At 35.8% G+C, this 72,089-nt stretch overlaps 5 protein-coding genes across 15 annotated transcripts in view; 4 read left to right on the top strand and 1 right to left on the bottom strand.

Moving 5' to 3' along the window:
- Nucleotides 1-1,788: 1,788 nt before the first annotated feature.
- Nucleotides 1,789-4,388, top strand: LOC130053495 (uncharacterized). Its single transcript, XM_056160816.1, has 3 exons — nucleotides 1,789-1,909; nucleotides 2,884-2,977; nucleotides 4,172-4,388. The coding sequence occupies exons 1-3, from the start codon at nucleotides 1,885-1,887 to the stop codon at nucleotides 4,386-4,388; spliced, it is 336 nt and encodes a 111-aa protein (XP_056016791.1). The 5' UTR covers nucleotides 1,789-1,884.
- A 693-nt stretch (nucleotides 4,389-5,081) lies between these two features.
- LOC130046423 (uncharacterized) lies at nucleotides 5,082-22,094 on the top strand. 7 transcript variants are annotated; one of them, XR_008800829.1, is made up of 8 exons: nucleotides 5,084-5,387; nucleotides 6,006-6,035; nucleotides 6,188-6,532; nucleotides 7,282-7,356; nucleotides 10,585-10,675; nucleotides 16,695-16,817; nucleotides 17,701-17,724; nucleotides 17,901-18,022. XR_008800829.1 is itself a non-coding variant. In XM_056157583.1 (7 exons), the coding sequence occupies exons 2-7, from the start codon at nucleotides 16,721-16,723 to the stop codon at nucleotides 22,073-22,075; spliced, it is 864 nt and encodes a 287-aa protein (XP_056013558.1). In that variant the 5' UTR covers nucleotides 10,579-10,675; nucleotides 16,695-16,720; the 3' UTR covers nucleotides 22,076-22,094. The 7 variants fall into 7 exon arrangements, 6 of the variants coding, with proteins under 6 accessions (XP_056013555.1, XP_056013558.1, XP_056013559.1 ...); XM_056157583.1 differs by lacking the exons at nucleotides 5,084-5,387; nucleotides 6,006-6,035; nucleotides 6,188-6,532; nucleotides 7,282-7,356 and adding exons at nucleotides 19,513-19,593; nucleotides 20,566-20,659; nucleotides 21,859-22,094 and having other exon boundaries at nucleotides 10,579-10,675; nucleotides 17,835-18,185; XM_056157584.1 differs by lacking the exons at nucleotides 5,084-5,387; nucleotides 6,006-6,035; nucleotides 6,188-6,532; nucleotides 7,282-7,356; nucleotides 10,585-10,675 and adding exons at nucleotides 14,487-16,064; nucleotides 19,513-19,593; nucleotides 20,566-20,659; nucleotides 21,859-22,094 and having other exon boundaries at nucleotides 17,835-18,185.
- Nucleotides 22,095-22,874: 780 nt separating this feature from the next.
- On the top strand, nucleotides 22,875-29,027 carry LOC125676044 (uncharacterized). 2 transcript variants are annotated; one of them, XM_056157577.1, is made up of 6 exons: nucleotides 22,875-23,174; nucleotides 23,793-23,822; nucleotides 23,975-24,319; nucleotides 25,070-25,144; nucleotides 26,934-27,024; nucleotides 27,164-29,027. In XM_056157577.1, the coding sequence occupies exons 1-6, from the start codon at nucleotides 23,093-23,095 to the stop codon at nucleotides 27,558-27,560; spliced, it is 1,020 nt and encodes a 339-aa protein (XP_056013552.1). In that variant the 5' UTR covers nucleotides 22,875-23,092; the 3' UTR covers nucleotides 27,561-29,027. The 2 variants fall into 2 exon arrangements, with proteins under 2 accessions (XP_056013552.1, XP_048769893.2); XM_048913936.2 differs by lacking the exon at nucleotides 23,975-24,319 and having other exon boundaries at nucleotides 22,909-23,174.
- A 3,035-nt stretch (nucleotides 29,028-32,062) lies between these two features.
- On the top strand, nucleotides 32,063-52,474 carry LOC125675797 (beta-1,4-N-acetylgalactosaminyltransferase bre-4-like). Of its 4 annotated transcripts, XM_048913598.2 has the most exons (10): nucleotides 32,077-32,209; nucleotides 32,981-33,096; nucleotides 33,229-33,338; nucleotides 38,077-38,357; nucleotides 45,736-45,801; nucleotides 45,905-46,140; nucleotides 49,277-49,464; nucleotides 50,078-50,200; nucleotides 50,879-50,974; nucleotides 52,351-52,474. In XM_048913598.2, the coding sequence occupies exons 4-10, from the start codon at nucleotides 38,135-38,137 to the stop codon at nucleotides 52,469-52,471; spliced, it is 1,053 nt and encodes a 350-aa protein (XP_048769555.1). In that variant the 5' UTR covers nucleotides 32,077-32,209; nucleotides 32,981-33,096; nucleotides 33,229-33,338; nucleotides 38,077-38,134; the 3' UTR covers nucleotides 52,472-52,474. The 4 variants fall into 4 exon arrangements, with proteins under 4 accessions (XP_048769553.1, XP_048769555.1, XP_048769554.1 ...); XM_048913597.2 differs by lacking the exon at nucleotides 33,229-33,338; XM_048913596.2 differs by lacking the exons at nucleotides 32,981-33,096; nucleotides 33,229-33,338 and having other exon boundaries at nucleotides 32,063-32,209.
- Nucleotides 52,475-65,856: 13,382 nt separating this feature from the next.
- Nucleotides 65,857-72,089, bottom strand: part of LOC125675902 (ryncolin-1-like) — a 13,207-nt gene continuing 6,974 nt past the window's right edge. Inside the window, exon 4 of the mRNA XM_048913736.2 lies at nucleotides 65,857-66,255. Within this exon, the coding sequence (XP_048769693.2) occupies nucleotides 66,137-66,255 (119 nt within the window). The 3' untranslated portion in view covers nucleotides 65,857-66,136. The remainder of the gene's footprint in view (nucleotides 66,256-72,089) is intronic.

Consider the following 72,089-nt stretch of genomic DNA (forward strand, 5'->3'; position numbering starts at 1 on the left):
ATACCCAAGTGGGAATAAAATGGCAAGTACAATGACTGCCTGAAACTTGTACTTAGGTCATGCCTTAAGTACTGTAAAAACTCACAGAATTTTAGTAATCAAATAATACCGTAAGAAATAAATGGCAGAAATGTTCCCAACGATTATTCTTCACAAAAAGGATCAATCTGGAACTCATTAATATACATTCCTAGATAAATCAAATAAAATCGATGGAAAAATCGACAGGAAAAACATGGTAAAAGTTGAAACTAAAACGAAAACCCAAGCGGGTACAAAATGGCAAGTACAATGACTGCCTGAAACTTGTACTTAGGTCTTGCCTCAAGTACTGTAAGGATCACAAAATTCTGGTAACTTTAACATTTCTAAATAATACCTTACAAATTTACTGGTACGAGATTTTTTTTTTTAGTACCACAATGAACACATATACATGTTACTAACCATACCTAAATGCTATATGCAACAAAAGAATAAATCTGAAATCTTGCTCCATTTTCTAGAAAACCTATTTTCCCTCTGAAATTAACGCTCCCCTTACACTCCTAAATAAATGAACATTCCCTTGTTTATTCAAGTGAACTCCGTCACAAACAAATTTCCGACTACAATCTCCTTCACAGGGAGAAATGAAATAATTCCCGTGTTCCCAAAACACACAATAACCTAGTGATGGCAATGCGGCTCTCAGTACTACATTCACACTGTCTGCTATTTCATTGTATCCAAAATTAACCTTAAATCTTGGCAATAATTTGCAGACAATTATCTTTCCAACCTTATAACGGCGATGCATCACCGACACCACCGCTTCAATTTTTGCAGCCAACAATGCAGGATCTGTACTAGGAACAATATCGTTCTCCCCAATCATCAAAACAACTATCTCGGGACCTAATTCAACGACTTTCTCTATATCCTTAGATAGTATATCGTGAACTTTCCTTCCACCTACACCCCTGTACAAAACGGAATGCGTTCTTTCAAGACCAAGATTTTCAGAATATCTGATATCGTCACCATGCTTAAAAAAATTCGTGAAAACGACGTACAATTGAGTGACCTAGAATGACAACCAAAGTTTTGCCCATTGAAGACATGATAAAATAATTTTACTCACCAAATACAGTACTTACTAACCAATAACTCACAAACTTGAAAAAACGTCCGTCCTCCAAAGCTGTAGGTGGGAGAAGAAGCAGAGTGACGCACCGCATGGCCGGAATTTTAATTGTTAGAATATGATTGGTCAATCTCTGCCTGTCCTCAGACACGGGACAAAATAACCATCATCATGCTTAACCATACAATATCTCAGACTATGTCATTCAAGGAGGATACTTATTGATTACTATAAAAATTCTTAAGTAAACTTAAATTTAGTTAACTTTAATGCTTCTATTTACTTAATTGACTTTTATCTGCTTAGAAAATAGAACCTTTTTTAGATATAATATGCAAATCATACATAATATATCTTATACCCGTACCTTCAAAAATTTTGAGACGCCCCTTTTGCGTAGTCCTGCTTTTACGGGCCTTCGATCAAATTGACTGGTGTGGTAGAGAAAGGATTAAAACATGGAATATTGTCTACGAATCGAGTGTTACAGAATGTACCTTAGTATACACTTGATCATTTTAGTTTAATTGAATTAATTATATCAAATCGGCTTCAAACAGTATAAACCAATCAATGAATCATGTGGTAGAATCATGGCGGGTTTTCTATGCTGATTATCGCAGATTTGTCACGTCAGAAAATTATTTTTCTAAAGTTTATGTAATATCAAATAACAATTGCGAATAAATTCGTATATTTCAGATCATGAAAACAAATTAAATTTACGTTGTGATGAGAAATCTAGTGCTAAAAAGGAAATGAACGCACCCTCTTCTTCACAAGGTAAGGATTCAAAAAGAAATACCTGGATTGGGCAGTAGGAATGTAGACGAATGAAGAAACAATCACGATCAACGTTATAATACGGTGTATATACAAATGGATAAAAAAATTTACTATCCACTAAACGTATTCTATAAAATATCATATAAGACAGTATATCAATTTGAAATGAAACGTGACAAGGGTTGACCAATTCCCCTCTTCAAAACCTATTTTAGAGAGGTATAAGAGAACAGTACAATATATTGATATATACATGTATCTGTTGATATGCAAGAAAGAGCTGTTGATGTCAAACTGTAAAAATTCAAACTAGCAAGGACTGGGAAACAACAAAAAGTGAATCAGAGCCATTTTTGTACTCTCATTCAAGTTCAACAAATCGTACATGTACATACACGCAGTGATAATGAAATAAATACAATTTTCATTCCGTATCAAAATAGAATTTTGCTAATTTTTTTTTCGCTGTAGCAAACTCATCAGTGCTACGTCAATATTGTATATGTATTCATTTTATACTGCATTTTAGATATAAGAAATACACATTGTTTTCATCTCATTCCTAGTATCAGTTCATGTTCACCGATATCACTATGTCTGCAGGTCAGGGCGATGACCTGATATCATTGCGCCCGCAGGTTAGGGCGAGAATTTGATATCACGGAGCCCGCAGTTTAGGACAAGGATCTGGTATCACTGCGCCTGTAGATCGGGTCAAAAATCTTGTATCATTGAGCCCGCAGGTCAGGGCAAGTATTTGACATCACTGCGCCCGCAGGACAGGGCGAGTATTTGGCACTGCCGAGCCTGAAGGGCAGTGGTCAGATACATTTATCCCAAACGATAGTTAATAACAGGAACAATATCAAATACACAGTACATTGATATGCTAACTGTAACTACTATTTTACTAAGATAACTTCGTAATTACTCATTTTACAATCGTTTCAAGATTTTTGTTTTCTCTTAAGACACACCATTCCTTCTGATTGGGATTCTTTGCGGAGCATTTCTCCTTGTTTCTGTGGCGATTGTTATTGCTATTGTCGTCCTACGTCGCCGAAGGTAAGTGACTCATTTCATTAATATACAATGGTTGGTTAAAACATTTATGCTGTGTATAGCTGCAGGTCTGACGCTCTCTGAGAAAACATGGGGACAGACCATATGTGTGGACGACAAATAATGGGCTACAGATCCACCCTTTATACAAAAAACTTTCGATTTACGGCGCCCTATAGAAATGCGTACAACTGCGGACGTCCATCGTTGTATTATTGCATCGCCATATAAAACAAGATTTAAAAAATCCTGATATATTGTCCCCACTCTAGTTGTAACATAGCTTCAAACTTTCATCAAAGCCCCATACGAATCGAAAACTTAGGGCTTCAAATGTGGGTAAGTTTGCGCAATTGTTCTAAGAGTCATAGAGAGTTCATGTAAAAAGCAAGTCATATATTGCACCATTCCACAGAATCGCCGTACACCAGCATCATCACTTGGTTGGGTCATCTCCAAAATTGCTTGAAGTTTCTTGGGATCAGCTTTGATTCCTTCCGAGGTGATGATGTCACCGTGGAATCATATTTCTTTGAGTCCAACGACCATCTTGTCAGCGTTGAGAATATCGTTCCTCTCCTTGCAACACTCTATAACTTTTTGTAGTTTTGACTTGTTGTCTTGTAAGGCTTCCTCTTCAGTCTTGCTTTGTCCTGCTATTATAATGTCATCGGCTATGGTAAAAGTTCCATGGAGTCCTTCAAGAGCTTCATTGAGTTTTCTTTGAAAAATCTGACTTGAAACATTAAGACCAAAAGGAAGACGAGGCCAACGATATCGTCCATAGGGTGTGGTCATCATGGTAAGCAAACCCGGTTGTTCATCTGATCGAATATGCCAGAAAGCTTCTTGTACATCTAGTTTGCTGAAAATAAAAGCATTCTTCAAGTCTGTTTTAAAGGGGTGGATATATAGCTTTCTGTTCTGTAACAATATATATTTTCCAAGAGAACTACAGATCTGCAGCTACGATATGTATAGAATCTACATTCATGAATACACGTTGTCAACAAAATGAATGACTCGTTAAGGACATACCTGGAAGCTATCACTATGGACAGCAAAAAAATCAATCAAAATACTATTTCATATTCCAATATGTGTAACTCAGTTCGAAGGTCATCATACTGATTCTGCCTTACAGGCGGAGTAACAATATCACGTGTACTGGTTTTTGTGACTGTATCATTTCTATAGGTCCAAACGGACCACCATCCACACAACACAGGGAACGGCTCAGTCAAACGATGCAGAAAAGACTAATAATCCTGAAGCAACAGAAGACGAAACAGGAGAGGAAACGGGGCTAAAAGAAAACCCTTTGTATCAATCCGCAGATAACTCTCATTATACATACATTGACTGTAACGACATCACTAGAGGTGATAACACTGTTGCCAGCGTGTATGAATAAATCTATGTTGTGTATTTTATATATATATATATATATATATATATATATATATATATATATATATACTGTGAAAGGATTAAAAAAAATCATGACATTTGTTGATGTTAGCGAGGTAGTAGAAGTACTCTACATTGTGTAGAGCAGACTTCAATCACTAATGATGCCTTCTCCCAATGGCCTTTAACTTCCTAGAATATGTGATAATTTTGATCCGGCAAAATATTATGCAAACATTTGTGTTTTACTTCAAGAATCAGCACAAAATCATTACTACTAAACAAGGAAGAGTTTATTTCTGTTAATTTTTAAACTTGCAAACGTCCGGGGATTGCTTGATTGATTAAATATTGTTTAACGTCCCTCTCGAGAATCTTTCACTCATATGGGGACGTCATATGGGGACGTCAGCATTGCAAAATTTAGGCCTATGATCGGCGCCTTTGGTCTTTGAGCAGGGAGGGATCTTGATCGTGCCACACCTGCTGTGACACGGGACCTCGGTTTGTGCGGTCTCCGGGAGGATCCGGGTTAGAATAGGTCCTCAGTACCCCTTGCTTGCCAGAAGAGGCGACTAAACGGGGCGGTCCTTCGGATGAAGCCACAAATCCCGAGGATCCATGCCACACCAGGGCGTCATTCAATATACAGTCATTCAAACTTGCAAACAGCACAATCTTTTATTTCCTGTAAATATCACTTTTTAGATGGTCATCATTTTGATTTTGGGAGTTTCCCTCTTGAGACCTTTAATTTTGAATGGAATAGGCCATTTAGTAAAAAGTGTACTTGATCACTGTGGCAAAGATATACTAAAACAATACACAAGAGATTGCGAATATCCGTACACCGTGCACCGGAACTCTTCATTGATTAAACATCATTTCTTTCAATTGATCATCAGTTCCCGCGATGTAAATATGGCTGTACATGGACTTCAATCCACCGAATTCAGTCTGATGTGTATCTACATGAGCATGTTCGTGATAGACTCTGGAATAGGTAAGCAAAAGGAGTTGTTTTTAATATGTGGTCTATAAATGATTCATTAGTGATTCTTACATGTATTTCTCGGGATTATTAAAATCGGAATTTACCGGTATTTATAAAACGAAAGCAGATTTAAGCAACGTTAACTATGATTTTTGTACACTGCGAATATGCAGTACTCTGATGTTCAATGTTATAGTGAATAGGTGTTCGCTTCGCAACCGGGGGTGAGGGGTGGGGGGGGGGTAAGAGTGAGGGGTGGGGTGGGGACTAAGTTCGGTTTTCGATCTCTGCGTTGTGGCATACTTAAGACATCTAATATAGTTATATATACTTCTTTTACCAATGCATCCGGCATTAGAATCAAAAGTTACTGACATTTCGGATATGACACGAAGCTCCGGAAGCCATCCAATTGTCAAAGCTTGTGTCACGTCACATAAAGCCTGGTGACGTCTCTACATGAGTGAAAAAAATATTCTGTAATGAATGTTCAAACGATTAAGGAGTGTAACAGATCTTTCTCAAAATGAAAATGCATTCAGTATGTACAAATCGAGAGGGTGTAAGTTTATAAGAAGTGCATCACTTGTTCAGTCTGTCCTTATTGTCATTTCTTCTTCCTTGTAGCTCAGATGTGCGGAAGTAAACAATCACACGGTATTTCACTTCCTCTTTCTTATATTTGTTTCATTGAACAATGCATGTTTGATTTTTCATTTTCAATTCAATCATATCGTCCACATGTTTTATCATGATCAGTATTGATATCTTAACATGCATTGTCGTTAAAGTATTATTACTATTAATAGTGATAAAGAATTGTAATCGAGAAATCAGTGATCTGGAGGATGTCCATTTAAACTTTAATGACGGTGATCTATATGATAATTGTATATGCACTTTGAAATCGCAACGGAGTGGAAAACTGCAGATCCGAGATTTGTTTCCTCGATCCCAGGATTGCTCCACAGGGATACGGTTTACCACAACCTCTACAGGAGGAATACAGGAAAAGACATTCAACTGCACAGAATCAATTGTTGAAAACATCACTTTGGACACCAAGGGAAGTCTCTCCATTCAGCTTGTACGATTTAGGGGAGGGAGAAATGGAAGCGATGATTTTTACTATTGTTTCATGGTTTCCAAGCGAGGTGATTCATTTCTAAAATTATACCTGGTTTTTTTTTTTGTTTTTTTTTTTTTTTTACCTTTACCTGAAATAAGAATGACTTTAGAGCATATCATTAATCTTTTATCTCATTTAAGGTATTTTATGTATAACGATCATATTTTATATCTAATTAATCGATGTTTCTTTGGGGGTATCATTTTGAAAGATTTATCAAATAAGAATAAATCAACATATGAATTTATTGTTTGCTTATTTCATATGGATTTTTCACATTGAGGTATATAAGAAGAACATGTTTATTTACAATATCTTACAAAGAAACTGTATTTTTCTATTTATGAAAATATGAAATGACATTAATCACTTTCTGCATGTATTTTAAGTGGGGCTTTTTTTTTTTTTTTTTTTTTGTTGTTGTTCTTGTTGGTCTTCTTATTTTCGTCAAGAACAAAGTGTTCAAATGCAAAATGATCAAATTCATGAAAATCATTTGCATTATCTTGCTTTAAATCCATTCATTCATAATTATTCAGTCTCCGTTCCTTATGTGCAATGAAAACTGCCTAATCCGACACTCGTGCAATCCGTTTTACTGGGCATTCCGACCCATGTTTTCATTCTCAAGTTTATATTTTCATTGTGTTTGACACTATCTATTCCGACACATTGTATTTTCCAATTTAAAAAAGTCGAATTAGAGAGGTTTCACTGTACACCTAATTGTTAGTAAATGTAATTAACTAGTCTAAGGATATGCTTACCTTTCAGAGGGTATAGAGACGTTTACAGTGTCTTGCCAATATAGCGATGAAACTCCAGCCAATACTAAGCGAGATATTGAAGGCAAGAATACTTTTGAATGATGATATGATCAGTGTCCTTAAAAATTACAATGTCTTGATTCACTATATGTACATGTACTCCATGTTTGGACATATTTTCAACAATTTGCAAGATATCCCACACTTCTAAATTAAGAGATGTGCTGTTCGAAGTAACATGGACAGGTTTTATACAAATGTTACGATTGGCACCCAGTGAAGCTTTCTAAAGGAAAAAAACTTCCTGCATGTTTCGCCATTAATCATCATCTAATCGTGCGTAAATGCACAATATATTTTACATACAATGCATTTCATTCTGAATATCATATATTTATTAACTTGCATGGATATTGAATGTTCTATTTTTTTTATTTTTGGGAATGCCTATACCTAATATTATTGGGTTATTGAACTTATATTGGAGAATATTGCTAGAGCTGGGTTTGAAAAATTGTAATCGAATTTTTCAAACCCAACGGGTGCCAACTTAAGTTCAATAACTCTATTATATAGCTAAACCACACTGTATATCGCAATTGTTTTATGCTCATAATTCATCCATTTTCTGGTCAAATTAGAAACGGAGATATTGTTGGTGCTGATACAATGTAGACCCTGAATGTTTGCAATATGTCGTGTTTTCAACGTTAATCCATTTGCATCTATTAATGTGAGCGATATGTCTCAAATTCTAAATAATATTTGCTAGACTTTAACTTAAATAAGATTCGAAATATTACAAGAAATAATTGATTCTAAATAGATTAATTCTCATAACCAGCTAATAGAGCTCATTAAATAATAGCCGGTCCTATCTATGTATACAAGTCAGTGTACAGTGACGTCATTTCATATTCAGAACGTTTAGGTGCGGATCCTATTATTTCATGAAAAGTTTGCGTTCATGTATTGTATGCTAAAATTCTCTAACATTTAGAATCATTTCATGACATAAGAATTATTATCAACGTTATAAAGCCTTTCGTAGAACTAGGTTAACCATGATATATAATATTGTCATTATCAGTTCACATATCCCAGATTACATGCTCTTTTATCAACATTTCGAAACAAATACTGATGTAGGCGGAAAACGATTCTTGTATTACATGTATAAGCTGTAGTGAAGGCGAACAAGAGACATATGGTGATTGCACAGTTTATTTTGATTCTCTGATTAGATTAAGGAGCAATGGGAACGGGAGAAATGCCATGCATCTCTGTCATCGTCTTTCATTTCAATTTGAAGTAAAGAGCTCCTATCAGTTTGTTTCATTACCTCGCACACTTTTTTAAAAATTCTATTTATCATTATCATTATTTTCTTTTTTGTATTTGTTTTGCATTTTGAAAGTGAATAATTGCATTGTGTACACTTATTCATCATTTACTTAATGAATGATATTTACTATCTTATGTAATAGCATTATGTATCGTGTATGTGCATGTGTTGTATCAGGAAATAACCTCCGGGTTCTTGAAGACAAAATTTTCTTTTCCTCCTGAAAAAAAATGGATAATCAGAACATATTTGTAATTCAACATACTCTTAGTTCAACCGTTCCACACAGGAAGCACCCAGAAAGTTGACATGGAGGCATGTAGTTTTTGTTTGTGTGTCTGTTCCTTTACGTTCTATCAAGATATCAGGATATTTGAAACATCACCTACTGTAGGTGAAGTTCCATAAACACGGCACGCACGGTCGTAGCTGTGAGGTTTCTATATCTTACCAACGCCTTCCTAGCTGCAGAACTGTAGTTCTCTTCAAATATTAATGAATATTTGAAGGTGCATGTATGTTTGGACACAAGGATAGTAGGAAAATATGTTCAGAATTTTTATACCCACCGAACAAAGTTCTGAGGGGTATATAGGAATCACTCTGTCTGTCTGTCCGGCCCTCTGTTTGTCTGTGCAGATTCGTGTCCGGGCCATAACTTCTTTGTTTTTTTACTTAGGCATACCATATATAGCACACAGGTGGAACACCATGAAACGATGTGTCGAGTACCTTCATGACCTCTATATGACCTTGACCCTTGACCTCAAGGTCAAAATTATAGGGTTTTATTTACAATGGATTCGTGTCAGGGCCATGACTTCTTTGTTCTTTGACATATGCATACCATATTTGACACATGAGTAAAACTTATACGGTACCAATTTTGATGCACCAGATGCGCATTTCGACAAATAATGTCTCTTCAGTGATGCTCAACCGAAATGTTTGAAATCCGAAATAACTATGAAGTTTTAGAGCTAAATATAGCCAATAAAAAAGCGTGCCAAGAAAGTGGAGCCAAATTCGTCCAAGGATAAGAGCTATGCATGAGGGAGATAATCCTTAATTTTGAAATGAATTTCTAAATTTTATAACAGCAATTAAATATACATCCGTACTTTCAAGCTAGAAACGAAGTACTTAGCTACTGGGCTGTAGAGACCCTCGGGGACTAACATTCCACCAGCAGAGGCCTCGACCCAGGGTCATAGTCTATCACCATGAGACGATGTGGCGGGTACCTTCATGACCTCTATATGACCTTGACTTTGACCTCAAGGTCAAAATTGATTATAGGGTTTTGACATAGTCATACCATAAGATATGGGTGCATCACCACGAGACTATGTGTCATGTATATTCTTGACCTTTGATCTCAAGGTCAAAATTATAGGTTTATGGCATGGATTTGTGTTGGGACTATACCTTCCATTTTCTTCTTCAAAGGCATACCATATTTTTACACTCAGGAAAGAGGTATTTTATACCTATTAACAACACTCTTTGGGAGATTGGGATAAGCGGGGGTATTCTTAGTGAGCATTGCTCACAGTACCTCTTGATTGATATTAAATTTATTAAACAACCACACAAGAACACAACGATATGAGGAATCAACCATGCACATTTTTTGTGCCCCGTAAATCGAAGGTTTGTATAAGAGGTGGATCTTTAGCTCTCTGTTTCAATATTTTTTCCAGAGAGCTACAGTTCTGCAGCTAACGACTACCGTGACACATGACCTCCGTTTCTCAAGGTCACAATATTATATACTGTGAACTATCATCAACCCTAACCGACGTCCTTGTAATAATCATGTTTTCCTGAGGACGTTCTGTAAAAAAAAAAATGAAACAGCTAATGGTATAATCTTATCTGTCTGTTACACGGGCGACATGCAGAAAGCAAATAGGTTATGATTCTGCAGCAAAGTCACAGTTCTCGTGTTTACTTTTCTTGCAGACTCGAATACTCTTGTCATAGCTCTTTTGTGTGGAAATGGTGTCTTAATAGGTGTTATTAGTGGAGTTGTGGTTCTTCTTCGACGAAAAAGGTAACAACAAAACTGAAGTTATTGGACATTGTGACCTATCTTTAATCCTATATACATGTAGTACATGACTATATATTGAGTACATCGGGTATTTCTATGGTTTTCGATAGTTAGCTGAATTGTCCGTCTTAATTTGCAAAGACAAAAATACAAGAAGGACTTCTCCAGAACAAAAACCTAGACCTACTCATCTTGCTAACAATTCCGGCCAAACCGGATATTCTAAATCTACAGATATATATGAACTTAAAGACAATCCTCTATATCAGCCCGCAAACGACATCCTTCACTATACATATATAGATACGTCACTGAACACGCTGCAGAAGCCTGCGATTATCGGTGACCAATCACAGAACTCTAAAGAAACGTCACGTTCAATCCCGACCCATTCAGTTCAGCAAAACGGGTCATCATCAAATGAGAAGGATGGTCTGAAAAGGGTGACCATGTATCAGCCCGACGATGACAACCACACATACACTTATATTGATACAGAAATGAACACATCGAGGGGACCCCATTGTTTGACTTGACAGACCAGGAACAATTGAAGCTGTAACTTCTGATCTTCATGACACTTATTCTGTTCAGTACATATCAGTTATCGGAGCGGATAGTTTGTCACGGGGAGTTAAAACGTATTATGGAAACCCTTTCCATCAGTTCTCAATACACCCATAGAAGCCTACACTTACAATATACATGTGTATCGCCATCCTTGTATATCGGCGAGGTTACTACAAATGTAGTTGTTTATTAGTCAAAAGCAAATACAGCTTATAGACAAAGTATACAATGTAATAAATCTAAAGTCATATGAAGGTCAAGAAAGAATAGAAATTATGCTTATCCATTGGTATTTCTAGTTTCAAAGAAATTTACACAAGTTACATAATTTCTTTACATTAGCGTCAAGTAAAACAAACTCTTCAACGCGGGGCGTACCCTCATAACGTGACATTTATCACAAGACAGCGTCTCTACATCTGCAAGAGTTGTTATACTAATTACAACACTAAAAGTGACCCCAGTCTTTATAATTGAACTTGACAACTATTATTAAGTTTGTTTGATGTATAGTAAAACTACGGTAGATCAATGGTAATTCATATCCAATACTGCGATGAAATGTTTTTATAGTTTCCAAGAAGAAATTTGAAGAGACAAACTCCCTGGGATAGATTGTTATAATCAAGAGTTTGTGGATACCGTTTTTGTCATGAATTTAGATTTTGATTTGATTTTCATGCAAGGATGACAGATTTGCCACTTTCAATGGGAAACATTGTTCACAATGCAGCATGAGTTTTTGTCCCCTGAGTACAGAGTGCACCTCAAGTTGCGGTCCTCAGTTCATGATGTTAACTGGGGTGGATCCAGGAATTGCGCAAATTTATGAGACAAGGGGTTTGGGGGCCGCCTTGAAGCCCCCAGTGGGTCCTGTGCGAAGCTCTGGTGGGGGCCCAGGGGGCGAAGCCCCCGGAAGCTCCTGGATTTTACTGTTTTAATAGAGCTTGAAATATGTCTCCTATTTAGTCATTTGTAAAATTTTCTATCATTTTTTATACGGTGAAATTAATAAAATGACGCAAATTTTAAGTGGTTTTTTGGAAAAAATTAAGTTCTCCCAATAAAGTAATTCAAGAAATCAAAAGATTTTGTCATTTATTTCTTCGGGAGTGGAAGAAATTATTGCTTCTTTTATCATTTAGTACATTTTTCTAAACCAGATATCACGATTTTCCTTGAATTGGAAAATGTTAGGGGGGGCTGTCCCCTTAAATACGCCTTTGGTTAATACAAGGGATAGGTAGAAAATTTACTATATATCTGATTGTAAATATACGTGCCTGTTATAAGGAATGTTTTAAGAATTAAATGTAATTAATAAAAACTGTACAGTAATTTTACTGCAGTTACTGGTTATATGCATGGGTCCGCTGTGTAATTTTTCCACAGGAAGGTAGGATCATAATGTAACAGAAAGTTAGGGTCATAATGTAACAGGAAGGTAGGGTCATAATGTAACAGGGAGTTAGAGTCATAATGTAACAGGAAGATAGGGTCATAATGTAACAGGAAGGTAGGATGCTAATGTAACAGGAAGGTAGGTTCATAATGTAACAGGAAGGTAGGGTCATAATGTAACAGGAAGGTAGGCTCATAATGTAACAAAGTGTATGAATAGTAGTCCTCAACCTCTTTAAATCAGGATCAGATTTGTCTTTTGTATCTCAGAAATTCTCCATTATTGATTTTAATGAATATTTTCGACGACCAAATGTCTAAAATTACACATGCAACCAACGTACATGTGCATTGATAACTTGTAATCATTTCACACTGCGTGCTAATGAACGAAAGATGTTAATTTTATCGAATCGGCATCCCTAATGCAATCTTACTGTTTTAATCCATTTTACCACAGTTATTCATTCATTGAAAACTACATTTTGTGCAAATCAACTTACATTGCACAACTCGACCTGCATGACAATTATAACAAGAAACATTGGTGCAAGCACCACATTTATGGGCCGGAATTATTTTGAAAAGTGTAAGAACTAAATATTTTGAAAATATAGGTGTTCCAAAGAATTCCTTTGTTTAAATTCAAATCCTTTATTGACGATTACCAAACACGAGGCGTACATCATATACTATTATATGTGACATAATACACAATCTCAGATTAAACACAACTGTCCTGATTTCTCAATTCAGTGTGTCTTAGATTAAAACACGTATTCAAATATTCCCATTGTATAAAAGCGCGAGAAAATTACAACGCCAAGAATGGTAAAATTTACAGATTTTTTTTATCAAATCCGGGGAGGAACAAACTAAGTGAAAAGAATCGTTAATTATATGAAGTAAAAAAATGGAGGCTCAATAATGCAACTTTTTAGCTTAAGGTAGTACTCTACATCGTCATAATGGCTGACTTCCTTTAAAAACATGGATGAAAAAATCGATATCAGCAATATTTGACTTTTCCTTTTCCATTTAAATACCTAGTCCAGTAGCTCAGTAGGTTAGAACACCGATTGGTGAACTGTAGGTCGCAGGTTCGAGTACAGCAGGGGTTTTCATTTTTTTCCCAGATTACCTTCTACTAAAACCGTATTTTTTGACAAAATAAAGTAAATTTGAACATTTTCCACTTCAGAATACTGTTCTACCTATCCTCCACTTTTCATCTACATCGAATTTCTCTGGTGTAGCATACCTCCTTAATTCGCAATACCAAAGTCAACAGCATGCCATATATACTTTACGTTTGTCCGATTGATCGATACAAAAATACGTTGATCTGATCAATCGATATATTTCGCCTCGACTAAATATGGTTTCTTTTCCGTGACGTTGCGCCTGTAAAATTCTGATCCTGGCTGTTTCTTCGCTTTCGATTCTGATCAGTCATTTTTTGTCATTTTGTGTGACATGCAGATTTCTGCAGATAATCTCAACTCAAATGTTGGGCATTTTCCACATTCACATCCAAATCGTATCTAAACGAGGCAAAATATTGTACCTTCCGTATCAAAATCCTAAATCTGCAAATAGTTACCTTTCTGAATATGCCTAGGTCGAAATGAAATATCGTCATCTTTCACCTGGAACGAGTCGATATGTACATGCGTTGGTTTTCTTTATTCCAAATGACTATACACATCGGGGGCGATATCAAGGTCACAAAGTGATGTAAAGATTACTTTACAGTCTTTCGTGCACATACTATATATAAATATATGAGACATATATTATCGAAGAAATTTGGGGGGGGGGGGGGGGGGTCGTCTGACAAACAGATTAAAACACATACAGCTTGAACACTAGATAACGGCAATAAATAGCGATAAAATATTATGACATTTTCCCCGCGATACAACTATAGACCTGTACGTCGTGACGTACTTTTATATTGTGACGTCATATAGTATGAAGTGCACCGAGGTACATTTTATGATGTTTGTTTTAACTTTACTCGGGACACCTTAACCCTGCTGCGAAAGATTTATGGTTATACAATGCTAATTTGTGTTTTTTTTAATTAAACATGTTTCGTGTCAGACCTGCATGCTATCATTATTAAATCCCCTCTTCTGGGATATCTATTTAGCATTTAGCGTTTTTGTATCTCACAAATATTTAATTCAATTAGTGAAATCAATGCATTCTTTTTCGTATAAAATAAGGAAATTCCCTGAACTATGCACTAAAATGTTGACAAGCAGAAAAGGAAGCTAAACATTGTTCTTGCCTAGACTTCATATCCCTAATTAAAATGAGGAGTTATCCGTTCGTCCATCAATTCATCAGTTCGTTTAAGGTTAGATTTTTTACCATTCATTACTAGTATCAAAGCAGTACAGTGGGGAGCCAATCTGCCAATATATCTTATTTTGCATTAAAAATTAAGGAAAATGAACGTTGTCAAAAAAGTGGAGAAGCAGTCTTCTGGATTTAAATGTGCCTGGTACAATGGTATATCAAGTGCATATTCCCGTGCGCGAATCTGTCGACATTTGATAGCATGAGCATTCATATAACTAGATAAACTAACAATACAACCCACAAATTATAATGCTATTAATTGTTCAAGATGTGCATATTACTAATTACTGGAGAGGGTTGTTACAGAAGTTTTAACCCTTTCATTTTGGAAGAGAGAGAGAGAGAGAGAGAGAGAGAGAGAGAGAGAGAGAGAGAGAGAGGGGGGGGGGTACAAGAGGTCAAGCTTTAAATCAAAACTGGATCGACGTCAGAAAATGTATTTTGACAGCATCAAATTGTGGTGCTATAATAGACAATCACGGCAAACTGACATCTCATCTATATGACAAACGGGCTGATTTCGGCTTCTCCATCGTCAACTTCCCCTATTTATGTAGCAATATTTCATTATCACCTGCATATGGTGTTTATATATCTCAGCTGATTCGCTATACAAGAGCTTGTTCTGCGTATAGTCAGTTTTTAAATCGAGGTAAGTACCGAAAAACAAGTTGATGGTACAGGGGTTTCAACAGTCTCGATTGAAGTCAGCATTTCGCAAATTCTATGGTCGTTATAACGATCTAGTTCGTCAATACAACCGATCATTCAGTCAAATGCTGTCTGACGTGTTTCATACCGATTGTTAAGCCGTTTTTGGCACATTCATTTTGACTACGGATAACTCGGCTTACCTGAACAGGATATAGTGCTTACGGCGGTTGTGACCGGTCAACAGGGGATGCTTACTCCTCCTAGGCACCTGATCCCAACGCTGGTGTGTCCAGGGGTCTGTGTTTGCCCAACTGTCTATTTTGTATTGCTTGTAGGAGTTATGAGATTGATCACTGTTCGTTATCTTCACCTTCCTTAAGATCTAAAGATGCTGGTAAGTATTGGCTGTTATCGTTATCAAAACACATCTCTGGGGTCCCTACAACAAAACAGCAGCAACTGAAAATGTTCAAATCTTTACGACAAATGCAGGATGAGCGACGTACGTCGACATACAAAAAGAGATATCGGGAGATCACCTGAATGACTCAGGTGACCTAGAACATACCAATAAAGGTCACTAAAACACGCGTCAAAAAACAAAAAACCGTGACCTCAGCCTGCTATTCGCTTAGATTGTCCATACATGCTTCTGATATAAACAGATTAAATAAATCAAGTGACCTTATTATTCACACTTTCATGCGGTGGTTGTGAAAGGCTGGCGAAAGGCCGGCGAGTTACACGACATGCACCCATAGCATATTATGAATAATTACACGACAAATTTCCGAAATATTGTAATTATATATCAAGTACATTAAGAATACATGGTATGTCAGGAAATATATAAAATACTAACAAGTACTTGCCCATCTTAAAACATTCTCTTTTTCTTTTGCAAATATATTAAATTGCACAATGTGGAAAGGTCAGATCATCAGTAGTTTACATTGCAAGTGGGTGAGTCTTTTGATTCGCCTTGATGATGGACTTCCTTTAAAGTGCTAGATGTCGTTTGTAGGTGATGACTTACTGCTTAGAAGGAAAATGAAACCAATGAAGAGTGCAGGAATAAATTATTTAATTAATTACGTTTTATTTATCTCGTTATCGGCGAATATCTGGCACAAACAAACCGTGAACGGTAAGTATCTTGTTTCATTTCATTCAATCACTTTTGATGAATCATTGAGATACTGTGTATAGTCTTAATGTTGCTGCATTTTAATGTTCGCTTTTTTATCCGTAAGCTATATCTTTATTATGAATTCAGTGGAAGTAATTTAGCCTTAATATTCAAATAGAATTAACATGAAACCAATAGAAAGAAATTTATCAACAAATTATTAATTCGAATTCACAACTTGTTCATTATCTAGATCCATGCTACATGTTATATACAATGTAATGTATAGACGGTTCTGATACTTGTTCTTGTTGCTACATATATTGAAAGAAAACCTTTAAATCAGGGGATGTGAGATCGTGCCATTTATTGACTAAATAGATGACACAGAAAAACAGAAGTTCATACAGTATTTTACGTATACCAAATGTTGATCAAAATTAATAGCTGGGATAGGCCATCATGTGATGAAGAGATTTAAAAAAAAAATATGTTGTAAATTAGTGCTTATCCCAGATATTGTTATATAATTATTAAATATTCCACCTGGACATGCTAGACCAAATGAAGTAAACATACCAACGACAAAAATAAAATAAAAATCCGAGCCACATGTAGAATAAACTAGTCCGCAATGGTTATGATTTATAGTGAATTCCGAACTCACTAAATACCAGATACATGTATTTGATAATGTTATATGAAATGAAAACAGCTTGCATATAATATGATATGAAATTGTATTCACGCTCTCACACAAAGATTGCCAATACCGATAATGCATGTATCATTCAATTAAACTTCATGGGGAGGGGGGGGGGGGTCGGTAAAATGTGCGAACTCTAGTGGTTAAGGACACTGATTAAATTATACAGACAGTACATATTTATATGTATTGCAGGTCAAATCTGTGGACTTTCAACAAGTAAGTTCTCTCTCTCTCTCTCTCTCTCTCTCTCTCTCTCTCTCTCTCCATCCTTACTACGACGTATTTCTTTTTTAACATAAGATGCATATCTAAGTTGGTTTTCACAGATATCATCAAAACCTGCGGACAGAAGCTGATAAACGTCAGTGCCGCTTCTCTTGATTTCTATACAGATAATCTCCATACAGATTGCCATTGTTCGTTGAAAGCTAGTCGGAATGGATCCATTCAATTTCAAGTCCGGTCGGTTCCAAACCAGGAGAATTGTTTTAACCGAATTAATATTCGAACTGCACACATTTTGGGAGGATCTCTCATTTATTATAACTGTGAATTGACGAGTGGAAAAATAAACGTACAGGGGAATAGTGACGTCATGTCGATATGGCTTTCGCATTCCCGTAACAGTACACCAGTCAAGAATGGATTTTTCTACTGCCTTAAAATCTCAAGTATCGGTGAGTGGATTTTTCCCCATACATTTAGAGTTTACAATATTGATCAATAAAGAATAGGAGAAAGGCATGTAGATTGTTGAACTGCACATCGCAGGATCGAATCCAGCAGGTTTTGTTTTCACATTACTTTATATTTAAACTGCCTTTTTAACTAAAAAGAGTAAATTAGAAAATTTTCAGTTCCAAAATACTGTTTTACATATCCTCCGCTTCCCATCCATATCAAAATTGACCTGGTGTAGCAATCATGCTCAAAACGTGACAATCAACAATCATTTTGAAAAGTTGAAAATTATAATAGACATGATGAAGAGAACGAGGGTCAAAGGTCATCATGTGCAAGATTCGTACTTTATTTACATATCCATCATTGTCTTACCATATGATGTTCTACCGATATATTCCAATAAAGAGAATATATATTGTAACATTAGAACAAAGATGTTGATATAAAATGATTATTTTTTAAAATTATATTCAAATATATTTGGTTGCTAAGCAACACCACCGTAGCAAATGTTATAAAAAAGGACAACCGTGTTTTTTCTTCTCTTAGTACAATGTATACGATTGTTCAAGTACGTATTTTCAATCACTAAATTTGAATGTTCTTGCATCGTAGTTAACAAAATCGAGCTTTTTACATTCAACCTCTCAAAACCTATTACTAGACATAATTCTTGGTACAGGGTTGTCGATATGCATTGGCCAATATCGGTCAATCGACTGGAACTTCACGACAGACAAGATAATGCCCAACATCTTAAAGAAAAAGTATTTCTTGATAAAAAAAAATTAACGAAGACATCTTTCACTTCAAATGTATATATATATATATATATATATATATATATATATATATATATATATATATATATATATATATTTAACTTAATGCTTCTATTTACTTAATTGACTTTTATCTGCTTAGAAAATAGAACTTTTTTTAGATATAATATCCAAATCATACATAATATATCTTATACCCGTAGCTTCAAAACATTTGAGACACCCCTTTTGCGTAGTCCTGTTTTTACGGGCCTTCGGTCAAATTGACTGGTGTGGTAGAGAAAGGATTAAAACATGGAATATTGTCCACGAATCGAGTGTTACAGAATGTACCTTAGTATACACTTGATCATTTTAGTTTAGTTAAATTAATTATATCAAATCGGCTTCAAACAGTATAAACCAATCAATGAATCATGTGGTAGAATCATGGCGGGTTTTCTCTGCGGATTATCGCAGATTTGTCACGTCAGAAAAGTATTTTTCTAAAGTTTATGTGATATCAAATAACAATTGCGAATAAATTCGTATATTTCAGATCATGAAAACAAATTAAATTTACGTTGTGGTGAGAAATCTAGTGCTAAAAAGGAAACGAACGCACCCTCTTCCTCACAAGGTAAGGATTCATAAAGAAATACCTGGATTGGGCAGTAGGAATGTAGACGAATGAAGAAACAATCACGATCAACGTTATAATACGGTGTATATACAAATGGATACAAAAAAATTACTATCCACAAAACGTATTCTATAGAATATCATATAAGACTGTATATCAATCTGAAATGAAACGTGACAAGGGTTGACCTATTCCCCTCTTCAAAGCCTATTTTAGAGAGGTATAAGAGAACAGTACAATATATTGATATATACATGCATCTGTTGATATGCAAGAAAGAGCTGATGTTAAACTGTAAAAATTCAAACTAGCAAGGACTGGGAAACAACAAAAAGTGAATCACAGCCATTTTTGTACTCCCATTCAAGTTCCAAAAATCGTACATGTACATACACGCAGTGATAATGAAATAAATACAATTTTCATTCCGTATCAAAATAGAATTTTGCTGGGTTTTTTTCGCTGTAGCAAACTCATCAGTACTAAGTCAATATTGTATATGTATTTATTTTATACTGCATTTTAGATATAAGAAATACACATTGTTTTCATCTCATTCCTAGTATCAGTTCATGTTCACCGATATCACTATGTCTCCAGGTCAGGGCTAGGACCTGATATCATTGCGCCCGCAGGTTAGGGCAAGAATTTGATATCACGGAGCCCGCAGTTTAGGGCAAGGATGTGGAATCACTGCGCCTGTAGGTCAGGTCAAAAATCTTATACCATTGAGCCCGCAGGTCAGGGCAAGTATCTGACATCACTGCGCCCGCAGGACAGGGCGAGGATTTGACACTGCCGAGCCTGAAGGGCAGTGGTCAGATACATTTATCCCAAACGATAGTTAATAACAGGAAGAGTATCAAATCATCAGTACATTGAAATGCTAACTGTAACTACTATTTTACCAAGATAACTTCGTAATTACTCATTTTACAATCGCTTCAAGATTTTTTGTTTTCTCTTAAGACACACCATTCCTTCTGATTGGGATTCTTTGCGGAGCATTTCTCCTTGTTTCTGTGGCGATTGTTATTGTTATTGTCGTCCTACGTCGCCGAAGGTAAGTGAATCATTTCATTGATATACAATGTTTGGTTAAAACATTTATGCTGTGTATAGCTGCAGGTCTGACGCTCTCTGAGAAAACATGGGGACAGACCTTATGTGTGGACGACAAAATATGGGCTACATATCCACCCTTTATATAAAAAAGCCTTCGATTTACGGCGCCCTAAAGAAATGCGTACAGCTGCAGACGTCCATCGTTGTATTATTGCATCGTCATATAAAAACAAGATTAAAAAAATCCTGATATATTGTCCCCACTCTAATTGTAACATAGCTTCAAACATTCATCAAAGCCCCATACTAATCGAAAACTTACAGCTTCAAATGTGTGTATTTTTGCGCAATTGTTCTAAGAGTCATAGACAGTTCATGTAAAAAACGAGTCATGTATTGCACCATTCCTCAAAATCGCCATACACCAGCATCATCACTGGGTTGGGTCATCTCCAAAATTGCTTGAAGTTTCTTGGGATCAGCTTTGATTCCTTCCGAGGTGATGATGTCACCGTGGAATCATATTTCTTTGAGTCCAACGACCATCTTGTCAGCGTTGAGAATATCGTTCCTCTCCTTGCAACACTCTATAACTTTTTGTAGTTTTGACTTGTTGTCTTGTAAGGCTTCTTCTTCAGTCTTGCCTTGTCCTGCTATTATAATGTCATCAGCTATGGTAAAAGTACCATGGAGTCCTTCAAGAGCTTCATTGAGTTTTCTTTGAAAAATCTGACTTGAAACATTAAGACCAAAAGGAAGACGAGCCCAACGATATCGTCCATAGGGTGTGGTCATCGTGGTAAGCAAACCCGATTGTTCATCTAATCGAATATGCCAGAAAGCTTCTTGTACATCTAGTTTGCTGAAAATAAATGCATTCTTCAAGTCTTTTTTAAAGGGGTGGATATATAGCTTTCTGTTCTGTAACAATATATATTTTCCAAGAGAGCTACAGATCTGCAGCTACGATATGTATAGAATCTACATTCATGAATACACGTTGTCAACAAAATGAATGACTCGTTAAGGACATACCTGGAAGCTATCACTATGGACAGCAAAGAAAAACCCAATCAAAATACTATTTCATATTCCAATATGTGTAACTCAGTTCGAAGGCCATCATACTGATTCTGCCTTACAGGCGGAGTAACAATATCACGTGTACTGATTTTTGTGACTGTATCATTTCTATAGGTCCAAACGGACCACCATCCACACAACACAGGGAACGGCTCAGTCAAACGATGCAGAAAAGACTAATAATCCTGAAGCAACAGAAGACGAAACAGGAGAGGAAACGGGGCTAAAAGAAAACCCTTTGTATCAATCCGCAGATAACTCTCATTATACATACATTGACTGTAACGACATCACTAGATGTGATAACACTGTTGCCAGCGTGTATGAATAAATCTATGTTGTGTATTTTATATATATATTTACTGTGAAAGGATTTTAAAAAATCATGCCATTTGTTGATGTTAGCGAGGCAATAGAAGTACTCTACATTGTGTAGAGCAGACTTCAATCACTAATGATGCCTTCTCCCAATGGCCTTTAACTTCCTCGAATATGTGAGGATCGTGATCCGGCAAAATATTATGCAAACATTTGTGTTTTACTTCAAGAATCAGCTTTAGGGGGATATCGCACAAAATCATTACTACTAAACAAGGAAGAGTTTATTTCTGTTAATTTTTAAACTTGCAAACGTCCGGGGATTGCTTGATTGATTAAATATTGTTTAACGTCCCTCTCGAGAATCTTTCACTCATATGGGGACGTCAGCATTGCAAAATTTAGGCCTATGCTCGGCGCCTTTGGTCTTTGAGCAGGGAGGGATCTTGATCGTGTCACACCTGCTGTGACACGGGACCTCGGTTTGTGCGGTCTCCGGGAGGATCCGGGTTAGAATAGGTCCTCAGTACCCCTTGCTTGCCAGAAGAGGCGACTAAACGGGGCGGTCCTTCGGATGAAGCCACAAATCCCGAGGATCCATGCCACACCAGGTGTGGCACGATAAAGACCCCCCACCCCTTCCCCTTCTCAAAGGCCGTAAGCGCCCAACATATGGCTAAATTTTGCAGACCTTCACCGGTAATGGTGACGTTTGCATATGAGTGAAAAATTCTCAAGAAGGGCGTCATACAATATACAGTCATTCAAACTTGCAAACAGCACAATCTTTTATTTCCTGTAAATATCACTTTTTAGATGGTCATCATTTCGATTTTGGGAGTTTCCCCTCTTGAGACCTTTAATTTTGAATGGAATAGGCCATTTAGTAAAAAGTGTACTTGATCACTGTGGCAAAGATATACTAAAACAATACACAAGAGATTACGAATATCCGTACACCGTGCACCGGAACTCTTCATTGATTAAACATCATTTCTTTCAATTGATCATCAGTTCCCGCGATGTAAATATGGCTGTACAGGGACTTCAATCCACCGAATTCAGTCTGATGTGTATCTACATGAGCATGTTCGTGATAGACTTTGGAATAGGTAAGCAAAAGGAGTTGTTTTTAATATGTGGTCTATAAATGATTCATTAGTGATTCTTACATGTATTTCTCGGGATTATTAAAATCGGAATTACCGGTATTTATAAAACGAAAGCAGATTTAAGCAACGTTAACTATGATTTTTGTACACTGCGAATGTGCAGTACTCTGATGTTCAATGTTATAGTGAATAGGTGTTCGCTTCGCAACCGGGGGTGAGGGGTGGGGGTGGGGGGTAAGAGTGAGGGGTGGGTGGGGACTAAGTTCGGTTTTCGATCTCTGCGTTGTGGCATACTTAAGACATCTAACATAGTTATATATGTTTCTTTTACCAATGCATCCGGCATTAGAATCAAAAGTTACTGACATTTCGGATATGACACGAAGCTCCGGAAGCCATCCAATTGTCAAAGCTTGTGTCACGTCACCTAAAGCCTGGTGACGTCTCTACATGAGTGAAAAAAATATTCTGTAATGAATGTTCAAACGATTAAGGAGTGTAACAGATCTTTCTCAAAATGAAAATGCATTCAGTATGTACAAATACAGAGGGTGTAAGTTTATAAGAAGTGCATCACTTGTTCAGTCTGTCCTTATTGTCATTTCTTCTTCCTTGTAGCTCAGATGTGCGGAAGTAAACAATCACACGGTATTTCACTTCCTCTTTCTTATATTTGTTTCATTGAACAATGCATGTTTGATTTTTCATTTTCAATTCAATCATATCGTCCACATGTTTTATCATGATCAGTATTGATATCTTAACATGCATTGTCGTTAAAGTATTATTACTATTAATAGTGATAAAGAATTGTAATCGAGAAATCAGTGATCTGGAGGATGTCCATTTAAACTTTAATGACGGTGATCTATATGATAATTGTATATGCACTTTGAAATCGCAACGGAGTGGAAAACTGCAGATCCAAGATTTGTTTCCTCGATCCCAGGATTGCTCCACAGGGATACGGTTTACCACAACCTCTACAGGAGGAACACAGGAAAAGACATTCAACTGCACGGAATCAATTGTTGAAAACATCACTTTGGACACCAAGGGAAGTCTCTCCATTCAGCTTGTACGATTTAGGGGAGGGAGAAATGGAAGCGATGATTTTTACTATTGTTTCATGATTTCCAAGCGAGGTGATTTATTTCTAAAATTATACCTGTTTTTTTTGTTTTTGTTTTTTTTTACCTTTACCTGAAATAAGAATGACTTTAGAGCATATCATTAATCTTTTATCTCATTTAAGGTATTTTATGTATAACGATCATATTTTATATCTAATTAATCGATGTTTCTTTGGGGGTATCATTTTGAAAGATTTATCAAATAAGAATAAATCAACATATGAATTTATTGTTTGCTTATTTCATATGGATTTTTCACATTGAGGTATATAAGAAGAACATGTTTATTTACAATATCTTACAAGGAAACTGTATTTTTCTATTTATGAAAATATGAAATGACATTAATCACTTTCTGCATGTATTTTAAGTGGGGCTTTTTTTTTTTTTTTTTTTTTTTTTTTTTTTTTTTTTTTGTTGGTCTTCTTATTTTTGTCAAGAACAAAGTGTTCAAATGCAAAATGATCAAATTCATGAAAATCATTTGCATTATCTTGCTTTAAATCCATTCATTCATAATTATTCAGTCTCCGTTCCTTATGTGCAATGAAAACTGCCTAATCCGACACTCGTGCAATCCGTTTTACTGGGCATTCCGACCCATGTTTTCATTCTCAAGTTTATATTTTCATTGTGTTTGACACTATCTATTCCGACACATTGTATTTTCCAATTTAAAAAAGTCGAATTAGAGAGGTTTCACTGTACACCTAATTGTTAGTAAATGTAATTAACTAGTCTAAGGATATGCTTACCTTTCAGAGGGTATAGAGACGTTTACAGTGTCTTGCCAACTTAGCGATGAAACTCCAGCCAATACTAAGCGGGATGTTGAAGGCAAGAATACTTTTGAATGATGATATGATCAGTGTCCTTAAATATTGCAATGTCTTGATTCACTATTTGTACATGTACTCCATGTTTGGACATATTTTCAACAATTTGCAAGATATCCCACAGTTACAAATTAAGGGATGTGCTGTTCGAAGTAACATGGACATGTTTTATACAAAGGTTACGTTTGGCACTCAGTGAAGCTTTCTAAAGAAAAAAACATCCTGCATGTTTCGCCATTAATCATCATCTAATCGTGCGTAAATGCATAATATATTATACATACAATGCATTTCATTCTGAATATCATATATTTATTAACTTGCATCGATATTAAATGTTCTATTTTTTTATTTTTGGGAATGCCTATACCTAATATTATTGGGTTATTGAACTTATATTGGAGAATATTGCTAGAGCTGGGTTTGAAAAATTGTAATCGAATTTTTCAAACCCAACGGGTGCCAACTTAAGTTCAATAACTATATTATATAACTAAACCACACTGTATATCGCAATTGTGTTATGCTCATAATTCATCCATTTTCTGGTCCAATTAGAAACGGATATATTGTTGGCGCTGATACAATGTAGACCCTGAATGTTTGCAATATGTCGTGTTTTCAATCACTCTGTCTGTCCGTCCGTCCGTCAGTCTGTCTGTGCAGATTTGTGTCCGGTCCATAACTTCGGCATACCATATTTCGCACACAGGTGGATCACCATGAGACGATGTGTCGAGTACCTTCATGACCTCTATATGACCTTGACCCTTGCCCTCAAGGTGAAAATTAAGAGTTTTTTTTACAATGGATTCGTGTCCGGGCCATAACTTCTTTGTTCTTTGACATAGGCATACAACATTTGACACATGAGTGTATCACCATGAGACAATGTGTCGTGTACCTTCATGTCCTCCATATGACCTTGATCTCAAGGTCAAAATTGAAGGTTTTTACAATGGATTCGTGTCAGGGCCATGATTTTTTTTGTTCTTTGACATAAGCATACCATATTTGATACATGAGTGTATCACCATGAGAAGATGTGTCTGATACCTTCATGACTTCTTAATGACCTTGAACTTTGACCTCAAGGTCAAAATTGATTATAGGGTTTTGACATAGCCATATCATAAGACATGGGTGTATCACCACGGGACTATGTGTCATGTACATTCATGACCTTGACCTTTGATCTCAAGGTCAAAATTATAGGTTTATGCCATGGATTTGTATTCGGACTATATACCTTCCATTTTCTTCTTCAAAGGCATTCCATATTTTCACACTCACGAAAGAGGTATTTTTTACCTATTAACAACACCCGTTGGTAGATTGGGGTAAGCGGGGGTATTCTTAGTGAGGATTGCTCACAGTACCTCTTGATTGATATTAAATCTATTAAACAACCACACAAGAACACAACGATATGAGGAATCAACCATGCACATTTTTTGTGCCCGGAAAACGAAGGTTTTTATAAGGGGTGAATCTTTAGCTCTCTGATCTGTTTCAATATTTTTTCCATAGAGATACAGTTCTGCAGCTAACGCCTACCGTGACACATGACCCCCGTTTCTCAAGGTCACAATATTATATACCGTGAACTATTATCAACCCTAACCGACGTCCTTGTAATAATCATGTTTTCCTGAGGACGTTCTTTAAAAAAAAAAATGACACAGCTAATGGTATAATTTTATCTGTCTGTTACACCGGCGACATGCAGAAAGCAAATAGGTTATGATTCTGCAGCGAAGTCAAATTTCTCGTGTTTACTTTTCTTGCAGACTCGAATGCTCTTGCCATAGCTCTTTTGTGTGGAAATGGTGTCTTAATAGGCGTTATTGCTGGAGTTGTGGTTCTTCTTCGACGAAATAGGTAACAACGAAACTCAATTTTGTGGACAATGTGACCTATCTTTAATCCTATATACATGTAGTACATGACTATATATTGAGTACATCGGATATTTTTATGGTTTTCGATAGTTATCAGAATTTTCCGTCTTTATTTGCAGAAACAAAAATACGAGAAGGACTTCTCCAGAAAAAAAACCTAGACCTACTCAGCTTGCTAACAATTCCGACCAAACTGGATATTCTAAATCTACAGATATATATGGACTTAAGGACAATCCTCTATATCAGCCCGCAAATGACATCCAGCACTATACGTATATAGATACGTCACTGAACACGCTGCAGAAGCCCGCGATTATCAGTGACCAATCACAGAACTCTAAAGAAACGTCACGTTCAATCCCGACCCATTCAGTTCAGCAAAACGGGTCATCATCAAATGAGGAGGATGGTCTGAAAAGGGTGACCCTGTATCAGCCCGACGATGACAACCACACATACACTTATATTGATACAGAAATGAACACATCGAGGGGTCCCCATTGTTTGACTTGACAGACCAGGATCAATTGAAGCTGTAACTTCTGATCTTAATGACACTTATTCTGTTCAGTACATATCAGTTATCAGAGCGGATAGTTTGTCACGGGGAGTTAAAACGTATTATGGAAACCCTTTCCATCAGTTCTCAATACACCCATAGAAGCCTACACTTACAATATACATGTGTATCGCCATCCTTGTATATCGGCGAGGTTACTACAAATGTAGTTGTTTATTAGTCAAAAGCAAATACAGCTTATAGACAAAGTATACAATGTAATAAATCTAAAGTCATATAAAGGTCAAGAAAGAATAGAAATTGTGCTTATACATTGGTATTTCCAATTTCAAAGGAATTCTTAATAAATTTACCCAAGTTACATAATTTCTTTACATTAGCGTCAAGTAAAACAGACTCTTCAACGCGGGGCGTACCCTCATAACGTGACATTTATCACAAGACAGCGTCTCTACATCTGCAAGAGTTGTTATACTAATTACAACACTAAAAGTGACCCCAGTCTTTATAATTGAACTTGACAACTATTATGAAGTTTGTTTGATGTATAGTGTAACTACTGTAGATCAATGGTCATTCATATCCAATACTGCGATGATTTGTCAAATATTAGAAAAGAATACCTACACAGTAGGTATTACACAAGACCTATTGTTATTAAATTTCATGAAATTATGTCAATCAGTAAGGTTAAAACACTTAAAAAACTCTGTAAGTTTATCTCAAAAATCTATGAGTTAGTCTGTCCTCCTTAATATATTTTATAAATACTTTTTCAATACATGTATATTGTATATTTGTAGATATTCTGACCTTATTCTTACTCAAATGTATGTTTACTTAATGCACCTCATGTACCATGTATAATGTGGTTTGGGTGAATGAAATGAACTTGAACTTGAAATTGATGAAATGTTTTCAGTTTCCAAGAAGAAATTTGAAGAGACAAACTCCCTGGGATACATTGTTATAATCAAGAGTTTGTGGATACCGTTTTTGTCATGAATTTAGATTATGATTTGTTTTCATGCAAGCATGACCGATTTGCCACTTTCAATGGGAAACATTTTTCACAATGCAGCAGGAGTTTTTGTCCCCTGAGTACAGAGTGCACAAGAAGTTGCAGTCCTCAGTTCATAATGTTAACAGGGGTGGATCCAGGAATTGCGGTCAAGGGACGCAACTTTATGAGACAAGGGATCTGGGCGTCGCCTTGAAGCCCCCAGTGGGTCCTGTGCGAAGCTCTGGTGGGGGCCCAGGGGGCGAAGCCCCCGGAAGCTCCTGGATTTTACTGTTTTAATAGAGCTTGAAATATGTCTCCTATTTAGTCATTTGTAAAAATTTTCCATCATTTTTTATACGGTGAAATTAATAGAATGACGCAAACTTTCAGGGTTCTTTTTTTCTTTTTTTATAGAAAAAATTAAGTTCTGCCAATAAAGTAATTCAAGAAATCAAAAGATTTTTTCATTTATTTCTTCGGGAGTGAAATAAATCATTGCTTCTTCTATCGATTAGTACATTTTTCTAAACCAGATACCACGATTTACCTTGAATTGGAAAAATCTAGGGGGGGGGGGGGGGGGGGGGGGCTGACCCCTTAAATCCGCCATTGGTTAATACAAGGGATAGGTAGAAAAATTACAATATATCTGATTGTAAATATACGTGCCTGTTATAAGGAATGTTTTAAGAATTAAATGTAATTAATAAAAACTGTACAGTAATTGTACTGCAGTCACTGGTTATATACATGGGTCCGCTGTGTAATTTTTCCACAGGAAGTTAGGGTCATAATGTAACAGGAAATTAAGGTCATAATGTAACAGGAAGGTAGGGTCACAATGTAACAGGAAGGTAGGGTCATAATGTAACACGAAGTTAGGGTCATAATGTAACAGGAAGGTAGGGTCATAATGTAACAGGAAGTTAGGGTCATAATGTAACAGGAAGGTAGGGTCATAATGTAATAAGAAGTTAGGGTCATAATGTAACAGGAAGTTATGGTCATAATGTAACAGGAAGGTAGGGTCATAATGTAACAGGAAGTTAAGGTCATAATGTAACAGGAAGGTAAGGTTATAATGTAACAGGAAGGTAGGATCATAATGTAACAGGAAAATAGAGTCATAATGTAACAGGAAGGTAGGGTCATAACGGAACAGGAAGGTAGGGTCATAATGTAACAGGAAGTTAAGGTCATTATGTAACAGGAAGGTAGGGTCATAATGTAACAGGAAGTTAAGATTATAATGTAACAGGAAGGTAGGGTCATAATGTAACAGGACGTTAGGGTCATAATGTAATAAGAAGGTAGGGTCATAATGTAACAGGAAGGTAGGGTCATAATGTAATGAGAAGTTAGGGTCATAATGTAGCAGGAAGGTAGGGTCATAATGTAATAGGAAGTTAGGGTCATAATGTAACTGGAAGGTAGGGTCATAATGTAACAGGAAGGTAGGGTCATAATGTAATGAGAAGTTGGGGTCATAATGTAACAGGAAGTTAAGGTTATAATGTAACAGGAAGGTAGGGTCATAATGTAACAGGAAGGTAGGATCATAATGTAACAGGAAGATAGTGTCATAATGTAACAGGAAGGTAGGGGGGGGGGTACTACTATCAAATGAGTACAGTGGGGCGGGGGGGGGGGGGGTTACGAATACGAAGTTTAGCATTGGAAGTCAATGGTGTAATTATAGTATTTTTCTAATCGGATATTATTTTATATTGTAATTTCTTTTCCTCCTATCTTCTCCTTTCTACTTACCTGTTGTTTATCTGATACAATTAGATATATTGTGTGTACACATGTACAGGTACTAGATGTATTCTGATGAGTTGTATAACTCAAGTACAATAAAGTATTGAATTGTGAGAGAGAGAGAGAGAGAGAGAGAGAGAGAGAGAGAGAGAGAGAGAGAGAGAGAGATGTTTTTCGCCACACTCAACAATTTTTCAGTTATTTGATGGCGCTCAGTTTTAATTGGTGGAAGAGAGAACTCAGATTCAATGTACCTGGGAAGAGACCACCGACCTTCCGATATTAAACTGGGAAATGAGAGAGAGAGAGAGAGAGAGAGAGAGAGAGAGAGAGAGAGAGAGAGAGAGAGAGACAGACAGACAGACAGACAGACAGACAGAGAGAGAAAGGACATTCATATGGCGGCCGCTAGCCGATAATAGGTGGCAGTTGCCAGTAAAATTAAGTGGCGGTCACCAGGTAAACCAAGTGGCGACCGCCATATAAATTAACTATCTCCACTTTGATATATTGAATATTATTTTAATTTTAATCTAATGATGAAATCTGGTGTGAAACTAATAGAATTTCAAGAGCACATACTGCAATGTAATTGGAGAATAGATGATTTTTCGGATTTTAAACTTCATCCAATCCAGTCGTGATTGATAACACCAAACTGTGGTTCTGTGTCTACCACCGACTGGGTTGGTTTCCGGATTTTTATATTTTTTCTCTGAACTTCCTCGATATACGTGGTGTAGCACTTGTAAGTTTAAGATCGTTTGGGGAGTATCCGCTGATTTGAAAATAATTTAAGTTTAAAATCTGCTGCAATTTGAACCGGGCAAATCAGATATTGAAACTCTAAATATAGATATTTCAAATATTTATATTTCTAAAAACTCTTAAGTCCTCTTACATAAATGATAGTGCACGTGCTGTATTTTTAAAGTGAGTATTCAAATCAAATTGTATTTTGGTTTAATTCCAATTTCAAATAAATTATTTCAAATTACAATTTCCACATGTTTCTTTGGAACTAATATAGAACACTTAAAATCTTTACGGCCGCTTTGCATCAAAATTGTCTCGTAATGTACACAGAAATAAACATCTATGGTGACTGATTAGTACCATTTTACATTTTGTCGTCTTTGCGTTATTTCAGACAGAACGGAAAGTGAATAAGACCACACGACGAATGCAAAAAGACGAAAAAACAAACCCGCAACCAATCGTGTCGTCTTTTCGTTTGTCAAGGCCAAAACAACGTTACACAAACACACAAAATTATACGTGGTAGTCAAAATCTTTATAGACATAATATTATGTAGTTTCTCGGTCATCAACAATCAAAATACGCTAATTAGGTAAATGAGAATTATTTGCATCTAGATATGTCTACGAATTACTGTTGATAATAAAAACAATTCAAAAACGAAGTCGGACTAACGGATACCAAGTCATCCTCATGGATAACGGGCAGTGCGAAGTTGTATTCAGATCTCTATCGTTCTGGCGGCAATGTTCCTTCGTACTTTATCCCACGTGTGTGCTGCTCCTTGCTCAGTAAAGTCGACTATTGACATTGTGATGAAAATATTTAATATAGTTATAAATTACTCACACTCATGATAAAAGGAAACTTTAAACAAAAAATGTATATATATATATATACGTATAAGGCACAATTTCACACCCATTTTACGTAAAATAAATGTCTAATTGGTCAACGATCTATTTCCATTTGCCCTCAGGCGGTCTGACAAGGCGTAGTAGTGTGCGCATTAACATTAAAACAATGTGGCATGGAAATGATAATTCTTGTCATGTTGTCTTTGAAAGTTATCGGGATTTCGTAGTATGTACTTCTCGGAGGATATCTACAGATGACGGGTGAGTACTGTACTCATTTACTCCTCAGTCTAGTCCCATTTCCTGCAAGTATAGGAAGCTTCTGTAAAGGTTTTAATAAATTTATTCGGATTATGAACAATTTCCATAAATGCAACATGAAAGTGATTTAATGAAGAAGTCAACAAGTCTCGACATTTGATGAAGTTAATGTGAAACAAACGATTTTTTCCAGCGAAGATACAACAACAAATATTTGGGTAAAGTTCTTCGAAGCCCCGAGGGTCAGTCATGATAGACAATGTAATTAGCACTTCCACTACTAACGTAATTGATATGTGTACAGGAAAAAAAACCACATACCAGAAAACAGTATCAAGCTATGGAATCACCCCTGATTTGTTATTTTTAGCCACACTTGTTTCAACTGACAGCGAAAACAATGTGATGAGCTGGCATTATGCATAATCTTACGAGTGTATACATGACGGAGCCGAATGAAATTACAACGAGGAAATGACTTGCTGTTATGTACTTTTGACTCCAGTTAACTTAAATTCCAATGATAAAGGAAACAAATTGCTATGATACCGTAACATTGATTATAAACTACACAAGGATACTAACTTATTATCGAAGTCATTAGTTCATCATAATGAAAGATATTAATCAGTTGCATAACTTTGCAAAACGCATATGTTTATATCATTGGGCAGAAGTGCACACAGGATTTTGAAACATTTCTGATTCATTCACTTCTACTGCACTTTAAATATGCATTTCCCCAAATACTGCATCGATATTACTTATTAGGTTTGTTTCCGGCTGTCTACGGGAATATGTCGGGCTGTTCAAGTCCATAGAAGGCGAGGCTAATTAATAAGTATTTTGTTTTGTGGAGGATCAAACCTTTCTATATGTTGATACATGTAAGTATAAGAAAGAAATACAATGAATTAATCTATAATTAATCTATAATACAGAACTTCCGGGATGTGCTGGAACGACCGATTATATTTGACGTTTATACACCACATTCACGTGATAATAACCAATTGTAGGGCAAATTTACATTGATACAAATGGTGTTTCGCTAGCAGACGGTCCGTAAAGATCTATACACAGTCCTACGATGACGATCCAAGTCACTATTTGTACTTAGTACCTGGAAGTAAGTTACATGGAAGGGAAAAGGCGCATTTAAATGGCGTGAAGTTTTCCTGATATCCTCAAGATATTGCCTATATTTATTTCCTTCGCCAACTCGCATAATTTAATGAAATGCATTTTCCTATGAAATGGTTGTAGTGATTCTTCACTTTCAAAGATAACATTTAAATGCAGGAATTCGATAGCAATTGAAGTATTCCATGCTTGTTTACTTAGTTGTTATTGTAATCCGGAAGTGACATGCTCTACAAATTACGTTCAACGCGCGATAAAAGTCAGCATGGATTCGTATCTCGAAAGTCCCGTATTAACAGTCAACAAGAACGGAACTGGGATCGTCTCAGCATAGCAACAACAATACATAAACACAATATTCAACAAATTTAAGATTCTTTTTAAAAATATTATTTTCATTTCAATATTCAAGTAGGACAACAATAACCCCCTATTTTGGGATAATGGTAAAGTTATTGATAGTACCAGAGTAATTGGTAAGACGTAACCCATTGTCATGTTGCCTTTAAATTTCTTCACTCGCCGCCTATATAGAAATTTAGACGACAGTTACGTAATAAGTTTCATCCAAAAACGGATCGTCATTTTAGTCCGAGGCAAAACAATTTATTCTTTATTTATTCATTACAATGAAAATTAATGAACTGATTATTGAATTAACTGAATTTAGGTTTGCGTAAGGTTTTCAAATGGCCAATTTAAAACCTAGTGAAGGGTATTTTGATTACAAGTTCAGTTAAAAATCAAAGAGACGAGTCTTCTAATGTTGGAAGATTTTAGGGATCGAGATTCTTTTCTTCAAAACTTTGCACGGTAATTGATTTGCATACGCATGCAATGGACACAATGAAATGCATGCACATTCAATGCACATGTACGCGGAAATAGATTATCGATTACTAGTATGAAATTGAAATGCTAACCGCATATTACTTGCAATGGTAATCTCACAAATCCTGTGTCTGGGCATAGAAAGTTTTCTACCTTGTCCTTTAATATCTGTCTAATGAACGGGCGTATTTTAATCCCCCATGGCACAAAATATATGCTGTAGTTCAAACTGTGTCAGAGGCAATGGATTTATATAGACAATATATTTTTTTTTACTGACAGCAGCCAATTGCCCCCCCCCCCCCCCCCTTTAATTCGTGGATTTAAATAAAGTATAATTTACTGAAAAAGAAAGTTGGAAACTTTTAATTGTTTCTTGCGAATTGTGAAGTTAAAACTCCAAGACGCACAGTGACGCTTAGTTTTGGGAAAATAGCAACTATTATGATTCGCCATGATACAAACGGTAGTAATTGTGAGAGGGCCTACAAAAGTTATGCCCAAAGACACTCGACGTTTTAAATATCTATAATTAAAAAAAATGCCTCCCTTTAGTTTAGATAACTAACAGTAACCGCAACGTTATTCTTGACATGATAAACGATAGAACACGATACACGCACGATAGAATAGGATACACACACGATACGATAGGATACACGGTAAACCTGATAAACGCAAAACACGATAAACAATCTTCACGATAAATGGAAAACCTGATAGAAATGTTGTAAATTTAGAAACAATTTAGACAGAACGAAATTTTGATGCGTACAAAATAATTACATTATGTTGATAATAATATTGAAGAATTTATACATAAAATGTATAGTTTCTTTATCCACGGTCGTACGTTTATTTTTATTGTTTTTTAAAGTTCTATTTTTTTACGCCATTACAGCTACATGTAAAATCAGAAAACTAAATTATATACGGTATTTAATTCATAATTTGATATCTATATGAATTTTCTCAGCCAGTGATTCTAAAACGTATATTGTCACTAATGTTTAATATATGAACCATTCCCGGATTGATTGATTTTTATCTTGCTAACGCATAGCTCTTATCCTTAAACGAATTTGACTCCACTTTTTTGGCACACTGTTTTTGCCTATGATAGCTCTAAAACTTATTGTTATTTCGGATTTCAAACATTTCGGTTGAGCATCCCTGAAGAGATATAATTTGTCGAAATGCGCATCTGGTGCATCAAAATTGGTACCGTATAAGTTTTACATTAACATCTCGTTCGAGAATATTTCACTCATATGGAGACGTCACCATGACCCGTGAAGGGCTTTTAAATTTAGGCCTATGCTCGGCACTTACGGCTATTGAGCAGTAAGGGTTCTTTAGCGTGCCACACCTACTGTGACACGGGGCGTCCGTTTTTAAGGTAATCTCGGAGGACCCGTGATATTCACACCTGATGCGGAACGTTTAGCAATTAAAAAGGGAATTAACAAAATGTAATATAATGTAGTGATATCATGCTTCAGTAGCTCTATTATTCTAATGTCTATTATCTTGAATATCAAATAAAACCAAGTAATATTTTGTGTGTAGCGAGGAGGGGGGTTATTTCGCACCAAGCTCTGAGTTCACCGCTCATTCAACAACTACAATTATTTTCATGTGTACATGTACAAATAATAAAAAAAACAAAACAACGATGACAGCGGAATGGTGCCCAATTGAGCAGAATTTTGGGAGATACATTACCCTTGCACTCTTTTAAAACTTAATCTTCTAAATGTGTGAAATACAATGTCCCTGAGAATGTTTACTGTCAAAACACGGGTGATACAGAGACGCGCACACGTCCAGTAAAGGGTATATAAATAGAACACAGGTGGGAAAAAATCGGAAGAAAAAGAACCATTATTAAAACATATGTAATAAACATTGTAATTTGCTTATTTTTCCTTTCAGATCGGAACTTCCTATTTCTCTGTTAGTGTTAATTACAAATAATTGTTTCTAAACAAGGAAATATTTATGAACTCCAGATGAAGGAGCTTTCAGTTTTACTGTTCTCGCTTTGCTCGGCAAACCACTGCCTACTTTCCAGACTACTTAGAATGAAATTGTGATAAATTTTCACCCTCTCTGGACAGACAAATAGCTCTTCTTCTGCCTTAAAATCAACAGCTTTATGTTCTCCTTCAAATATACTGTCTTTCCTCGATTCCTAAAAATAGCTTCTTTAACAAAACGAATAAAGCTTTCGGAAAGTATCGTACTTTCTCATTAGATTTAATATACAATCCTAATAGTTTCCGAAGCTACACGATATACGGAAAACCTGATACACGCAAAACACGATACACGATAGACCTGATAAACGCAACACACGATGGAAAACGGAAAACATGATACACGATAGGATAGGATACACGAACGATACGATATGATACACGCACGATAGAGCACGATAGGAATGTCAAGAATAACGTTGCGGGTACTGTAACAAAATATCCACAAGGCATATCACGCCGCCATCTTGGTTCTCTTTTCACCAGCTGCATCGCTTGCACTTTTCGGCGAAAGGTTTGATATAATATGATAATTAGACCCCTACCGTGTAGAAGCAACTCTGTCAAGGTCGTGCCTCTCGTATCATCATGGTGGACTGGTAGTAAAGTCGATTTATCGGCTATAATCAACTGTCAGACATCGTCTACTGCTTCTCATATGCGAAAAATCGGCAAAGGGCGGAGAGAAGTTGACATAATTTTGAGATAGCAATTTTGATTGGTCGATACAATTGAAAATAATAAATATCATAATTAGCAGTAAATACATGTCTTGTAGATAGTGAGATAATTGATCTTGAACACTACCTAAATTGGTATATATATATAATATATATAGACGTGATAATAGACATTAGAATATATATATATATATATATATATATATATATATATTCAAAGTTAGACATGATAACTTCACTAATTCATGCATTCGTTGTATTAAAATTACTTGAAAGTTGATGCCATACGTAATATTCAAGAAAAATTCACAGTAACTGAATGAACACCCACACACGCACATACATGGGCATACTCTCAAACGTTCACAGTGATATTTATACAGCCCAAATATCTGTAAATGTTCAGTGTTATCACAATGGGTGACGAGCCTTAGTGGGTTGGAGTCGAGGCAAAACAGGTGGGGTTGGAGGGGGGGGGGGGTCATAAACATGTCCAATGTTTTAGCATTTCGATAGATTTACTAAACTTTCCGTGTCAGCCTGTCCCGGAACCGCCCGGATTTTATTGTTTGCAGGGCTATACATTACCCTGCATTCCTTGTCACCCCCTTTTCCCCCGCAAAAGTATCAGAGTGTACACCAGGAAGGGAATTCTCAATCGCATGATAATGTCAACTGTCGTCCCCCCTTTGGCGATTTGTCGCAATTTGAGAAGCAGTGGACGATGTTTAACGGATGATTATAGCCGATAAATGGACTTTATTTCCAGTTCACCACGACGATACGGAAGGTAAGACATTCACGGAGTTGCTTCTAAACAGTAGGGGTATGATTACATGTACATGTATCATTTTATAACGAACTTTTTGCCGAAAATTGCAAGCGATGCAGTTGGTGTGAGAGAGAGAGAGAGAGAGAGAGAGAGAGAGAGAGAGAGAGAGAGAGAGAGAGAGAGAGAGGAAATCTAAGATGTCGGTGAGATAGACTTTGTGAATATTTTGTTTATAGAAGACAATTTTTTTCTTCAGATATTTAAAACGTCGAGTTCTTCTGGTTGAACATGCTGTCCGATCATTTTGAGTTCATCAATAGGATATGTTTAAGTGAAATAATTCCAGGACTTTAATTGTCATTTATGTATTCATATTTACGTGGGTTTTAATTTTGTTTTCAGACTATTTGTGTAGCAATCTTCCACCTAGAAATATTAGATCATCTTTGAATCAGTTGAGATGACAAAACACCTTATAAAACATGAAATATCCATAACGAAAGAAATCTCATTCTGCAGACGACTCGTCTTCACACCCAAGTTTTATCTAGCTCTCCTAGTCTCCCAAGTTGTGATTCTGGCCGTTTTCGTGTATCCGCGGAATTTCCAGAACTACGACCCTCTGCTGGTCATTACGGACCAGAGATTTCAAGAGGAACTCTTCAACAGAACGACGGAAAATTGTAAGTAAATTGGTCATTCAAGTTCAAAAACAGCTGTCCTATAGATATGCTATGAAACGGAAAGTTGCATATCAAAAATCGTTTAAATTATAGTGCAATGCATGCTTTTAATACGGGTTTAGAATGCCTGATTATCAATTATAGCTCAAACCTAAAGCTGCAGATAATAGGGAGGAAGTAAATCCTCACAAATTGATTTCAAAGAGCTACTACAGTTCGTAAGCCTGCATACATTTGCAATAATAATAATAACTAGATACGATCTCGTTGCGAGCAACGAAGAAATCTTCCGTTCGATGTTGAGATCATCAAACTCCATTTTCTCTCTCTCCTATCGACGACCGGAGATTTTAAAGACAATTTTGCTGAAAGGGGGTCGTAGAAAACAATCTTGTGAAATATGAACCACTGTGTCAATACAGACACTGCATTAAAGAAAAGCATGTTTATAATTTCTACATTTTCTAGCGTATTAAGGTCACGGCGCAGGGGTCACTAAAATAAAAAGTGTGCGTGTGGGACTTCCTTTTTTTTTTTTTTTTTTTTTACAATTAGGGTGCAATTTCTTCACCTTTCTGACCTTCGATTTCTTCTATTACCTACGATTGAGTTTTGTCTTTCTTTCGATGCCCGGATGTGCGTGTGCCTGTAGGGGCTGTAAGCTCGCAAATGAGAAGACGCGAGATTTGAGTACTTCCGGTGACAAACAAACCTTTACGGTTTGCATGAAATCATACCAGTTGGAAATATCCTGCAGTTTTATCGGGGTTTTTTTGGGGGTCGATGCAAAGAAGTGGACGTTATGGGGAAAGTGGTGCAGGTCAGTATAAATGCATTCTAATACCGGTAGTAAACTTGATTTCCATTAAATAATAAATATCTTGGTTTTGTTTGTCACCACATCTGCAGGTCCTTCTTACCGATCACCAGTCTTTAGTTACATATACGCTCAAGTATAACTAAATAGATTTACATTTATTTATTTACAATCCACAAATCAAGATGTACACAGTTATACATCGCATGCAGTCACGCTTGAAATTGTATAAATCAAATGTCTATAGAGGGAGGAGTATGATTTTACAATCTATAGAGAGAATTTATACGAAAAACATCCCTAGACACGGCAGCTGTAGCACTGCTAAATAGTACTCTTTCCATGACATATACAACAAAACTTCATCACTTATTTCTTATCGGCGTCGCGCGTTCATGACCTTCTTTAGCTGTAATAATGTAACCCTCTCCTTTAAAAAAAAAGGGGGGGGGGTCAGAGTAAAAAACTCGGAAAGGGCTACATTATTGCAGCTAAACCTTGATCAATGTATATTATAAAACAATAATGTTTTAGAAAGTGGATTCATTGAGATTCGGTTGGCACTTGGTGGATGGGGGTATAATTTGATAACATGATACAACAGTATTGATGGTTTACTGGGAATATTATTATTAAACAAACCTTCTCCACCCCCATTGAATTTTTCTATCCTCTCTCCCTAAACCAGTTTCAGATTGTATAAATACAGTTTGTGTATAGAAAATTATTAGTTTTACTAAATTCAAGCTTTTACTTAAGACTTATAATAACTTTCTTGAGATGAAGAGAAATGTATTGCATGAAAATGGTTTTTCTTCCAATTTTTTATTTAGGTTAGATGGATCGATGCCATTGAGACTACTCTCTTGAAATATTCCCGGACACCTTGATACCCAGGTCATGGCATACAGTTCCTGTAAGTGCTGACATACCGTCAAAGCAGTGACTTGTGTAACACCGACTGGTGCAATCACGTATTTTTCAACTTTGAATATTGGGATCAACATGTACTCCACAGAAAAGTTCCAGCAAAACCCAAAGCTGGAAAACCATCTGTGATCAATTAAAACAATGTGTGTCCTTGAACATTCCGGCTTTTTATCCTTGAGAGGACAGTTGGCTTATAAAAAAGTTGAACTGTGTTACATATTAGCCAGGGGAGTATTTACGTCTAGAGGGCTAACGAAAGGATAAAATTCACATACCAGCAGTCTACGAGCCAATATTAACCAAGATAAATATGTGCATGGGATGCATTAAACAGTGTATTAAATTCTAATAACTGTTTATTCTACCGTAATATTTTAAAAACATTTTCTGGAGTGACTGTTAAGTACAATGCTCTACATGTTCACATCTTCAGGAATTAAGCACTCGATTTTTTGGGGTTTTTTTGGTTTTGTTTTTTTTTTTAACTTTTAATATCGTTTTCTTCATTTATTATTATTATTTGCAAATCCTGTATGATTAAAATAAAACTCGTGTGTCAAATAGTTTAGTATAAATTTAAAAAAAAATGCACTACTGATTGTTATTGTTTTACTATGTATGTTTTATCAATACATGTTGATTTTGAATTCATTCAGGAATGGAAATATTAAAAGAATAATTATGTTAATGTTATGTGTTCATTCAGAGTCCTTTATGATCCGGGATAATTCTGCAGTCAGCTGTTGTTCAAATAATTAAGTTGCAGCAATAAAATGTTATCACTTTTCAATGTTCTTTGTCCACTAAGAGTCCTTGATGATCCGGATAATTTTGCATGCAGTCGGCTGTAGTCCAAACAATCAAGACAGAATAATTCATATTGCACAAAAGCTGGCCCTGTATCTGATGATGGCAAGGATGTCTGGACTTGAGGGAGTAAATACTCTTCCTGTATTCTAAATGTAAGAAAAAGTTTACAGTGAAGCGTACATTAGAAATAAAATTACAAAGGAAATATTGGTGACCTCAGAAATTAATTCAAGAATTTTCTGATGCTTAACTTTTTTCTTTCTGGCTGTAAACAGGCGTTAATTATACTGAAGATACACATTCTACAAATTTTATACCACATTATTGGAACCAGCCACTGAAATTATGAAATTGCTCTCTCCGGCGTTTGCCTCCTGATATCTTTAGACAAGAACTGCTTATTTCAAAGCTTTTCTTAGAATTTGAAAAAAGATAGAAAATCCATATTGTTTTCAATGTTTTAGACTGCTACTTTACATTTTATACCCAAGAAAAACTTTGAAATAAAATCCACTCATCATGCTTTTATGTTACTGAGCAGTACTTATATATTTCATTTAGAAATTTCAAATCTACATAAAACAGTTGTCACACTAGTTCCATGTGTCCGACATGTTCAATGGAATATATATAACACTGCATGCCTACTAGCATAAAGCAGAGGATGACTAAGAACTAAAGGGTGCATACACAGAACAATACAAAAGTGCAAAGCAAAACTAATTCTTATTTATAAAGTGGTGCAGAGTGGTGTACTGATGAATAGTGATGTTATATACAAAAGCAGATATATAAATATGATAGAGCTGAATATGATAAGGCTGGCACATATGTACATTTAAAAGCATATTTAATTAATGACAAAGAACTTAGCTAATGAAGAGATATAATATAGCAAACAAAATACACAGATGTATGCAGACGATGTACAAAAAATTCCAGCAGCACTGACGTATGTGGGAGAACAATATTTAATGCACGAAAAAAAAATTAATCCTGACCAAAAAAAAGCCTACCTACCTACCCATCATCAAAGGGGTAGGGTTGGCAAACGCCCAACAAACAATTTTTTAATAGTGACCCAACTTGTTAAACAGGGACATAACAAATGTTTGTGGTACACAGCGTTCTCTGATTTACTCATAAGCGTTGGTTTTTCGGACGTGTATTTGGCCCATATTCTATACTCGTAATACTGAATCGGATTTGTTTGTCACCGGAAACGCTTCACTGGAAGTGACGAGAAACGAGACTTACAGCCTCTATATTGACTTATATCATATACCTAGCAGTGTATCAGCCCTGATACACCTATCTTGGCTAGGGTGAGACAGCTGCAAGTAGGTAGGGCTGTCTCGCCCTAAGGGCCGAGATATCTCTGTCTCGGCCCGTTGTCAAGGGGCTGTCTCGCCCTCAAATTTCAAATGGCTATTTCTTCTTTAATCTTTTGAAATCTAACATAACTACATGAAAAAATGATGTTAGACACAATTTTTTTTTCAAATATAATACTTTCTTTCACGACAAAATTTAATTTAAGCAGAAAAATTAAATAAAAACGTTTTCAAAAACAGCGCTAAATTGTAGCGAGTATCTAAGCAAAGGGGGGTAACCCAAATAACAATTGTTTATTTAGAACAAAACACGTTTAACTTCATTTAAAAACAATCAACGTTCTAGGCGACAGAAAAAAGTAGGAGGATTATGGAGGGTGATACTAAAGCATTTTTAAAAATTTAGAAATTTCCGGTCCTAATGGAGATTAAAATGTTAATTTATGGTAATTTTGATGTAGAAAACTGCTTTAAAACGATTTCTGAAATCTAAAATCCCGAGGACTTGGCAATAAAACGAGAAAAGCAGAACCAATATCTTCCGACGTTTTTCAACGACTTATAGATGCTAAACAGATGGGAAACGGTAAAAAAAAAAAAACTTACTTCAGTATAAGGTAACATTCCCTAAGCAAATAAATAGCAGCATCAGATCTGTAAACATTCCCGTTCATACGATGACGCCACGTATACAAAGTTCTACAACTCTTACAAATTATATAAAATAATGAAAACGGGCGAGTTTGGTAAATCCGAAAAAAGAAATAAAAATAATTCACTTAGCATGTTTCATAATGCCAATAGTACTGGAAACATAACCATTAAAGTAAACTCACTGAAGGATAAAATAGTCAAATATCGTTGTATAGTATACCATGTATTTATGTTTGGGTCAATACCTCCCCCCCCCAAAAAAAAAAATTTAAAAAAAAAATGTTTATCAACTTGTTGTGTTTTAGGTATATGATATAAACAATATCACACTCTAATGTTGATCTCGGACCTGGGATTTCCCCTCGAGTGATCTCGGCCCTCGCCCTACGGGCTCGGGCCGAGATCAACTCTCGGGGCCAATCCCAGGTCCGAGATCAACATTAGAGTGTGATATTCTATATATCCCGTATTGTTTAATTATTTCTAAAGTTATAGTACAATACATTGGTACCAGACAAAAATTAGGCTTCCACATAGCAATACAAAGGATAGACTGTACGCCACAAGTCTCTGAGCTATCTACAACATTGGTTCGGTTACGTGTCAACCGATTTGGACATACGTCATCGGGTACCGTTATATTTCGACACACAGCTATCCCGGTTCATTGCATATTTCATTCGTCAGAAATCAATATATAGAAATACATACAAATATGAGTACGAGAAATATATCTAGCAATATGGATCTTGTTTTGCTTTTAAATGAAATTCATTGACAAACAGAATTACATTTGATCTAATTAGCAAAAATACAAGGCAGTTAATAAAAAGGGATAATAATAATGAATAATTCAAAAATGAAAAAAAAAATAATGTAAAAAGAATGTTAACGAAAATAGTGTATATTTCATTGTTTCAATTATATTTATCATTGAAAATTGAGTCTCAACAGCAAATATTCAAAACCACAAATCTTATAACAAAATAAAAAAGACAAATGGAAAAAAGAAGATATCACTAATACTGAATAAAATTGAGGTGAACATATGAATGGCACTCGTTTCTGAAGTAAAAGTTGATGTATTTATTTTTTAAATATATTATCCTACATAATTCAGTAAAATATTGCTAAGCATTATAGAAGGAAGAGCTGAACACATTATTAAACCAGACTGTCTTACTTAATTTAGTTTGAGTGTTTGTAACATTGAGGAAGTGTCTGATAACGGAAAGAGGTTTCTCTCATGCATTTTATGTAAGATAAGAACTATATCTAATGACAGGAAGAAATTGAAAGTGTTAAAATAAGCAAATTTTATGGTGGATGCCAAACAGTTTCTACAGATGTGTTAATTCACAATGGAGTTAACCCCTTCCTTGATAAAATTCTTGTTTCTATTTATGTGAAAATAGCATCCGCTTAATCTTATTTGCACACTAACCAAATATATGCAAGGAGGGTGTTTGGTTCCATTATATGTAGCAGTATCAGAATAAGATTTTTTAATTAATGAATTCGTTTCATAGATGTTATGGAGGTAATGATAATAATGAAGGCATTTTGAAATACACACAGGTCTAGATATTATTGTAATAAATGATCCGGATAGGAAACTAATGAAATTAGATAAATGGAACATATTTTACCTGATGATGAGATGTACAATAAATTATCTCCATATGGCTAAACTAAATGTTCATGTGTTATTCTGTACATGTACGGCTACTTTTGAAACAGTTTCCCTACCCCCCCCCCCCCCCCCCCCACACACACACATCATAAACGTTACTCCCTATATAGCAAATGTAGCAACGTGCCTCTGAGATAACGCTGCTGTTCAAAGCCTGGCTATTACTGTTTTCGGTGTGTTTACATGTACATGCGGGATAATATTAACACCCCAAACAAATAATAAAAATAAAAATCCGCAAACTTATCAAAGATTGTTAAAAGAAGTGATCTTTATGCAACATAAACTACATGTAATATTGAAACGCACATACATAGGTCAATAGATCTTCTTCGTAAGTCAACGGTTGGGTCCACTGTGTTTTCGTGTACATTTTAAGACCCTCCTCCGAAAACTATCGGTATGTGCAATAAATGGTTATACAGTTAAAATATTGGGATTGGGTTTATCTTCATGTCATACTTAAATAACAAAGCTAAGTAAAGAGGTACTGAATTAACATTACTTTAAAACTGTTGAATGGTTGCATATAGATAAAAATTAAAAAATATAAAAAGAGGGAAGGAGACAAACAGAGAGAGAGAGAGAGGAGAAAGGGATGTACGAGTATACTATATAGGTGTGTGTTTTAATATAGAATTAACATAGACAGATTTAAATATTTACAATATTATAATTAAATTGCACTGAATAGTGTTTTTGTTTCATTTTTATACCTTGGGAACTTTCACGTAAAAATACATAAAACGTTGTAAATTTGTGACGTTACGTTGCAAAATTGCGACGTTAATAACAATCTGGCCAAAACAATGGGTACTTTGAACGTCAATAACTATAAAAATTGAAAAGATATCGGAAGAAAGGATGACATATTTGAAAAATAGATATTCTGGGCTTCTGTCCCCGAGAATAATATCATGTTCTGATTAAGGGCCATTTTTGGCTATTCGTGGCTCTGGTTCTTTGACGCTAATCGTTAGACGCATATTGGAGAAATCGCGTGCAGAAATATTGTAAGGAAAAAAAATAATAATAGAGAAAAACTTTGGAAACGAAATACCTTAATAATAAAATAATCTCATGAAATTAAGCTATACAAGTACAAGATACATAACTATTCAGTATTTTTCCTCTTTTCAGGTTCCATTTGGAATTCGACAGAACTCGAACCCGATACAAAATGTCCCATAATTTCACCGTATCTAGGTACGTACCGTGTGATTCCTTGCGATATCTTTGTTTGAATCACTGAATATAATTAAACCAATCAATTATTGGGACTATTAACCAAGCTGTTCATTATATTCAGTGGGTTACAGAAAGCCAATTATTAGTACTGCCATAAACTGGGGGGATACTCTGGAAAAATACCAAACAGTTCGATGTGGAGGACACTTCCGGCCGTCAAACTGCAAAGCTCGCCAGAAGGTGGCGCTACTCATTCCCTTCAGAGACAGATACGCACATCTGAAAATATTCATGAACCATATCCATCCATTTTTGATGAGACAGCAACTAGATTATGGAATATATCTCATTGATTTGGTAAATGATATTTTATGGAACATAATCAGAAACGTCGAATCAGGGGAGTGGGGCAGAAAGGATCACATCCACGTTTTTCGGCAATGTCCGATTTCCGCCATTTTCATATTCAAATAAAGATATATTGGGTGACTGAACTTTTGAATTTAACCCATTCAGCGAAGGATGGGCGTTCCACTCCTGCCTCGATTTGACAAAGCGTTCTTTTTTTTTTTTTTTTTTTACTATTGAGTAAACTCCGGTGACCTATTGTAATTTGGTCTATGTGTGTCATTGTCAGTTGTCCGTCTCACGTTAACAATAGATTGTTTTTAACGTCTTGATAACTACCAATCCAATTCTTTTCAAATTTGGTATGGGACATATTTTGAACGAGATGCACGCTTGGGCCTTAGAGTACGGGCAAAAACTGCCAAAAATACACCAGTCTTCAAAACCTTCTTCTCTACAACCGCATATCTCTAAGAAAAGCTAAATGCATAGGGATATATTTACATTTGCCAATGCACTTCCTTAAATGAAATTGATGTTTAATTTCGTGTGACATAAATTTAATCATGTGATCAGTTTGTTCTTGCGTATGAATACAATCACCGCTTCAAAAGTCAGTTCCTGTATTTTCACCTGGCTTCTTGCTTATGCAATGCAGTGGGGGATTTAGACCCCCCCCCCCCCCTCCTTCTCTCGCCACAAATTTAAATAATAGAAATAGTGTGAGTAAAATTCCAGATTGGCACCCAAAATGGCTAAGCATTTTGGCTAATACTTGACTTTCACACACACCCTTTCGTAAACCCTGGATCCGCCACTGCAATGACATCATAACAGAAATAAACGCAGCAGAATATTTATACAGTTTATTTTGTAAACAAACAAGAATTTCATCAATTTATAAAAGAGAAACATTAAACATATATCGTTCTGTTGTTTCATTTTATACAGTTTTAAATACCGTCTGCAACTTCTACATGGCGAATTTATAAAATAAAATTCTGTGATATTGGAAGCGAAAACATGTAGGCAGAGTTATAAGCCTACATGTATTTATTTCATGATGATAAGTTAACTTGTTGTTTCCTGGCAACTTCCATCACGGCTATGACTCGGTATGATTATAAGCAAGGCTGGTTTCGAGGCTCGAAATCAGGGTACCGGTGTGAGTCTTCATTAAAATCCTACAACAGAAATTTCTCAAGTGAGCAAAAACTCCGGCAGTTCGTTTTTTTTTTTTTTTTTTTACACACACTGAAGGTAAATAAAAGACGCAATCTACCTGCACTTGGTCTAAATCTGTCCTACTATTTGTTTTGAATCGTCTCCTGCATGGCTACAACCGCGAGTCCTAACGATGAACATACCGTTGTTTCTTTCCAAAAACCTGACTAAAAGCTTAACGTTAATTTGACCCAACATATCCACCATCACTTCTCTCAGATCCTTTGAATTTCTGTCGAAATCTGTGATCAACAATTGCGTTTTCAACTATGTAAGTTAGACCAGTTTCTCCATCGCTGATCGCGACCAAATCACACCACGGATGTAGTTTACTCCGCTCTTCTTGTCGTCATTTCAGTTAACTTTACGCTCTAAATTACCTTTATTTTTACACATGTTTCGTCTTGTTTTAACATTTTCAATTAAATATCTATATCTTATATTCTCTTTGATATTGTTGCTAATTTTTTATTCGATAAAACTCCTACGAACTATATTTTGTGTTCTACGATCGTTATTTTGGTCATCTGCTACATAATCATGGAAACTCGGGAAGAACGCAAATCCTTCGGGCGTTATAGGATTTGATCACGTGACCCAACTTCATGTCATATCCCAACAACATTAAAAAATGATATCTTATTTCTTAAGTAGAGCGGGTAGACCAGTACTGCAATTGTAACTTTCATGATCCCCGGAGTAGTGATTTTGATTCCAGAGCGGGTCAGAACTTGGTATATGATTATAGTGTGTATGTGTAAAACATTTAGATAATATCCTCTTTAGTGCTATTGATACTATATTGAATCTAAATAGATATTTAGAAGGAGTAGGTGGTCGTTTACCAAAATTGTAAATTTCATGATCCTAGGTGGTAATGATTTGGTTCCACAATGGAGCTAGAATTATCATAGTGATTATTGTCTTTATCATTTGAAATACATGTACTTCTTTAAGTTTGCTGATACAGTATAAAAACTAAATGCATATTTAGGAAGAGTTTTCATCCTTTTCCCCTGATGAATGCAACATGTGTACAGTAAGCTACACTTTACGATTTGAATTCGTAATATTATTGTGCACATCATCCAAATTCCCTTCAATATAATTTACTTTGTGTGTTACATGAAAAGGTAACGAATAGCGATTATTCCCATAATTCCTATGAAGAATACAAAATTAAGAGCAGGGCAAACATCGACCCCATGATATACAGAATGTACATAGTACCAGAGGTGGATCAGGTGCCTGGGAGGGGTAAGGGAAAAGTAAGCATCCCCTCGTTTGATAGATCACACCCACAGGAGCTCTATATCTTGATCGGGCAAACGGAGTAATCCATAGTCAAAATCAGAATGACAAGAAAGGCCTAAAATTGGTATGAAACAACATTTGATGCAGTGACAGGTTGTATTGGTAAATTGGATCATCAAACAACCATAGTTATAATTTGCGAAATGTTGAATTTAAAAAGACTGATGTATTGTTTATTGATCAAGAACCATACAGTTCATAGGTATAAAGTATATACAACAATAAATTATATAATGAAATAGTAACAGAACATGCTATATCATACTGATGTACATGAACAGGATAAATATTGAGGACTGTTGAAACCTCTGTGACATCAAATTATTTGTCAGTACTCTGTCTCTATTCAAACATTTGTCATACGCAGAACATGCTCTTACATATCGAATCATTTGAGATACATGAACACCGCACGCAGGTGGTAATGGAATGCCATTAATTGCTCATTAGTATATGAATTGTAAGATTTCTGAGATATTGACCTATAAAAAGGAAAGTACTTTCAAAATAATCATATACATGCAGAGACTATACAAAAATATTACTTTAAAACCGAACATTATATATTTGATATGTGTGATAATGATGCTGTAGTTTTCTTTTATAGGACGACAAAATAATGTTTAACAGGGGTCTTCTACTAAATATCGGTTTCCTGGAAGCCAGTCAGGAGTATGACTATGACTGTTACATTTTCCATGACGTGGACCTTCTGCCAGAAAACGACTACAATCTGTACCGATGTTCCGACCTGCCTCGACATATGTCGGTAGCCATCGACAAATTTAACTATAAGTGAGAACAAAGCAATATCAAATAGTTTGACTCTTATAATAAAAACTGAAGTTTTTTTTTTTTTTTTTTATCAAAAATCATCTTGTTTGTCGTTTGTTAAAATGTTTGTCTATCGCCTGTAAACATTAAATCTTCTTGTCTGTCATTTGTTAAAATGTTTGTCTATCGCCTGTAAACATTAAATCTTCTTGTCTGTCGTTTGTCAAAATGTTTTTTCGATCGCCTGTATGTGATCTGTAAACGTTAAATCACATTTCTATTTTTTCGCAATAAACGCCGAGCCAATTTCAGCCAAACTGGGCATACAACATCCGTCCCACCTTATATTGATGGTTTGCATTGTGATGTCGCCTGCGATCATTTGTTTTTCCATGTATTAATACTGCTATAGTCATAATCAGTTGATAAATTTGTTCTGACGCAAATCACATGGTATACGTTAAAAGGAATGAAGATGAAATTACTTCTTTAAAAGACATGTAGAAAATAACTTCATTTAAAGCAGTTTGCACTTTTTGTACGCCATTTGCTGTTTATAAAGCACGTAACATACCAACATACATATATCAAGTAGTATTTAGTAAATTAACAAAGACAATTTTTGTTTTCAAAGACTTCCCTATGATGCAATATTTGGAGGCGTGTCAGCCATGACTAAAGACCAAATATATTTTGTCAACGGATTCTCCAACAAGTTCAGTGGTTGGGGCGGGGAGGATGATGACATGTACAACAGGTCGGTATGAATGGCAAAACTAATAAGTGACCAATCAGGGGCGGATCAAGGAAATTGATTGAAGGCGGGTGGAACCCGAGATAGAAATGTTCCTCTCAAAAAGAAATTGATGACCTCGAGAATAGCATGAAGATAACTTTTATTGTCTATTAGCTTATGCACTCTCTTCGATCCGCCAATGTGGTACACTGTATACTGGGTAATTTCCACAAAAACATTTCAATGGTTTCTCGAAAATAAGTACAAAGTTTACTTTGCAGTATAGGAGCTTTTGTGTTCGGATTTTCATCTTAAGCATCGATTTTACAATAGTGTAAAACACACACATAAGAATTATATACACATTAGATGAAAATTCAAATGCGAAATGTTCTTTTGTCGCCGTGTAAAGTTGACATAACGAACTGTGATCTCATAAATCCCATATAGGTGTATAATCTGCCAACAAAAGTTTCCCTAAATTATATTTTTCTGTTTGTTTATTTGTTATTTTTTATTTTTCATTAGAAAATATTCGCAATAAAATAATTTTTCATAAAGTACATTTATCTACTCAGTATGCACATGTGTATCTGTATGTAAAGGGGGGATAAGAAACTCTACAAATCTTATTCAAAATCACTTTCCAGAACACTGGAACCGGTAATCTAACTATTAGATTGATTGACATTTTGACAGACTGAAGTTTCATCATATGACGGTTATGAGAAGCATGGAAGATGTCTCAAGATACAAAATGCTGAAGCATGAACAGAGTGCTCCCAACCCCAAAAGGTATCTCTCAACTTCTTGCTTACTCTAAGGCGATTGTCCTTTTGTAAACATATGATTTAAAGATGATATCGTCTATAGGTGATGTGCCAGACATGCACCACTGTATTTATATACGTACAGGCTGATAATATAGACATTGATAATTATATACATAACAGGTTAAAAAAAAAATCCGAAATTATCCGGACGTGTACGGACATCTGTCAAAGCATCTTAACATCTTGTTTAGACATTTGCTTCGCCTATTCATTGAAATCAGGAAATCGTGATGTCATATTTAGCGCCAATGTACACATTATATTTACAGATAATTTGCAAACATAGGCGACCTGGTACAGAGGATGGGTGATTAGGCCCTATATGATGAGAAAACATGGTTTACAGGCTTTCACGGATTTCATGTGACATCTTAGAACGACGTGAAATTGTGTAGACAAGATTCACAATTTTTGAGATACATGTCATCACGCTTGCATTCTATTTCGACCAAAATTTTCAAGTTGCACATCTTTGGTTTAATTTTTAATTAGTTTTCTATATATACGCGCTACCTATAGGAAGAGCTCTGCTCTCACGATCCTTCGTGATTATGGGAGCACCTTAAACTACATCCCATAGTGTAAAATAATCATTTTACTTAAAAACACATGAATTCAGTTTTCATTGTCATCATTTGGGGGGAGGGGGTCTTAGTTAATAACCAGTGTCGTTAATGTCAATATAATTCCAATGTTATTTATTACCATTTTTTATCCTTAAACCAAAACAAAGCTGAACGAGAGTTTCCACATCAATAATCCGAAAACGCGATGTTTTAATACGCACCTGAAAGCAAATTATGTAGAGTGAGGAAACTATTAATTTTTTTTGCAATTGTTGATACAGTGAATGAATTGCAGTTATAAAAATCAAACATTCTTTTTGAAAAATTTATCGATGTGTAAACTCTAAAAATTTTACTCACAAACTCAGCATATAAGTGTTTTGTACTTTTATTCAGTTTGTGAATAAAATGTCCGGAGTTTACACATCGATAAATTCTTCGAAAATAATGTTTGATCCTATAATAAATAATGACTAGCGGTTTCCTTTTGTGGGGGTGGGGGTTAGGATGAAATAAATGGACTCCAACGCGGTACATTCTATAAATAAAATTTCATTGGCATTTTTAATGAATTTATTCTTTTAGATAATCACGTGATTAAGTAAAATGGATAAAATATTATATTTGAAAAATAAATCAAGGTGGGACAGGTACAGTTCTTCGTTATATACACATATAAACAACAGTGGCAACATTCGGATATATGTAAAACATTTCAGGTGAAAACTATGATTAGGTTATTTTTCCTGACTTTTATTTCTATCTATTCCAGATTTAATCTGATTAGTACGGGGATGAAAAGAGTGAAAGAAGACGGCGTAAAAGACCTCCGATATGAAGTTTTAAAAAAGATATATTATCCATTGTATACATATATAAAGATAACTATTTGACTAGTTGTTTATTGCTTTATTTGTTCTATATTTCGATTTCATAATTTTTTTTTATCCACAACGTTATTCAATAACAGAAAACAATAGAGTATTATTTTCTTAATTTCTTCAATCGGTCCAGGAAGTCCTGAATATCGACACACTATTGTCTGAGGCAGTAGGTTAAGTGTACAACCCAATCTGTTATACGGTTATTTAAATAAACGAGGTATGAAAGTATCAAAAATTGCCGAACAAATAAAAGAAACTGTAAACAACACTATCAGTGGCATAGCTAGGTTTGAAATATTTGTATTTGTAAGCAGCACCCCCCCCCCCTCCTCCCTTCGTTATATCACTATGCATTTAGTTTTAATTTTAGATGTGCAGTTGTAGAGATGATTTATGAAAAACAAAATAATGTTTGGAACTTTTTGCCTCACCATTATTGCCCTGTTATAATTCTGGTGACCTGAAAATGTCCCACTTGTCCAAAAGAGGCTTTCTACCACACGTGAAAAGAATTGAGAGGGTAGCAATCAAGAAGATGGTTAAAATAGTTAATTGGAAACATATTCAATCACATGCCATTTTAACCCCATCCTAATACCAATCAGGATTATCTCTGTCATTTTGATGATTCTGTCATTTTTAGCTCACCTGAGCTGAAAACTCAAGTGAGCTTTTTTGATCGCCTGTTGTCCGTCGTCTGTCTGTCTGTAAACTTTTTACGTTTTCGACTTCCTCTCCAGAACCACTGAGCCAATTTCAACCAAACTTGGCCAAAAGCATCCTTGGGTGAGGGCTTTCAAGTTTGTTTAAATGAAGGGTCATGTCCCTTTCAAAGGGAAGATAATCACAAAAATGCCAAAAATAGGGTGGGGTCATTCAAAAATCTTCCTCTCAAGAACCACTGAGCCAGAAAGCTGATATTTACATGAAAGCTTCCGAACATAGTGCAAATTGAAGTTTGTTAAAATCATGGCCCTTGAGGATAGGATGAGGCCACAATAGGGGATCAAAATTTTACAAACAAATATATAAGAACAATCTTTAAAAATTTTCTTCTAAAAAACTACTGGGCCAGGAAAGTTGAAATTAACACGAAAGCTTCCTAACATAGTGCAGATTTTAGTTTGTTAAAATCATGACCCCCGGGGGTTGGATGGGGCCAGGGGGATGGATGGGACCACAATAGGGGTTTAAAGTTTTGCATGCGAATATATAGGGGAAATCTTTAAATATGAGCCAAGGTGAGTCAGGTGAGCGATGTGGCCCATGGACCACTTGTTCTTTTACATATGTGTTACTTTTAGAGCCTTCCTTCGCTTCGCTCGGTAAAACAACGTACGTGTAGAATGTGCATAGGCACACCCAGATATTTTCAAAGGAGGGGACGGGTTGTAACCCAATTGTACGTGAACCTTTCCCCACCCATAAAGAGATGAGAGGGTAGGGGTGAAGAGCCAACAACAGCAACATCAAAAACCGACAAAATCAGACCATTCACTGAATTTAGTATACACAGGGAGTATTTTGAATTTGCTATTATAATACTATCACATTTCATTACACATCATTACACATCAAACCTCTGTGATTGTATGCATAATGGTGGTATTAAACAGGTAACAAAAATTACAATTTTCAACTTCTTCTTCTTCACTCCCCCCCCCCCCCCCAATAGAAAACCAAGCGAACAAAAAAAAAATCCCAAAACAAACAAACAAACAAACAAACAAAAAACAAAAAAAAACAAAAAAAAACCACAACACCTTTACACCTTTTTCATGCCAGGCTTTAATAATCAAAGTACTGAAAGACGGTGGCGTGGGTTGCGAAAAGCTTAACCCAAAATTGAATTAAGATCACGCCTTTTAAATGAGCAAATAATTTGTTTTCTCAAGAGAATAGAAAAACATGAAACTCTAATCCATGCACTGTTTTCCTCTTGAGCTTATAGGGAATATTTCCGAACTTTGAGAATGATCACCTTGTAAAATGAAGAATGGCTTTGGAGTCTGTGGCCTTTCCATTTCGAAATGCCCATATTTTTCTAGCATGCCGTGACACACAACACTTAGATATTAAACTCAGACGAAGCATGTTATTTTTCTTATTACAGATCAAGGTAATAAACTTCTTTGTTTCATAATCTAATTACCTGATAAGAAGAATTTTTTTGTGTACCGGTATTTATGGAATGGGTAAATAAATATCATATCCATATATTGTTTTCCAAAAAATATTTCAATTAAATGAGTCATTTACATGTACCATGTGTTCAAATTTTCCTTACATGGATTTTTAATCTCCAGATTGTTTTACCACTTCAGATTGTTCTCGCGCTCTGTCATGTTATTCCAAAATGAATTATGATAGATTCGTGAAATTCTCAAATGTACCTCATGTAGTTGAAATAGTTCTCAAATTTTGATTAATGTCATACAATAAGAAAAATCTCGTATAATTTTTATACGCCCGTCTTTAGATGGGACGAATTATGGTACAGCGATGTCTGTACGTCCGTCCGTCCGTTTGGGATTTTCTCTTTATAGTTTCATTTCCCTTTCACATATCATGCTGAAACTTGCTGTGTAGCTTCTTTGTGGGTCAATCTAGATCATACAGCAATTTTGATTTTTTGATTTCGACCTTTTTTCCAGGAGTTTTGCCCCTTTATTTGAAAATAATTATTATATGAAGGGTACAAAATTTGTCCGCCTTACTCCTCCCACATTTTTCAAGTGAGAGCCTTCTTATTATGCCCCCTTCAAAGAAGAGGGGCATATTGGTTTGGACCTGTCGGTCGGTCGGTAGACCACACGTTGTCCTCTCAATATCTTAAGAACCATTCACTTGATGATAATGATATTTCATATGTGAGTTGGATATGAGTAGAAAAGGACTCCTATTGTTTTTCAGGTCAAAAGGTCAAAGGTCAAGGGTCAATCTACTCTGGACATAGAAATATAATGTCCGCTCAATATCTTGGGAATCCTTTGCTTGAAAAACATCAAACTTAGCACACTGGTACATCCTAAGGAGTAAATAACCTCTATTGTTTTTGAGGTCATATGGTCAAAGGTCAAGGGTCAAACTCGGTAGAGGAATACACTGACTATTCAATGTCTAGAGAACCCTTCGCTTGACAGACATCAAACTAGGTACACCAGTACATCTTAAGAAGAAGATGATCCCTATCGATTTTGAGGTCACATGGTCAAAGGTCAAGGGTCAAACTGGACATTAGAATATACTGTCCGCTCAATATCTTGAGAACCCTTTGCTTGACAGACATCAAACTTGGTACACTGGTACATCTTTAGGAGAAAATGACCCCTATTGATTTTGAAGTCACATGTTTAAAGGTTAAGGGTCAAACTGGACATTGGAATATACTGTCCGCTCAATATCTTAAGAACCCTTTGCTTGACAGACATCACACTTAGTACAGTGGTGTATATTCAGGAGAAGATGATTCATATTGATTTTGAGGTCACATGGTCAAAGGTCAAACTTGACATAGTAATATACTGTCCATTCAATATCTTGATAACCCTTTTGCTTGACAGGCATCAAACTTAGTACACTGGTACATCTTCAAGAGAAGATGACCCATATTGATTTTGAGGTCAATAGTTGATATACTGGATATAGTAATATATTGTCTTCTATATTTTAAGAATTATTTGTTTGATTGACACCAAACTTGGTACACTGGTACAGCATAAGGAGTAGATGACCCCTATTGATTTTTAGGTCACATGGTCAATTCACTCTTGACATAGGAAGATATAGCTGCTCAATATTTTGAATTGATGATACTACTATCAATTAAATGATGTGTGTGTATAACCCTTTTCAATTTTGCACCATGGGGGCATATGTGTTTTACAAACATCTCTTGTTTTGTGGAGTGTTTGTATGGGTATTGAAGATGTGCATGTTGGATGGATTTTGAGAAAAGTACAGGTTGTTGAACTTAGTCTATTTGGAAATTAATATTCTATGGAGGGTACATACTTTGTCCGCCCAACTCCTCCCACAGTTTTCAAGTGAGGACCATCTTATTTTGTGGAGTGTTTGTATGGGTATTGAAGATGTGCATGTGGGAAGGATTTTGATTTTCTTTCATTTTTGAAAAAAAATACAGGTTGTTGAACTTGGTCCATTTTGAGGAAATCTAGATTTTTAAGCTAAGACCCTTTGTTCATATGAAAGTTTGTCACAGCCTCATGAGGGCTGATAATACCTGAAGCAAAGTTATACAAATTATAGCACAAGAAAAACACCCTATGTAAGCATTTCACGGACGTATTATGTACCGTTTGCGGTACTCTTGTTGAAATTGCTGAAGTATTATCATTCTCAATCATAAAATTTTAAACCTTGAAAAATCATTCATGGAATTTTCGATTTTTCAGAAAATATCTTGATTTAGCTATCCAGAGTGTCTTAGTCGTGTTTGTTCCTATATATATATATTTCAACTTATTTAAAATATGCATGTGATGTTAACTTCTCAATCATATGGCATTTCACTCATGTAATCTGAATAAAAGATTTATCAAACTCTCAAAAGTTCTCATATGTTCAAATAATTTCTTTCTAATTTAACCATTAAGATATTTCTCATGATCATATATTTGCAAATACACGATGTTCATAAAATATATTTTCCAAAGTATAATGTTCAAGTTCTCAAAATATTTTGATTCAGTCAAAGCATACCGTATTGCAGTGGGTCATGTTTCTGACCTTCTGTAAATCTTTATTCTATTTTCTCTCATATATAATCTTTGATTTTAAAACATTAGTTATTCTCGTGTTTAAATAGTTCACAGTCATGTGATTTTAAAATCAAAAGTTCTCAAGTAATATCTGGAAATTTTTCATGTGATTAAAGTATTTTCATATGACGCTTTATTCAATAATTGTCTGAAATTTTGGAATTTTTAATCACGAATTCTCAACTAATAGACTGTTGGAGTTATCAAAAAGCTATCTAAAGTAGAATCGATCAGAATATAGGGTCCCGTGGAGATCCGCGTTATAATGTGTCCTCAGTACCTCTTGCTTGTCGTAAGAGGCAACTAAATGGCACGGTCCTTCGGATGAGACCGCAAAAACTGAGGTCCCGTGTCACAGCAAGTGTGGCACGACAAATCAAAGGCCGTAAGTGCCACAGTCCCTTACCGACAATGGTGAAGTATCCATATGAGTGAAACAATCTCGAGTGGGGGCATTAAGGAGGAATGCAACACTAGAAAAATTTGATATGGATAAAAAGTGGAAAATATATATCATTTAATCGATAAAAGTGATGTAGTGCCAAAACAATTCAAACATATTGAGCAGACAATATCTTCCCATGTCTCAAAATATAAAGGAGACAATATATTACTATGTCCCGTTTGACCATTGATAATGTGTACCAAAATCAATAGGTGTACGATGTACCAGTGAACCAAGTTTAATGACTGTCAAGCAAAGGGTTCTTGAGATATGGAATTATATCCAGAGCAGGGTTCGAAATTACCATATAAACGTCAGTCTGTGACTGGTGATTTAAAAGTCTGACAGACTGACATTTGTATTAGTCAGTCCAATGGAACTACATGTAGTTAATTTTCTAAAGCATCATTTAGGAGAATATACTTATGAAATCTTATACACACATTCAGCTGGAGTGGAGACATAAAAAGTTAGCTTCAAGCCCTGCAGAGTGTATTGACATTTGACCATGTGACCTAAAAATCAGTAGGGGTCATCTGCTTCTTAAGATGTACCAGTGTACCAAGTTTGATGTCTGTCAAGCAAAGGGTTCTCAAGATATTAAATGGACAGTATTTTCCTATGTCCAGACTGACCAATAATAATTTGAAAGTGAAAACTTTCAATTTAACTATATTTAGTCAAAAAATGCAGGTTTAGTAGAAACCAATCTGAAACAAAATTAAGAAGAAAAAAAAAACCCTGCTGGGTTCGAACCCGCGATCTACAGTTCAGCGGTCGACGTGCTCAGCTCAGCTAGGCGGTGATTTTTTAAACGAATTGACAAATATTGCTGATATCTATATTTTCATCCATATTTTAAAAGGAAGTCAGCCATTATGACGATGTAAATAACCCCCTTAAACAATATTCAACCAGCAGAGTATAGGGAGGATGTGAAACTTAAAACGACTGTGCAAAATTAGCTAGAAGCATTTCAATTGATTGCAGCAAATTAGTTAAAGGACGAACTTTATTTGGAAACAGGTTACGGCAGCTTCAAATTAGGCAAACAAACAGCATGAATAGAAACAATGTATAAAGTGGACCAGGATTTGACTCCAAACTATCATAAAGATATATTTCCTGCTGAAATTACAACACAAGAAACACTCTAAATTGCATTTACCCAAATGTAAATCTATAAAAAGAATGCTTGTGTACCAACAGTTGTAAATGACCATACATTCTTAAGACTTCGACACAATTTAAACAAACATTTATTCCATTGTAACATCATCGATAGTCTTCTATATACTTGTGGAAAAATTGAAGATCGGATCATTTAAAAAAAAAAACATTGTCAATTCTAATTGTATACTTTTCTTTATTTAATTCGTGGAAAGCATCTACAAAGCGTTTTAATATATGTGTTATTTGTCTAGATGAACAGAATATATTTCCCGTTTTCCAGAAATTCATATCATTATTCTTTTATCGCGGCATTTTGACTAAAGTTTAAGGTATTCGACTTTATGCAGGCATGATGGAGAAGATTAGTACTTATAGAAAGTTAGCGTGATTAATTCTGCACAATGAGCGCTGTAACACACACACACACACACACACACACACACACACACACACACACATATATATATATATATATATATATATATATATATATATATATATAAACGTACTAAGTTCCAACAACACCCGATACCTAAAAGTGTCGGATCCTCAACATGGATACAAGGTCCAATACAAAAAATTATACAAAGCACTAAAATGACCAACGTCACGAACAACAAGATTGTCAAATTTTCGGGACGATCCGTCGCTTCTTCAGGACAAACGAAAAGAATTTGCTCCACTTTCAACATTGATTGGCAAGCCTAAATACAAAAAAAAAAAAACAACCAAAAAACCCAAAACATGTAGTCTGCGTTGTAAATACGTTTGTAGATTAGTGTACATGTAGTGCTAGATGTATTTATATGTAGTTTTTGTTATTGTTCTCTGTTGATATTGGCCACATTATGTAATTCTTTTCGATTGTCCTGAAGAAGAGCTATTTATCTGTCCAGAGAGAGTGAAAATTTATCACAATTTCATTCTAAGTAGTCTGGAAAGTAGGCAGAGGTTTGCCGAGCAAACCAAGGACAGTGAAACTGAAAGCTCCTTCATCTGGAGTTCATAAATATTTCCTTGTCTAGAAACATTTATTCGTAATTAACACTAACAGAGAAATAGGAAGTTCCGATCTGAAAGGAAAAATAAGTAAATTACAATGTTTATTACATATATTTTAATAATGTTTCTTTTTCTTCCGATTTTTTTCCACCTGTGTTCTATTTATATACCCACTACTGAACTTGTGCGCGTCTGTGTATCACCCGTGTTTTGACAGTAAACTTTATCAGGGACATTGTATTTCACACATTTAAAGAAGATTAAGTTTTAAAAGAGTGCAGGGGTATTGCATCTCCCAAAATTCTGCTCAATTGGGCACGATTCCGCTGTCATCGTTTTTTTTTTGTTTTTTTTTGTTTTTTACTTATTTGTACATGTACACATGTTCCAATAGTCGTACGTGTAGATACTGGAAATTTATGCTGGTTTTGATGATTATTTGAATTTTTTACATGCTAAACACAAACATTTTTAAGCGTTTCTAAATTGCGACTTTAAATCAAGCCGGGTTTCGTTTATGTTTTTAAATAGTTTATTTATTTTTTGTTAACAAAATATCAATTCATATAAATATGTTCCAATTACTTATGACTATCAATTATCTCTCATAGTGTAGAAATATTTAACATATGAGCATATGGTGTAGTGCAGTGGATTGTTTTTACCCCCCTCCTCGCTACACACATAATATTACTTGGTTTTATTTGATATTCAAGATAATAGACATTAGAATAAGAGAGCTACTGAAGTATGATATCACTACATTATATTACATTTTGTTAATTCCCTGTTTAATTGCTAAACGCTCCGCATCAGGTGTGAATGTCATGGGTCCTCGGAGATTACCTTAAAAAACGGACGGGGCGGCACGCTAAAGAACCCTTCCTGCTCAATGGCCGTAAGTGCCGAGCATAGGCCTAAATTTAAAAGCCCGTCACCGGTCATGGTGACGTCTCCATATGAGTGAAATATTCTCGAGCGAAATGTTAAGCAAGATAAAAATCAATCAATCCCGGAATTATTCATAGATTAAACATTAGGTGACAATATATGTTTTAGAATCATTGGCTGAGAAAATCCATATAGATATCATATAATGAATTAAATACCTTATATAGTTTAATTTTCTGATTTTAGCTGTAATGGCGTAAAAAAAAAACATAAATAGAATTAAAAAAACACAGCAAAAATAAACGTACGACCGTGGACAAAGAAACTATACGTTTTATATATATAATGAATATTGAAATCCTTCAATATTGTTATCAACATAATGTAATTATTTTGTATGTATCAAAATTTCGTTCTGTCTAAACATTTCTTTCAGGTTTTCCGTTGATCGTCTTTTGCGTTTATCAGATCTATCGTGAAGATCGTTTATCAGGTTTTGCGTTTATCAGGTTTACCGTGTATCCTATCGTATCGTGCGTGTATCCTATCGTATCGTGCATGTATCCTATCCTATCGTGCGTGTATCGTCTTCTATCGTTTATCATGTTAAGAATAACGTTGCGGGTACTGCAACAGTCATTTCTAATTTTTATCTATTCCTTATTATTTATAATATCCCTACTTAGTCCCCCTAATTACTTTTTTCACATTTTTAGTACATTGTAATGCCATATTGGATTAATTTGTTTTTCGATTTAATGTTGTCATATTTCATGAATTTTATTTTTCATCACAGTTAAACACTAGTTATATAGCTTTACACCTCTAGGTACGAAATACTCATTATAATCCGTCATCAGAACGAGTTAACATACCGCTTAAGAATACTCGTCCTGTATTATACCCCCCCCTCCCTTTCAAAGAAGAGAGGCATATAGTTTGCACTTGTCGGTCGGTCGGTCGGTCGGTAGACCACATGTTGTCCGCTCAATATCTTGAGAACCATTCACTTGATGATAATGATATTTCATATGTGTGTTGGTTATGAGTAGAAGAGGACCCCTATTGTTTTTCAGGTCCAAAGGTCAAGGGCCAATCTACTCTGGACATAGAAATATAATGTCCGCTCAATATCTAGAGAACCCTTTGCTTGAATGACATCAAACTTGGCACACTGGTACAGCCTAAGGAGTAGATGACCCCTATTGATTTTGAGGTCATATGGTCAAGGGTCAAACTGGACATAGGAATATACTGGCCATTCAATGTCTAGAGAACCCTTTGCTTGACAGACATCAAACTTGTTACACCAGTTCATCTTCAGAAGAAGATTACTCCTTTTGATTTTGAGTTCACATGGTCAAAGGTCAAGGGTCAAACTGGACATAGGAATATACTGCCCGTTCAATATCTTGGGAACCCTTTGCTCGACAGACATCAAACTTGGTACACTGGTATATCTTCAGAAGAATATAAATCCTATTACATTTGAGGTCACATGGTCAAAGGTCAAAATGGACATAGGAAGATACTTTCTGCTCAGTATCTTGAGAACCCTTTTCTTGACAGACATCAAACTTGGTACACTGATACATCTTCAGGAGAAAATGACCCCTATTGATTTTGAGGTCACATGTTTAAAGGTCAAGGGTCAAACTGGACATTGGAATATAGTATCTGCTTAATATCTTGAGAACCCTTTGCTTGACAGAGATCAAACTTAGTAAACTGGTGTATATTCAGGAGAAGATGACTCCTATTGATTTTGAGGTCACATGGTGAAAGGTCAATGGTCAAACTGGACTTGGTAATATAATGTCCACTTAATATCTTGATAACCCTTTTGCTTGACAGACATCAAACTGAGTACACTGGTACATCTTCAGGAGAAGATGACCCATATTGATTTTGAGGTCAAAAGTCAATAGTTGAACTGGATATGATAATATATTGTCTCCTATATTTTAAGAATCATTTGTTTGATTGACACCAAACTTGGTACACTGGTACAGCATAAGGAGTAGATGACCCCTATTGATTTTTAAGGTCACATGGTCAATTCACTCTTCACATAGGAAGGTATTGTCTGCTTAATATATTGAATTGATGATACTACTATCAATTAAATGATGTGTGTGTATAACCCTTTTCAATTTTGCACCATGGGGGGCATATGTGTTTTACAAAAATCTCTTGTTTTTGACTTGATCCAGCGTAGGTTGACTACTTCTGTTCAGTGTTGACGCTCGATTTGGTCAGACGTTTTTATTGCCACATATTACACTCGATAATCTTAATATGTAGACGTTTTTCAAATTTTGTAGTTTCCGTTTCTATTTAGTTTTCTTTTTAGGTCACCTGAGTTTACTATTGCAATTAGTTTTCGTCCGTCGTCGTCGGTCGTGCGTCTTGCGTTAACAATTGAACATTTTCAACTTCTTCTTAATAACTACCAGTCCAATTCTTTTCAAATTTTGTATGAAGCATCAATGGGACAAGGGGAGGGGGACATAAATTGTAAATTTCAGGACTCCTGCACCCCTGGGGCCCTAAGGGTGGGGCAAAAACTGTCCAAAATTGACCAATTTTCAAAAATCTTCTCAAGAACCACACACATGTAAAAAAAAACCAAAAAAAAAAAACCAAAAAAAAAAAAAAAAAAAAAAAGCAACTAAATGCATAGTGATGCAGAGCAGGAAGACCTCTACCAAAATTGTAAATTTCATGATCCCCGGGGTAGGGGTTCTGACCCCAGGGCGGGCAATCTTGTTATATAATGTTTATGTGTAAAAGACTTAAATTATATCTTCTTTAATGCTATTGATACTAAATTGAAACTAAATATATATTTAGAAAGAACAGGTAGTTCTTTACAAAAATTGTAAATTTGATGATCCCAGGGGTAGGGGTTTTGGTATCAGGGTGGGGCCAAAATGGTCAGTTATTTAGTGTGTGAACAATATACATGTTTAACTTCTTGATAACTACCATTCCAATTCTTTTCAAATTTGGTATGAAGCATCTTTGGAACAAGGGAAACATAACTTGTAAATTTCAGGATTCCTGCACCCCTGGGGCCTTAGGAGCAGGGCAAAAACTGCCCCAAAATGACAAATTTTCAAAAATCTTCTTCTCAAGAACCACACACATATAAGAAAAACTAAATGCATAGTGATGTAAAGCAGACAGACCTCTACCAGAATTGTAAATTTCATGATCCCCGGGGTAGGGGTTATGACCCCAGGGCAGGGCCTAACTTGTTATATAGTGTTTGTGTGTTAAACACTTAAATAACTTTTTCTTTAATGCTTTTTATACTAAATTGAAACTAAATGGATAGAGCAGGTAATCTTTTACCAAAATTGTAAATTTGATTTTCCCCAGAGTAAGGGTTTTGACCCCAGGGTGGGGCCAAACTTAGTATATAGTATTTATGTGTAAGCTTGCTGATACTGTATAGAATCTAAATGCATACTTAGGATTAGCAGAGAAGGAAGTACAAAAATGGTGAATTTCACAACCCAGGGTTATGACTTTACGATGAGCCAAAATTAGTCATATCTTTTGATGTTTTAATGCTAATTCACTTATTATTTATAGCCTTTCATCAGTGTATGCACTTTTGAGGGCAGTGAAGTTTTAAGAACACACCTTGTTTTATACTGTTGCTGAACATTAGAATTTAGCTTTGATATTTAGAACAGGGAATATTTTCTAGATATCGTAGCCCATGGAAGTAGTGATACCTTTTCACTAGTATTCAGGTGACCGATAAGGCCTGTGGGCCTCTTGTCTATGTAAATATTATATCGTTCTGAGGAAGGGACAGGTCGTCCCGGAAATTTGACAATTCACTGTTGGCCATGTCGTTGGTCATTTTTAGTGATATTGCTATACTGTGGAATCATTAGAATTCGTGGTGGCTCAATTTTCGTGGAATTCCTGGGAACCCCTCATCCACGAATTTACATCCTCAACGAATAAAGAATCATAATTACATTCCAGAGTTATCTTTCTTACAAATATATAAATCCACGAAATCACGTCCCCACGAACCCAGAGTTCCAGAGTTATCTTTCTTACAAATATATAAATCCACGAAATCACGTCCCCACGAACCCGTAAAAATTCAACAATCCACGAAAATTGGTCCCCACGAATTTAAATGATGAAAATATACAGTTCCAAAATATATTGAAATCACTACCGCTCTCTGGATTTTAACGTCCATCCTCAGGTGAATACAGATATTGAATAATTATATATATAAGTAGAACAAATATATCCAACGAAGACTAAGTACACATGATCCGCATATGATTAATTAATTAATTACAATGTAAATGTGGATCACACGTACTAAGTCAGCGTTGGATATATACTATGCATTTACAATGACAATTAAAACAAGAGGTACTGTCAGCAATGCTCACTAAGAATACACCCGCTTACCCCAATCTCCCAAAGGGTGTTGGTAACAGGTATAAACTACCTCTTTTCTAAGTGTAAAAACAAATGGCATGACAAACCGAACCATATTGTTACTTCGATGTCCAGTGCGCGTGACCTTTGACCTTTTGACCCCTAAATCGATAGGGAACATCTTCATCCCATGGGTAGTCCATATGTATGATATGGTGACTGTAGGTGGAAAGGATAACGCTTTAGAGCCCGGAAACCATATTGCTACTTCGATGTCCAGTGCGCGTGACCTTTGACCTTTTGACACCAAAATCGATGGGAAACATCTTTAGTCCATGGGTAGTCCATATGTATGATATGGTGACTGTAAGTGGAAGGGATAACGCTTTAGAGCCAGGAAACCATATTGCTACTTTGATGTCCAGTGCGCTTGACCTTTGACCTTTTGACCCCAAAATCGATAGGGAACATGTTCATCACATGGGTAGTCCATATATATGATATGGTGATGGTAGGTGGAAAGGATAATGGTTTAGAGCCCGGAAACCATTGCGTCTACAGACGGATGGACGGATAGACAGACGGACAACCCGATTCCAGTATACCCCCCACAACTTGTTGCAGGAGGTATAATAAATTGAACACGTGCTGTTTTCCTAGAGATTTTATTAAGTATAGATTATTGCATAGTTTGCATTATTTAGTCAATAGAACAAAACATCGGTAGTTTCAGTACTTTATACTTATAAACAGAAAACAATTCAACGATTGTTTTAAAGAGAATGATACTGTTCACTACTCGAGGAACAATTAGAACTGTGAAATGGGCTGCAGAATTCCACCTATTTGGGTTTCACCATCATCAACGATCCTTTTAGCGCCTGATATTTCCATCCATTCCAAATCATGAATTTGCCACCATTCTGGGCAGATCCAGGATACTTTCCGTTCAGGTTTGAGTCATAACAATTGTTGTACCACCAGGCTCCATGATAGGATTCTGCAGTTAAGATAGATGGTGTCATAATCTCTGTCCCATGTAGAGAACATCATTCCGTTGTGAGGAGAAAAACTGTCTCCTACAACAAACAGTGCATTGCTTACAATCATAGAATGGACACATTGCGACGATTTTTGAAAGCGAACTTAATTCATGCTCATGTGCATATAATATGTAGACTCTTTCTGACGATTGTTTTATGAAGAAATATTACCCAACTGGCCATGAAATAATAACTAAACACTTGGACGGACACATTGTGATAATTCGTGCAGAACCATAACTAACGACTCCAGGTATACTTGCCAATGTACTGAAGTAAATATCCATCAGTATGCAAAAATGAAAATATACCGTGTCATTCTGTGATCTAACTTTGAATTATAAATATCCATGACAAATGAAGATAAAGAACACTGATCAATCTCATATCTCCTATAAGCAATACAAAATAGAGAGTTTGGTAAACACGGACCCTTGGACACACCAGAGGTGGGATCAAGTGCGTAGGAGTAAGCATCCCTTGTCGACCGGTCACACCCGCCATGGGCCCTTTATCTTGATCGGGGTAAACGTAGTTATCCGTAGTCAGAATCGGTGTGCCAAGAACGGCCTAACAATCGGTATGAAACAAGTCCGACAACATTTGACCCAAATAATAGGTTGTATTGGCAAACTAGATTATTATAACGACCATAATATTTGCGAAATGCTGACTTTAAACGAGACTGTTGAAACACCTGCACCATCAACTTGTTTGTCAGTTGTCTGTCTCCATTTTAAAAAAATGACCATACACAGAACAAGCTCTTGCGAATTGTATGCAGGTGATAATCGAATATTGCTACATACATATGGGAAGATATATTGCTACAAGTACACAATCGGACTCTCCAAGGGTATACCAGTCATACAATAATTCTTTAGTCAATAGTTGATTTCTACCGAATATGATGAACAAGACGACATTAAAGGACATGGCGGCATCTCGTGCCCGATGTTGGTGATCATTTAAACCATCAGATAGCTGGGCATTGTATACTTCTTACTTGCTGAAATCTACCTTTGTAAAATAAAGTGTGAACTCGTGGTTGCACGACGGTGTGTTGTCTGATATCGTGTGGGCGTGTTGTTGCGGAATCAAGGTTTTTGTGAAAGCAAGTCAAAGTGGTATCGTGCTGTTGTGATTTATTGCCAATTTTGCAACCCTCAATAAAAAGACGAAAAGATGGAAACACTTTTTTTTATGTCATTTGATACTGGAGTTACCTATAAATATCACAATGATATGCTTTTTGACACCCATGTGCATTCAAAAAGACATGGCCAAGATTTTCGATCTATTGTAATTCACAATTGTTTTGTAATAGAAATTGAAATATCTTATGGAGAAGTGTATTCAAAATATCTGACACAGGATACATTTTATATTTATTTGTTAGTAAACACAGTGTTTGTTAGAATGTACAGTGTGGTAAATAAGACTGAAAGATAAACGCTTTAAAATAGTGAGAAAACCAGAGGCCGGTGAAAACACCAGAATTTGTAAAATTTACAACAAAATATTCAATGTTTCGATAACGGTTAATGATAAATCAATTTAGGTACTCAACTTATGCTTGTAGAGCGGGTATTCATTCCATTATGTTGTAAGACTAAAGCTAGAATTCAATAAACAATAAAATGGAGCGATGACACACTCTATAACAAAGAAAGTGCAATAGAAAATGTATGTTTTTCATTTCTTGAAAGTAAATGAAATAATATCTTTGAACCTTTTCACACTGGTATAATATAAGAATATTTGGGTTTATCCTTTCATATACTTTCAGAATCCGAACTATCTTTTATGAGATAAATCCCTGATAATTATCTTCATTTCTTAAATGACCGTAGGTCAATATGGTGGAGTATTGTGTGAAGCGTTTTATCGTAATGTCGTACATGTAGTGCGTCATAGGTTAACTTGCAGTTCATGGCCGTAGGAACCGGAGGGGCACAAGGGGGGGGGGGGGGTGCCACCCCCAATATTGTTCCAAACAAAAATCATATAGTAAAATTCACATATAGTGTAATGTATAATTATTTTTAAGCAGAAAGTTCATTTAATTCAATGAGACTCAGAGTCAGTCAGTGTGACTGTCCTTTAGCTTAAATAAAAAAATATTATGAAAAGCACTTAATGCCTTAACATTTCTTAGGGCATCATCCAAAAGGTCGTAATCACGAGGTAATGGTTCGGTTCGGTTCGGTTCGGCTCCGCATCTGGCGTCAAACCTATGATATGTAGTGACTGTTCCTTTGCCAAGTGCCCGGCACTAGTGTCGTTTAAAATCCTTTACCGGTATTTGTTGACGTCTCATACGAGTGAAAAAATCTCGTAAGAGACGACTGATCAAAAGGTATCTAATATGTGTGACCTTGACTAACTTTCAAGGTCTAATAATTCATTAGATAGCTTGTTCATTGAAACTTCGTCTTGATACAAAAATGTCTATGCCCAACTGCATAATACGAGTTCAACGTTTGTATATATTTAAAATCTTTTTGTAAAGCTAATATGATGAATTGTTGATTCTTTTATCATCACAGTTTTTATGGTAAAGGTAAATCCGACAATGTGTGAAGTACTATTCATCAGTGACGTAACACCCCCAATGTGACGTAGGTAATGACGTGTAACAACTGTTTCAAAGCTTGTAAAGTATCAGGCTGTCAAGACCTGTTTCATTCTTGGTCCAAGAGTAGACACTATCGTATCAGTGTAAGATCAACCTTCCACACAGTTGTAACTTTGATTATATTTCACAATGTATGCCCAGACGGACGAAAGAAAGGCATTTTTCGAAAAAGTGCACGAAGAAGCAAGGAATGCAGGAAAAAAGGGATGAGGAGCACTACGTTTTCTTGTTAGACTCAAAGGGCAAACTTTTAAGAAATATCCTCTTCCAACAAGCATACCTAATATCCCAACTTCAAATATTCGAAAAGATGCTGTTTCCTCAGAGCTTTATGCAAATGATGCTCCTTCTGAGCTTATCCCGATTCAGATATATGGTGATGGGAATTGTTTATTCAGAACTCTCTTATTTGTGTTTGGACATGTGGACAATTTTAAGGAAATGAGGGTACGAATTGTGTTTGAACTTGTTTCAAACCTGAAGCGCTACACGAATGAAAACACTTTTGTGACCATGTCCACAAACAAAAGTTCACTTCAATATGTCTTTGAAATTTCCCTGTCAGAAGAGTGTTTAATTACTGGTGATTTGATTGCTTCGTTACAAAAGGAAACAATAAAAACAACCCAGAACGGTTACTATTCAAGTCTTTTACATATGTTCGTAGCTTCTAACGTTTTGCAGAAACGAATCATGTCGATTTTCCCCGAGGTGCAAATCCCTGGTGTATACAGACAAGATCATAATCAGCTTATTGGTCCTCGTGACCGTGCTGATGCTAAAGAATATCAGGATGCTATCCACATCATGTGGACTCAAACAATTGCTACAAAAAGAGATGGTTGGACACCTAATCATTTTGTTGCCTGTATTCACAAGCATGAGGAACCTCTTTCAAAGAGTTCGAGCTTATCCTTTGAGGATTTTGAACCTCATCGCTCATTTGAACCAAAACAATCACAAGATAGCCCTTCCCCACTCTTGGAGTCTAACACAAATGAGGAGTCTATTGAAACAGGTAAATTGGGGGAAAATGCAAACAAAGAAACTGACAAACATGTTAAGGTTGCTTCCTTTATTGATTCTTCTTCAGAAGATGATATCTCAGAAATACCAGTTCAAAAGGCCCAGGTTGTACATGAAAAATGGCATACACCAGAGATCGGTAGTTCCCCAAATCAGCCACGGAATATTTTCTTTCCAGCAAAAAAGTTTGGTGAAAAGATGAGATCTTTCAATGCCTCCTGGTTTGATCGGTGGTCTTGGTTACATTATGTAGAAATCAAAGATGTTGTATTCTGTTTTCCTTGCATAAAATCTTTTCAGAAGAAGACTCTCAGTTGTCACAAGAAAGACAGCTTTCATATCAAGTGGTTTTAAAAACTGAAAAAAAAGGAACCACAAAATTTGCCGCACACGAGAAAAGTGATTGCCATAAAGAGGCAATGGAAAGGGAGTTTACGATAAAGGAGGAGGTTAAAGATGTTGGAGAATGTCTTTCAAAGACGCACGAAGTCGAGAAGAAGTCTAACAGAGAGAATTTGCTTAAAATCACAAACATTTTGAAGTTTTTTGCTCGACAAGGAATTGCTCTTCAGGGTGACAAAGACGAGACAAACTCGAACTTTAATCAACTTCTCATGCTAGAGGCTAAACGCGATCCCCAGCTTCAGGAATGGCTACAACGCAAGGCAAATAAGTATGTTGCTCCAGATATACAAAATGCATTTTTGCAGGTGATGGGGTTGCATGTTTTGCGACAAATTGTTGCTTTCATCAAATCGTCTTTTCAATAATGGCAGACGAAACACGAGATATTTCCAACAGAGAGCAACTTGTTTTATGCATTCGATGGGTTGATCAAAATTTTACCGTTCATGAAGATTTATTAGGGATGTACTGTCTTTCTGACATTGGGGCTAATTCAATAACCCTAGCAATTAAATATGCCCTTTTGAGGTTCGATCTGCCTATCAACAAAGCACGAGGCCAGTGTTATGACATGGCTGCTTCTATGGCTGGTTCAAAGACAGGTGTTGCAACAGAAATTCATGCACTTGAACCCAGAGCCCTTTACATACACTGTTATGGTCATGCTCTTAACATAGCTTGCAGTGATTCTATTAAGGGATGTAAGTTGCTTAGAGACACCCTGGACATTGCAAAGGATATAACAAAGTTAATTAAAGAATCTCCAAGAAGGGAGATGATTTTCAATACATTAAAAATTGCCCAAAATCTAGAGAAAACGTCAGCGGGAATAAGGGTTTTGTGTCCCTCAAGATGGACAGTAAAAGCCTACACATTTTTGAGCATTTTGTCAAACTATGAAATTCTAAGAAATATTTGGGATGAAAGCCTCCAATACGTGCGTGAGGTAGAAATGAGATACAGAATTAGGGGAGTGGCTGCTTATATGTGCAGGTTTGCTTTCTTCTTTGGGTGTTTACTAAGTGAAAAACGTTTACGTTATGGTGATAATTTGGCAAGGACTCTGCAGGCTCCAAATCTCTCGGCGAGTGATGGTCAAAAATTGGCATCAGCGACAATGAGTGTTTTGCAAAGTCTCTGAGATGAGACAATCTTCACTCAGTTTTACGAGGAAGTTGTTGAAAAAGCAAAGCAGATGAACATCAATGATCCTGTTCTTCCTAGAAAACGCAAAACTCCTCGTAAACTTGATGATGGGACAGCAGCACACACTTTTTCATCGTGTGCAGATATGTATAGGAAAGATTTCTACGAGGCATTAGATCTGCTTTTAGTTGGCATAAAATCTAGATCTGACCAACCAGATTACAAAGCTTATGTTAATCTTGAAAACCTCGTAATTAAGGCTGGCACAGGTCAAACGTTTGAAGAAGAATTCAATTTTGTCTCGACCCTATATGATACAGATTTGAAGCCAAAGGATCTTCACTGCCAGCTTATACTGTTAAAGACTGTTTTGCCAAAAGACTTTACGCCAGATATTCCAAGTGTGGTTGAATTTTTCAGACATTCAAATGAAAAAAAGTATGTTTGCCGAGATCCTCAACATTCTCAAACTAATGTTGGTACTTCCTGCAACTAACTCTATCAGTGAGCTCTCATTCAGCGCCTTGAAAAGATTGAAAACATCACTGAGATCAACAATGAGCCAAATACGAACAAACAATTTGCTTTTATTGCATGTTCATAAATATGAGACTGATGAACTGAATCCAGAAAAAAATAGTTGAGGAGTTCGTAA

The sequence above is a fragment of the Ostrea edulis genome, chromosome 3 (assembly GCF_947568905.1).
Source record: "Ostrea edulis chromosome 3, xbOstEdul1.1, whole genome shotgun sequence".
Lineage (NCBI taxonomy): Eukaryota > Metazoa > Mollusca > Bivalvia > Ostreida > Ostreidae > Ostrea > Ostrea edulis.

Bases quoted from the DNA above. Each gene is read 5' to 3' on its own strand.
- LOC125676044 (XM_056157577.1), top strand. From the start codon at position 23,093: ATGGCTGTACAGGGACTTCAATCCACCGAATTCAGTCTGATGTGTATC. The intron at 23,823-23,974 runs GTATTTCACTTC...TACTATTAATAG, and splicing joins CGGAAGTAAACAATCACACG to TGATAAAGAATTGTAATCGA. The intron at 27,025-27,163 runs GTAACAACGAAA...CTTTATTTGCAG, and splicing joins GTTCTTCTTCGACGAAATAG to AAACAAAAATACGAGAAGGA.
- LOC130053495 (XM_056160816.1), top strand. From the start codon at position 1,885: ATGAACGCACCCTCTTCTTCACAAG. The intron at 1,910-2,883 runs GTAAGGATTCAA...TTTTCTCTTAAG, and splicing joins CGCACCCTCTTCTTCACAAG to ACACACCATTCCTTCTGATT. The intron at 2,978-4,171 runs GTAAGTGACTCA...TCATTTCTATAG, and splicing joins GTCGTCCTACGTCGCCGAAG to GTCCAAACGGACCACCATCC.
- LOC130046423 (XM_056157580.1), top strand. From the start codon at position 5,093: ATGGTCATCATTTTGATTTTGGGAGTTTCCCTCTTGAGACCTTTAATT. The intron at 5,388-6,005 runs GTAAGCAAAAGG...TCTTCCTTGTAG, and splicing joins CGTGATAGACTCTGGAATAG to CTCAGATGTGCGGAAGTAAA. The intron at 6,036-6,187 runs GTATTTCACTTC...TACTATTAATAG, and splicing joins CGGAAGTAAACAATCACACG to TGATAAAGAATTGTAATCGA.
- LOC125675797 (XM_048913596.2), top strand. From the start codon at position 38,135: ATGACAAAACACCTTATAAAACATGAAATATCCATAACGAAAGAAATC. The intron at 49,465-50,077 runs GTGAGAACAAAG...TTGTTTTCAAAG, and splicing joins ATCGACAAATTTAACTATAA to ACTTCCCTATGATGCAATAT. The intron at 50,975-52,350 runs GTATCTCTCAAC...TATCTATTCCAG, and splicing joins AGTGCTCCCAACCCCAAAAG to ATTTAATCTGATTAGTACGG.